Here is a 72,089-nt window from a genome sequence, read left to right on the forward strand (position 1 = left end):
GCCCGTCGCACGTCTTTTCGCTTTATTTCGCGCCATTTCCAGAACGCTTTGAAGCGATTTTATTGTAATCAACGCGCACGCATGCAGCCCGAGTCCCTTTGTCTTTTGTTGTTTTTTTTTTTTCATTGTTTGGTTGCTGCCCGCCCACAGACCTGCAGCATACCGTAGAAAATCCTTTCGCTTTCCGCCATTGTGTTCGCATTCTATGAGCTGTCTTCCGCGTTGTTCTAATAACCGCATCAACGCCTCGACAAAGGGTTTCAAATCTCGAGCCGCGTTCACTCCTTTTGCTATGCCCCAAGTGGCATTCGGTTGGTGTGAGGCTTTGTGGCACCTTTTGGCCGCTGCTTTTTACGTTGTTGTTGCTGTTGTCAGCATTTGGCTAATTGCTATGAATTTGTTCCGTGTCGTTGCGCACGCTTTTGACTTTGACTGCGCCGATTTGTTTCAACGGTACTACCTACTCGCTTCGCTGCAGCTGAGAATGCTTTCGATTGCTCCCTTTTCAGGTTAATGGGTATGTGTGTATGTATTCACGTTCTAGTTGTATATTTTTATTGTTATTGTTACTTTTTTGAGCACAACAAAAGTCTGTCTTAATTAAGGGATCTCAAGCGCTTTCAGCCGTGTCCCATAAACAGGTGTTAGAAATACAAGGCAATAAAAGTCTTGATGAAGTCCATTGTTATGACGAAAATTTCGATGTAAAACGAAAACGAAATAATAGTAGCTAATTGAAATCTGAGAAAAACGGTCCAAAGCAGTGATATAACATATAAACTATTTACTAACTATGTTGTTATAGAGGCTTGTACTCGAATTTAGTCAAAATTCTATACGCGGTTCTACGCGGTTATAACAGAGTAAATGGCCAGTAGCACGCCAGCCGTTCCTCCTTTTGGCTGTTTGGCGCCAACTGGAGATTCCAAGTGTAGGCAGGTTCTCTTCTACCAGATTTTTACAACGCAGTGGAGGTCTTCCCCTTCCTCTGCTTGCTCGGTGAGTACTGCGTCGAATAATTCAGAACTGGAATGCTTTCATCCAGCCGACAGCCAGCGGAGCCGCTAAATTTTAATTCGCTGAACTATTGATGTCGTATAGCTATGAAATCTCGTATAGCTTATCGTTCCATCGATTGCGACATAAAGCAGGACGGGGATGATGAGTGACTTGTGAAGTTTGGTCTTTGTCCGTGGAGAGAGGACTTCGCTTCTTCATGGAAAGACTTACCACCAAACAACGTTTACAAATCGTACACGAAGACAGTGGAAAGTCGATTCGGCGCCATTCGTAACAGCTCGGACTGAGTATGGAACGACTTGAAAGCATAAAAACTAAGATTGTGCAAGAATTTAAGCCGCTCGATCTTTGCCAAGCGACATCGCTTCGCTCTATGGGCTCTTGAAAAGTTCCAAGAAGTTCCGATGTTTTCGAGCCAAATTTTGTTCAGAGAGAAGGCCCATTTCTGTTTCAATGGCAATGTAAACAAACAAAATTGCCGCTTTTGGGACGAAGATCAGCCTGAGGAAATTCAAAAGTTGTCTTTTGATTGAGAAAAAAAAGGCTTGGGATTGTTTGTGGTTCGGTTGAATCATGCCTAAAATTGATGCAAGAGAAAGTGGCGGCATTTGGTTTCAACAAGTCGACGCTACTTTCCACACAGCTCATCAATCATGAAATTTATTGAGAGAGATCTCGGCAAGCGCTGCACAGATACTAGCAATTAAGCATCGCAAGGTAAATCTGGCTCATATTAAAACGTAATAAGTCTTGTGAGTTCTTCAGCCTCAGCTAAGTTCAGCTTTTAACTTGACACTGCCCGGTTGGAATTCATGCAGAAAGATTGAAAATTTTACTGGACGTTAGTTGCGAAACTTGCTTGAAAAATGATGAAGTGGAATCATTTCAATACATTCTTCTCGCCTGTCCCGCTTTAGCCAGGTCTTGGCCAAAGTAAATCAAATTTCTTACTTTTAGACATCCAGGTGAAGTATCTGAACATATATGTGATAGTTTCGAGACGATTTGTAGAATGGTAAGATCGAAGTTTTTCTGACGTCCTCTTCTTTGGATACTTAGTCTCAGACCGGAAGTCGTGAGTTGCTTGAGCCATATGTAAAAGAATTGTTTCTGGCCACCATAAGTGAATGGCGCTCTACACTTCTACACATTACTTTATTCTACCATGATTCCATCTAAAACCGAATACGAAGCTTTATGCCGCATAAAAACCGAACAGATATAGAAAATATACTTTAAGGAGGAGTTACTTATTTATTAGTTTCAGTGATCTCTAAATTCGACTATAACCGCGTGAGTGATGTCTATGCCAAAAAAGAAGAAGATGAACCTGGAATCTCTAGCAATAAGATTAGAAGTGAGAGCGACTTTTTCGTTACAATCTAATTTAAATTGAGATTGCGCTCTTACGAGTACTTAACATTTGTGAAAGTTTTATGACTGAAATCGTAGAAATTGCCAAATAATTTTGAATAGAATTGCACTTAAGCCAATAAGTGTGATTGTCTGAGCAAAGCTGGTCGCCACACATAAGTGTTAGTATATATGTATGCGAAGCCTCAAACAACTAGCCAATTGGTAATTCGATATTTTTTGCGTAATGTATAGTATGCCAGTTTTTAGCGTTAGATGCAATTTGCCAATGCGGACACAAAACATTTCAATAAATTTGCAACAAACTGAGGCAAGAGTCTATCGAGGGACGCGCGCGCCCCCTTTCAATCAGGGCAATTGCAACAAACATGAATTTTTATGCAAGCAAATTGAGCAAAATGACTTAGTCAAAGGTAGCGGTAACTTAAGACTTTGCAGGCGCAGTTACAAGACACAGAAGGGTTGAGTGTGAACGCGAGCGAAGTCACGTGTGTATTTGTGTGTGAGTGTGTATGTTGCTGGAAGAGTTTGCGAGTTTTGCAAAAGTTTCATCACATTAAGTGATTGGCGAAGTTCAATAACCATAAGCACACACACAAGCAAACAAATGTACATACATGTGTTGGTGTGTTCCTGTGTAGGTGAATCAGCCGCAATGATGCTGCTCAGCAGCAAAGTAGCGGTCCAAATTTATAGAATATAAATCAAAGCCTAGACTATAACCGGAATTGCGAAGAGCAGCAGCAAATAGCGGAGGCCCTTCACTCCCCCTCTGTCATTTTGAAATTGCATTGGTTTGCATTTGCAATTGCGCTCCGCCCTTGCCCGACTCTACATTGCTGTATTTCGCTCACTGCTTTGTTTTATTTGCGTCCCTTTGCCAGGCAATAATTTTCCACACACTCAAGTGCACAATTCCTGGCGCTTAAATGGTGAAACGCCAAAATGGCGGCGGCGGCAGACGTGAGGTCGAAATGCTCGCATTTCATTTGCTTTATTATGTTGAAGTAAAATGTGGGCCCGTTTCTAGGGCGAGTGCGGCTGGCGTCGTATAAGACGCTACGCTGGGGTTAGTACTCAACGAAGGAAGCGAAAACAACAACACTGCAGTGTGGGTAGGATGCGGAAGTCAAGAAACCACTGCGAATAATGCGAATAAAGTAAGAAAAACAATTTCCATAAACTTGAAATTATTAGCGAATGTCTAAAAAACAAAAAGCAAAACTGAGTCTTATATATTTGAAGGCAAATTAGGGTGGTTCCGAAAGGCGCATAGATTATTAAGCTGTGTTGTAAGACTGTGAAAACACTCGACTCCGACATTTAGTTTAGTCTATCTTTAAACGGGACCAAAAATACTGCAGTTATGACGACGTCGGAATACTAAAAAAAGTTAGTTTGGGTTTTACTGTCCAGCTGTCAGGCCACACATTGACCTACTTGGTAATGCCAGATAGAGAATCAGTTTAATTTGGCTTACAGAACGTCAACGCTTTTTCCCCAACTGTAAGAGATCTTGAATTCATCTTTGAAAGCTAGGAATCGAGGAGTGTCGCAGTTCAAGTGACTGGATAAATTGCCAAAACGTAATAGCTTGAATTTTGAAGCGATCCTACATGTTCTTAAAGCATTCCATCTCGAATTGATCCCTCTGCCAGCCTATTCAGCAATTTCACTGTCACTTTTAGTAACGTAACCAGACGGATGGCACTTTTGTCAATATCCGCAGCTATTTAGTTTCCGGAATTCATGTGTGGCCTGGAACCTAGTACAAGGTGAATTCTAAAGTAAACAGAACTTAAAAAAAAAACAGAACAAACTGTTTTTCTGGAAAAATCAATTTATTTTATTCAAAATAGTCTCCTTCTGCTGCAATACAGCTTTCTGCACGCCCCAAAAGCATGTCGAACGAGTATTTTAACTCGTTGGCCGGTATGGCCGCCAGTATGCCAATGCAAGTTTTTGGAATGGCTTCTACGTCTGCATAACGCTTTCTTTTCATGGGCAAATGCATTTTTCGAAAAGAAAAAAGTCGCACGGTGCCATTCAGCACTCTGGCATTTCGTTTCGGGATCATATTGGAAACACCACGTTTCGGTATCAGTCAAAATATTGTAAACGAAGTTTCTGTGCTTTCTGACCTCTTTAATGATGTCCATCGAATGTTGGATTTCGTAAGACAACTGCTTCAAAGTGTATGTGCGTCTTCCACGAAGCTTCTGTTTAATATATGTCCACACATTTTCAATAGGGTTTGCATCGGCGACTGCGACGGCCAATCCAATGTAACGATGCCAGATTGCTGCGGTGTTTAGGATCATTGTCCTCCTGTAGAATCCAATCTTCATTTTTTCTGATGAACCATCGTTTGGCAGATATCAGTAAAACCTTTTTGTATATTTTTATTATTTTCTAGGCATTTAGGTTGTCAGTAAAGAGGTACAAAGTGCCGAATCCCTGCTTTAAGAAGCAGCCCCAAAGATGCACCTTGAACAAGCCTATTGGTGGAAGTTGACCAGGCTCGCGTGAGGAGAGAACGTGCCCATATAGAACCTTCGTCAGTGAAAATGACATTTTCAAAATCTCTATCAATATTCTCATGCGCCCGAGCGGGTCGCTTCGTAAAAAGTTTTTCAGTCAATGGAGGCTTCTTCATTGTGTTGCGCCATTTCAGATCATGAGTATGAAGAAAGATTCGGATAGGTTCGTAGGATACATGTAAGCCTTTTGCCATTTATTTTGCTAGTCCTTGCCGCAGTGTTAAAGCAGGATTCCTCTAAAGCAGATTCACAATCCTTTCTTCATCTTTTTTGTTTACTTTTCCTATTGAATCACGTTCTGGTAAATCATCGACATTTTTAGCCACTATACTTGTATATCGCTGTATCCACTTCTGTACAAATGCCTTCGACTTTCTCATATACGAGTATTTAGCAGCAGCAGCGACATTTTGGGACCTTTCGGGTGGATGCAAAGGAACACAGCCTCGTGGCGCGACGCGTACTTAACACTCATGGCGTTTAACGTGATTCTCTTTCAAAATATCAACGACAACTGAACCTTTGTATACAATGCATCAAGGACAAAGCTTCCCTCTATCGGCTCGCGAAGAAATTATGCAATTTACACCCCGAAATAAAAACTTTTATCCACCGGTTTCTCCAGAAGGGGTGTAGACATAAGGGTTAAGATTTAAAAAACGTATAGATTTTTTATACATTTAAGAACCACAATTAAGTTTTTTTTTATAGAAATGCAGGGTGCTCCCTCATCATAGATTGGTAGGTGAATATGAACTCTGAAATCAGAACAAAAATTAATATTGGATATATTCGACTCAAACAGTAAGATAGTAGAAGTTTAAAAACCACATATGAGGCTTTGTTTTCCTCACTTAAGGTTAATAGGAAACTTCAGGCTTCATAATTGGGCTTAATTTACAGTCAGAATATTTTCGTATGAGGTTTTGGAAACTATCGGTCCAAAAGTCTGCTTTTCACCTTTTAGGACCACCTTGATTGAGTAACGCCAATTCTCTCGATATTTCACCTCAGAGTATAATACATAATCCAAGTTTTGAACTGAAAGTTTATTTTTGAAAGGGTTAAAGCTTAAAAGCCCGTTTATGGAAACTTTCTCCCATAATTTAGAACCACCCTTATGCATATGCATAATTATAACTAAATAAATAAAAAGGCAGGCAAGCGAGCTAGAAAAATATTATGTTGGAACAGAAAGTGATGATTTAGAGGCGGCAAAAGGGTCGCTGGCTGGTGGTATGCGTCTACTTTCGCGCAGAAGCTAAGCAGGCACGGACGCCCAAACACACATACATATGTACATATAAATAAGTTGCAACAACAACATGTGAAAACATTAAAGCCTACTCGTTATAAAAAATATTATTTATATATATTTACATGTATATTCGTTTGTAAAAGTGTATGCCCATAAAGACGCATACACATGTATGTACATATGTGCGAGTATGTTTTAGTACGTGTGTGTGTGTGTGCAAAATAAAAAAACAAGCGAATATTTTGCGCTGTTGCTAAATAAAAGGGGGCCACGCACACATGCATATGTTTTTCACTCTTCATTTGAGTTGGCCTCGCGCTCTTAACGGTATATTTGCGAGTGCATGTGTGTGTCTGCACTGCTCACAAATTATTAAACATATTCGCATTTCCTGTTGCCATATTATTTCATACTTTCCAGAGCCATGCTAGACCGCTTAGCCAACACACACACGCTCTCCCTTCGCTTCCATTCAACACGCTTTGGACCGAAGTTGGCAAGTTTCCACTACCCACTTGTTATTTTCGGCGCTTTGTTTATGTTTGTTTGTGCACGTTTTGTATTTTATTTGTTTCGCCCTCCTACAAATCGTCTCACATGCGAGCACACACATTATTCGCAGGCACTTTTCAGGCAATTCAATTCAACGATGCGGCAAGTCTAAGAGCCTCTTCAGATATGCGAGGAGGAACATATCATCTTCACTCATGCGAGTACGTGGGCAAAAATCCTGCTTAAATGTATGCGTGAGTGTGTGTGTGTGTGTGTGAGCCGAGTTGCTTGGTGGGGTGCCGCTGGCTGGGTGGCGCGTTAGAAAATTTAGACTACATAAATAATGCAAGAAAATAGCGCAAATTATGTAGCATATTTTCGAGCGCATAATCTGGTGCACTGTGGAAAATGCTCCAAATTTTTGCAGATTTATTTACGTTCCTTTTTTGAATTAAATGTAGCAAAGAAAACTAAACTCATTCTAATAAATGACGCTGCACTCAATTTGTTATTCGAGAGTTATCTAGTTCAAGAGCGCCAGCTGGGCCACAGTCGGTACATATATTCCCTGTCGCAAAAGCCTCTTGACCCAAAATCCATCGCAAGAAATCTAGTGACCTCTTTGCCCTCAGTAAGGGTAGCCTTTCGTTAGTTGTGGTCCTTCTAACAGGTCATTGGTCTATCGACGTCCATGCAGTAAGGTTGGGAATCTTACCAGATGCCATCTGCAGAATCTGTATAGAAGAAAATGATGTGAAAACAAGTCAATTTTTCTTTCTTGATTGACCCTCGTTTGGGAGATCAAGACCTAAACATTTGGGAGCGCATCTTCAGACATTTCCGAACTGGCGCCTGTGCAAATATGGCGATGGCTTCAGAAAGGCCTACATATAGCAATCCACGTTCAATTTCGCTAGATCAGACATCGAAAATAACATAACCTAAACTAACCTATATAGCTGCGAATGCAGCTTTAGGTTATCACTTAGACTTTTTCCAGTTCTAAAACATTTTTCTTCTTAGCATTTATGTTCTGTTTGGACGATAATCTACTTGCACTTTGAAAAAGACTCGTCTTCGGCAGCTTTCGTTTTTGAAGTGAAGCCTTTTTTTGGTAGACCATGGGTCCATGGACTTGGCTGAGTTAGTAATGGGGACGAAATCTATAAAGCTGTGTTTTCAAAGACTTAGAGTAGCCAATGATCAACATAAAATCCTTATTTGGTCTTACTATGTTTTGTTATCATCAAGTCGTAACCCTAGATAATATTTTTGATGCTTTTGTTTTCTATTTTGCCATTTTTTTTTAATCTTCAAGACTCTTCGCTACTTTTTCACTAAATAAATTTTTCATCTTGAATGAAGTCCAGAAAAGTGAACTTAGAAGAGTCTGTAGGTAAACTTAGCCCCAAAACAGGGTCTGAAGCAGAGCAGGCCTGAAGTTGGCTTCAATAACTCACTGTTATCTAACGGTTGTCTAAGTCATACATGAACGCTTGCCACTATATTGAAGAAATAGAAACAATTACAGCACAAATTCCACTTATTTTCTTCAATTTTGATCAACATGAGCTCAAAATCCTTCATTTTATATGGGATCCGGCTGAAATGGCAGGTTTGTGAAAATTATATTGACCAGTTAATTGATCTTGGCTGTCAAGTTCTGTGTTTTGACTATTTCTTAGAAATAGGCTTTTGCTCAATAAAGCTCAACAACACGAGTGCGAAAGCTAAAAATACCTAACCTGGATCCGTCAACTAAGATTCACGAGGCACGGGGTGCTTTTTAGGCAAGCCAACAAATATTCCCGTTAGACCCGTGCTACTGCGATTACAAATCTGCTAAATTAAATGAAGTTTTCTCAAAAAAATTAAAGTCTTCTCTACATTTTTCTCAATGCAATTTCCAGCAATACTTCCATGTTGGCTGCTCTTTGTTGGATCTAAATCAGAGTTAGTTCTAATTATTTAGACCGGACTGTCTTCAGGAAGGGAATGCTTTTTCTAAGCGACTTACTTTTGTTCGCGGACCTCAAAATACAGAAATTTAAACCTTTTCAGAAATCAAAGACCAATCGTACTACAGAAACGATAAGAAACTAAATTATTAGCAAAAACCACTTGCTGTAAATTTTTCAGTCCTATAAAAACGACATTTGCTAAAATGGAGTTACATGCCAGATATGTTAAAATTTCAAAAAAATATCTTCATTACCAAATACTCTCATAAAGATGATTAGTGCAGCTTTCTGCAATTTGCAGTGTGAGTTTTAGTACCATTAATTATGGACGGAATCATTTTATTGTTGCCACATGATGAATGAATTTTAATGACAAACTTTTTTATGCCACACAAAGACCCTCACTCAAGTTAGTCATAACGGCTCTCAGAAAAAATAGTAATAATTCTATAATTTCAGCGTATACGCGACAGGAATTTCAATTCACGCCCCTCCAACTAAAAATCACACACGCCACCCACGCGATCATGCCGGTCAAAATCATAATTTATTACAAATTTAATTGAATTCTGCGACTTTTCCCAATTCACCATGCCACGCTACGCACACCAACACTCGCCGAGAATTTTTTACGGTGTCTCGTTTCGTAATATCTAACCCTTTTTAAATCCGGCAACCACATATTTCAATATTCACATTGTCTCTATGCGCGGCTAACCCTTTATGAATATGAATAAATGACAAGCTTTCGGCTGCACGGCTGCTCAAATGTGTGTGTATGTGTGTAAATATGTGCATATGTGTTTGTATGTGGCTGTGCCGCAACGTCTGGTATCAGTGGACGTTACAACGATTTTAATAAAATTATACAAATCCACGGACGCTGGCACGCGTTGCTATTCGCCGACTCGTCACTGAAGGTCTACGCAATTTTCTATTCAATTTGCATTGCTTTGGTGGAATTTTAAAACATTTTAAAATTGAATAAAATTCACTCATAGCCAGCTCAACTCAACTTACAGATTACTACACATACACACAACTTTTTATGTGCGCATACCTCTAACTGCGATTGCGAAGGGGTTGTTGCTCCTTTGCATATATATATATGTATATGCGTGTGTTCCCCCATACTTGAGGAAGGCTGATGAGCGCAGGAAGACACGAGAATTATGGTTAAAGGCACACTTGCCGGCTTACAGCGCTTTGATCTTGGCAATGGTGCTGAAAATTGTTTTCAAAACACGTTTCTGTTCAAATAGTTGAGCCGGTAAGATATGCCAAGCTCTGCGATGGCTATTGGCTGGTCTGAAGTGTCAATCGGATGGATAAAAAGATATGCTTAGTTTGGAGTAGAAATACGACTGGCTTAAAAAGAGTAAAGGTAAAAAATTGGATATATAGGAAAGGGCGTATGTTTGATTTAAAATTGAGATTTGAACAGATGATCCCACTGATTATAGCCCTTGGGCACTTGCAAATATTATTCGAATAGCTTTAAAGGAAAGATAGCTAACTCAAAGCTGGACCATGAGAGCCAGTCTACTTTTTAAGTACACAAAAAACATATTAACTTAAAGGGTGAGAAAAAATTCTCTATCTGAATAAGAGATATAGTCTAAATACAATTTTACTAATACTTTCTCTGAAATCACTTTAAGGAGAAACACAGGTATCGATAAATCTAATATCATAATATTTTATTTTACTTCAAAGTCTTCAAATCAAAAAGTCAGAATAAAAACTTCCTATAGTTGAAACTAAGATGGTGTATCGACAAAGCGCCTAAAACTCATTAAAAATCTTGTTTAATCGTTTCTTTTTCATTTCCACTAGTTCAACTGGATGTCTGATGGAGTGATATTCGAAAAGTTTTAGCCTTGATCTCGAAAGGCGGACAGCTAAGAAGGAAGTATGTGATGATTCTGCCTCGTCTTCTTCTAAGAAATAAGAAGAGTTTGGAAAGATTTAAAAACTCACCGGCGATACCGATTTGGCTATTGCCAAGAGCTTACAAGATCTTCAAAAGTTAATTTCCGGTCATTCTACATTTATTTACCGAGGCTTAGAGACCTTAACTATAGTTCCGCAAGGCATCAGCATTCTTACTTATCTTATCGAGAAGTAACTCCATAAGATTGGTATACAACTAATCCCGAGTAATTGAGTCACTCAGTCATTGGGCTCAAGGCTCGTCCTACTATCGGAGTAGCAAATCTACTGCCAGCTCCATGAAAGAAACATCTGCTTGAAAATTAAATGATGCCCATCGATCCACCAGTAAAACTCAAGCATACAGTGGCCGAAGTGATATCCGTTCCCTTTCTACTTTTCTCTAAAAGCTTAAAGAGCTTTACTCTAGTTCCGCAGGCGAATAGCATTCATAATTATCTTATCTAGAAGTAACTCCATTGATAATGTGGCTAGGCACTCTTTCACTCATCTCGAGCATGCGATCAGTAAGTATAAAGCTAGAAACGCCGTTCTACTATCAGAGTAGCGCTGTTGTTACTAGGAATAATGCCTTATATATTATCTACATCTAAAACTTCTCTCAACGTCTAGTTATCAAGGAGTACGAATATCTATTACCGTCCTGTATTCAGAGTCTATATCGGATTCTCTGAAGGTGGTTGCATTCCAGAGCAGCAGATCTACTGCTACCCTTATAGTCAGAAGCCTGAAACTAGAGTTGATGAAGGATTTCTAATAAGAGGTTCTTCTACCTATCTCACTGATGTTATATACACCAAAATGTTTCTGAATGTGACTGGAATATATCTGTATTTACCTCTGTCGATGCAAACAATAAATAGAGAATAAGTCAGGTATTTTGATAAAAATGTTTACCATGTGAGCGAAATTGGCTCTATTTAACTAGGAAATTTTATTCCGAGTTCACTTATATTTTACACTTCCATTTTACACTCATATTAACTCAGTTTAGTGAACTCACAACTACATGCAAACTAATAAAACAAATAATAAACTTAACCACATACATTTATCAAATTATCCCTTTATATTTTCACAATTCCCCTAATTCAAGCAATTTGTAATAAAAATGCTATGGAAACTTCACTGCAAGGCCTGCCACATTTCATTTCATATTTTTTGTAAGCTTTTGACTTCTTGACCGCTGCAGTATGCCCAGCATTTAGCCACAGCAAGTGAGCTGGCGAGCATGTGTTTTTCGAAATTATTAAAATCCTTAATAGGAACATAAATAAAACTTAAACCAGGCGACCCCTCGTTGCATTAACCGAACCACGAAGCCCGACACAGTCTCACACATACGTCCACACTTATATAATAGAAGAGAGATAGCCAGTGATACCCACTGATACCCGCTGATATTAGCAGTGTCATTAGCGTGTATATCCCTCGGAGTTTTCTCACTTCACTTCACTGCAGTGAGGGGCCACAAATGCCACAAAGCAGTTACACACATACACACAACACACACACACAAATGCACTCACATTTAATCTCACGCTTTGCAAATACACTCACATCTGTTTTCCCGGTCTAAGCCGACTATCCCTAAATATTTCATCCCCTACGCGCCCGAGTGGCACCAAAAGGATAATAGACGCTCAACGGCAGAAGACAAAAGTCAGACAAGTAAACTGTGACTCTATGATTTCCAACGCGCACACTTTTCCTGTACTTTTGTGTGTGTCTGTGTCTGTGTTGGTGCTTGTGTGCGTGTGTGAATTTCATTGCCGCCTGCTGTGAGATAAATATCGCATGTGTACATTTGTTTATCGTCTGCTGGTCATCTCAATGCCACTCCAAAAAGCGAGGGGACAATTTACACACGGCGCTTTCTATTTTTATTGTCCTTTAACTAATTTTTCTGCTGTTTTATTTGGCGTTAATGTCGTGCGTACAGCACATCTATTAAAATTACGTAGAAACAACAACAATAAGTCTCTATATCAATACTATTGAGTTGAAAGCAGTGAAAGTCCTTGATGGCACACACATACTTTCAAAAATGTGTTTGCCTCAATAGAAAATAAAGTTGCATAACCAACTACTCGTGACCCCTCATGTGTGCGTTCGCCTCAAATAGCCATTTTGCGCTGCATTTATCATTGGTGCATTGCATCAGCTTGCCAGCGTCGCATGCCCTCGCTGTTTAACGGTAAATTATTTCAATATTTTGACAGTCCACCCTCCGCAGCGATTTTCACAACATTTAAGCGTGCACTTTAGCGCATTTAGGACTCCGTCGGTCGTCCTTTTGGCATCCTTTAATTTGAGTGATTTTTTTTAGGTTTTTCAGCGTTTGTTTCGCTTTGCTTTCTTTCCACACAATTCGCCTTCACTTGTGCGGTCGTCGACTGGTCGGCACTGGCGGCATCGCAACTATTTTGAGGGTTGAAATTAATTCCAAGTAGGTGGACAGCCTTTGGCCGCAATAATTCTTAGCGCGGGAATTTTTGGGCGAAAATTTATGGCGCATGCCACCCCTCATGTTGGAGTTGATAATGAATTTTTATTATGCAGCGGAAGCGCATGATGCAAAGTGATATACACCAACACACATACACACACACATTAATATGTACTTATATTGCAGAATTAATGTTGCAACCCCGTTAACTGGCTGTTGCAATGCATTATATGAACTTGCAACAACATTAATGCTTGCGCTTGTGTGAATATATATGTGTGGAAGTATGTCTGTGTGACTTATTTGCTTTGTTGTATAGTACAAGTGCTTGTAATATATTTTGCAGCGAAAATTAAAACTTAAAACTTCAAATTTATGGTATTATGTTAAAATTTGAATACAGTTGAAATAAATATTATTTTTGCAAAGCTTAAACTTCGAATTCGAAATAATTATTGCTCCTGAAGATTTTTATCAGTGAAAAGTTAGGTAGAATGAGACAATATTTCGCATGTTTACGAGCAGAAAAATACGCTCTCGTAGCCTTCCTTGATATACATGTGTAGAAAGCCGCTTTCAGTAACATCCACTCCAAGTACGCATTGATCACGCTTAAAGATCTGGGTATCTCTGAGCCTCTCGTGAAATTTATTGAAGAGATTGTGACCTGCGCTGTTGATGTGGCGTTAGCGGTTTGAGATAACTTCCCAAATACCCTAGCTAATTTTTTATACGAGTACTCGTATAAACAATATTAAATGGCATAAATTGATAGGCCGTGTTGTGCAGAATAAACTTAAATGCTAGAAAGACAGAGCTAGTATTGTTTACCAGGAAACACAGGATTCCACAGATTTCCACAGATCATGCTGCCACTAATAACTGGTACCAGAATTACATTAGAAGAAAACACAAGCTGCTTGAGACTAATTTCAGTTAGGAAGCTCTCATGGAAACCACATTTAGACGCAAGGACCTTTAAAAGGGTGGGGGTAACAAAAGGAGAGTAACGCCTCCCGTAGATCATTGGCTCTACACATCAGTTGTAAATCCGATTACGATATCTTGTAGAATAGTTTGGTGGCTTATAATGAAAAAGAAAGGCATATGGAAAGCATAAAAAGAAGAGCTAGTATAGGCATTAGTGAAAATCTTAGAACAACTCCAAGTCAGTTACTAAACGATATTTTACATTTATTAACCGGTGACTTGTGCTGTAAGCAGCTGGCAGCAAGTCAGCTCTTAGACTGAATCGTACCCATTAGTCGCCTGTAATAAGTGGTATCCTAAGATACCTGGTAAGTTTCCGTTTTCACCCAATACGACGGATTTTCGAAGATCTATAGAATTAAACTTAAATTCGATGTTCAATATTACCTTCGCTTGCAGGAAAGTAGTGCGATTGATAGAGATAAAGAGACAAGTGTCTACGCGAATGGGTCTAAATTGGAATATCGAGGTGGAGGTGGTGTATTTTCAGCAAAATTGGAGATCACTGTAATTAAAAAAAGTCATCTTTTTCTCTCAAAGAGAGAGCCCATAACAAGAAATATATGTATATAAACTAATTTAATCAAATATTGTGAAATACATAGGCTGCTATATATATTTCCGGACTAGGCAACACTAAGTGTTGCCAGGTGTAATCTGACTTTTCCATTGGAAAGTTTGACATTTTCTAGCATAACATCACTCAGAACGTTTTGTCATTTAATCATGAATTGTTTTATTTACAGGGAATTAAAAAATTCATCTCGTCCAAAAAATGGAATTAACTCGTGAACATTTTCGTGCGATCATTTTTCACAACTTTCGACGTGGATTATCACGACAAGAGTGCAAGTGCATCGATGAACTAAAATCTTTGTATGGCTATGAAGCACCATCCTATAGCACTGTGAAAAACTGTTACAACGAATTCAGTCGTGGCCGACGCTCGCTCAAAGACAAATTCCGTAAAGGTCGTCCAAAAACAGCCGTTGTGCCAAAAAACATCGATGCCGTACGTGAACTGATATTGCAAGACCGTCATGTTACATACCTTCAGATAGAGGCATGCCTATGCATTTCTCCCACCAGCATACATTCGATATTGCATGAACACCTGGCCGTCAAAAAGGTTTGTTTTCGTTGGATCCCGCACAATTTGACAATCGCTCAAAAAAAGGCTCGTGTGGATTGGTGTAAAGAAATGCTGAAAAAATACGATCGCGGTGCTTCAAACGACGTTTATAAGATCGTCACAGGTGACGAACCATGGATCTATGCGTATGAGCCCGAAACAAAACAGCAATCGACCGTGTGGGTCTTCCAAGACGAGCCAAATCCAACGAAAAAAAAAAACATTTTCTTTGATAAATATTCCTATTTTCATTATTAGGCCAGAAATATATATAGAAGCCCTCGTAATAAAATGATCCCCTAGAGGAGGGTCAAACCACGTCAAGTGGTCCATGAAAATTTCGCAAAATCACCGATTTTGAAAATTACCAGTTCATTAAGAAGGGGACCATATGCATGCCAAGTGATGTAAATATTTCGTCAAAATTCTTTTTATACCCTGAACAGGATATATTAAGTTTGCCACGAAGTTTGTCACACCCAGAAGAAAGCGTCGGAGACCCTATAAAATATATTTTAAATGATCAGTATGTTGAGCTGAGTCGATTGAGCCATATCCGCCTGTTTGTCTGCCAGTCTGTCCGTCTGTCTGTCTGTCTGTATATATCAAAATAGTCCCTCAGTTTTTAAGGTATCGTTTTGAAATTTGGCAAAAGTCATTTTCTCTTCAAGAAGCTGCTCATTTGTCAAAACTGCCGATACAAACTGAACGATTGGAATCAAGTTCTTGTATGGAAACTTTCATATTTGACGATATATCATCACAAAAGTTGGCACAGGATATTTTTTAAGGCAACAATGTAATCTCCGAAGAAACTGTTCAGATCGGTTAACTATAGCGTGTAGCTGCCATACAAACTGAGCGATCGGAATCAAGTTCTTGTATGGACAACTTTCACATTTGACAAGATATATTCACGAAATTTGGTATAGATTATTTTCTAAGGCAACAATGTAATCTCCGAAGAAATTGGTTAGATAGGTTAACTATACCATATAGCTGCCATACAAACTGAACGATCGGAATCAAGTTCTTGTATGGAAACTTTCACATTTGACAAGATATATTCACGAAATTTGGTATAGATTATTTTCTAAGACAACAATGTAATCTCCGAAGAAATTGGTTAGATAGTATAACTATAGCATATAGCTTCCATACTAATTGAACACTTAGTTACTAGAAGAAATGCACCTGTGGAAGGTATATTAGCTTCGGTGCAGCCGAAGTTAACGTTTTTTCTTGTTTTATGTTTCAGTTGTAATTCAGATTTTAACAACAGCACATAGTGCTGAATAAAGTATTTATATTATAAAAGTTTAACTTTGTTTTAATAATAAACAAAACCTAAACAACAGTACATACTTAGTGCTAAGAAGTAATTTGTATTCGTCGGTAAAATCGTACGACAATTTAGTTTGACAAATGCTTTTTCCTACTGGGCTGATTGGGCATTGAGTGATAAGGAGACAACTGATTTCGGTGCATGTTGTTTTTGAGTGATTAACAACAAAGAACCAATTTTAGCGGAATTCGTGGAATTCGTTCGTTGAAATTTCACATGAAACCGTCTGTGTTTCACATGAAATTCACATTAATTGTTCTGTAAATAATAAAATATATTATAAGTAATAACCCGACCCCGAACTTTGTGCCCTAAAAAAAACGGGGTCAGCAGAATTTAACAGAAGAAGCAACTGATTTCATATCAATTGTACAGCTTGATAACATTATCGGTGCTTGACTTTATTTTTCGACAATGAATTGCATATAAAAAGGCTTGTTATGACCAAACATACATCAGTTCTGTTTCTTCGTCGCTCCAGCTAAGATGAAAGCAACTACTTTAACAGTTTTGGGGTCAATCCTTGTTTTGTCATTGCTAAAAGATGTAGTAAGTAGAAATTGCGTCTGCCTTTTTTTATACAAAAAAAAAGTTGTTTGACATGTAACATTATATTTATAAAATATATATAAAATTTTTCGCGTATTTTTGTGATGTACACTTTATAAGTTGTTCAAGTGCGAAGCTCTTTAGTTTTCATATTTTTTCAGATTTTATTGTACAATTGTTTCATCCTTCTTTTTGTACAGACATATGCATATACAGTGAATTTGAACTTTCCGTCAAAGCCCGGTTTCTCATCACGGAGTACATTAAATTGTAATAGGGGTTATCATATCGTGGTTAGAAAGGCTATTTTATTTCATAACGGTAATATGAGGAACGAAAGAGCATCATATCCGCCAAAGATGGCGTGTGATTTGGAACAAACATGCAACTTTGAACTTGTACGTGAACAATATAATTATCTGTCACCAGCCCCGGCAGGAGATTTAGAACTTACTATTAATTACGATTGTAAACGTGATAACTTTCAAGGAAATCCAAGAAGAATAACAGATTATGGAAAAACCGAAATGTGTCCCCAAGACTCTTTTGTTCAGAAACACGTTGCTTATTTTAACGATGATAGAATCGCCTCTGATTCACAACAGGCAAAAACGGAAAGGGAATTGATTGCCATGAGCGTATGTGCTCAAGTCAGACGTTTTAGGGAACGCAATCCAAATGCGCCAATCGATCCATATCTTGGCACAGTGTTTTTGATACATGAAAAAAATTCACGTAACCCTAATTTCATGCCGAGTCCAGGTAATAACAGAAAATGTCAACTAACGGCAAATGCTCTTGCCCGTTCATATAGGTATGATTGTCGGAGGGACGCCATTAAATGGACTTGTAATTACGGTGGCAAGGAGATAGATGTGGCTAAACATGACAAATATAATAGCCATTTAGACTAAGAACCCAGGCTCGAACCAAAACCGTAACCGTAATCGAAACCGGATTTCCTCCCAGACTGCTTGATTGGAAAGTGAACACATCACGAAACACAACACAGTGTACATTACTACAATTTGGATAATTTTATTTCTTTATTAAAAACATATTTACAATTCAATATTACATATATACCAAGAAAATAACAATTCTTAAATTGTCAAGTAATAAATTTTTTCCGCTTAATATATCAATAAATGTTTAACAATCATTCCACCACATCTATACTTGTGATTCCGGATTCTCTTAAACACTTTGTTGCATTTTTTACACATAAATCTTTCCTTTCTTTCCGCTCTTATCTGGCATGTCTTAAGATGTTGAGACATTTCTGCTTTGTCAACCTGATAACCACTAAATATATCTACATGTCCTGAAGTAGCATAATTGCGGGACTAATGAATTACGTCGGTAGTTGAAAGTACTTGAATGTACTAAGGTAGTCGAAATTTCACTACATTCAGAAATTTGAAACGAAAGACACTCATTTCAAATGCCAAAATTTCGTCGGAATATTCATATTTACTGATATCAGGTAGTCAATTGAGCTTTTTCGTAAGTCTTAATTGATGAAGTCATATCTCCAGAACGTTTTAATATAATCTAGCATGTTTTTGTTTTATTTTTGAGAAAGCTTATCTCTGTGCAATAAGCAGAAAATTAACTGCCAATTACGCAAACAAGTAATCTTTGAATGTGTTATTTGATTAAACAATCGCATTCTCAGTCAGTCGTTCCGTCCTATTAAAAGAAAAGGTGAACATTTACTGATTTTGAGTAACCTATCTCCAGCTATTTGAATGAGTGAAATGTCACTGATAACGAGTGCACTGTGAGAGATGCACTTCAAAAAAGAAAGTTGTTACAGAAAATAACGAAATTATGTTTTTGCAATATTTTCAAACTGAAAAAACGTCGACTGTCGCTTCAAACATTTTCGTTCTAAGCAACATGCGAAATTAGTTGCTTTTGTTTTGGCTATATTTGTCTGGGGAGTCAATCAAAATTCATGCAATCTCTCTGTATCTGAAAACGTCTGCAAAGCCGTCATCGCATGTCGTTATTTTTTTGTAATATCCACGTTACCCTGTACCATGCATTATAGAGAATTCCAAAACCATAAGGAGCTGAAACTACAAGGTGCTTTTCAAAGTAAACAGAACCTTTTGAATCTAGCGCCCACTGGTGGCGCCATCTATATGTCGACTGGTGCGTTAGAATCTGCTATCTTTATCGATTGTTCAGTGACATGACATTTCATCTATTAGACGTGAAGTTAATATGTTTTAAGTGTCAGTATATTTGTGTTATCGGTGCGAAAATGAGCTTCGAACAAAGAGCCAACATTAAATTTTGTTTTAAAATTGGTAAAACTTTTATCGAAACGTTTCAATTGATGAAGCAAGTTTATGGCGATGATTGCCTATCCCGTAGCAGAGTGAACAAGTGGTTTCAACGTTTTCAAAGTGGTCGTGAGGATACAAATGACGATCAGCATCCAACCAAATGGGCCAATCAAAATCCGTGATCACCGGAACTTCCATGGAAACTGTACGTGAATTCATCAAAAATCAGCCCAAATCATTATAGAAATTCATGAAAATGGAATTGATCATCTCCAAAACATCTATTTATCGCATTTTGACCGGATATTTGGGTTTACGAAAGATGTGTGTACTGTTTGTTCCGCACAAATTGACTGACGACCAAAAATTGCTCAGAATCCAATTAAAGAAGTCAATTTAATCAAAAACAAACATTTAAGCCATTAACCACTCCCCGTATTCATCTGATTTGTCACCGTGCGACTTCTTCCTGTTCGAAAAAATGCATTTGTCCATGTAAGGAAAGCGTTATGCAGACGAAGAGGCCATTCAAAAGGCTTGCACCAGCATACTGGCGGCCATACCGGCCAACGAGCTAAAACACTATGCTTTTGGACCATGCAAAAAGCTGTATTGAAGCAGAAGGAGACTCTTTTGAATAAAATAAATTGATTTTGCCGAAGAAAACATTTGTTCTGTTTACTTTGGAACACACCTTGTATATAAGGCATAATATGATTACAAATATGTTTCCATAAAGTGATTTGTGTGAAATATACTATTTCAAAGTAAGGTAAGTAAGCTGAGTATTTTCCTACTTCGGCACTATATTTTTCGGCTGAAACTTTAACCAACGACCAGCTATTTCCCAATTTTATATTCAACCGTTTCAATAAGCAACAGAGATTCATATTCTTATCTAAACTAACCTAAACTTATCTCTGAAATTTGAAGGTCCTATCAGAGGAAGGGTAAAAAATAACTTAAGGACCAATTCGAAGTATGAAAAGTCATACTTTAATCTGTTTTTAGTCGGTTTTAAAGGGCAAAAAAATTATTCCTTTTTCTAAAAAATGGATTATTTAACAAGTTGTCAAACAACTACAGCACGCTAATCCGCTCATCCGTCAAGCCATCTTTCGGCATTGAAATCCACAAGTACTGCGAAGTTATGAATTTCCAAATCCGCTTGCATACTACACGGCGCTTATTGGCACATAGTCTGCACCCTAACTGCTAGCCGACTCCAAACACGCAATTCAGCACGACTGCCATGACAGATAAATCACCGATACGTGGCAAATTAAAAAATGGAAAACCCATCGAAACAATTTTTAAGTGGCAACGAGTGCAATCGAATGCCGGCTGGCACTGTAGATTCGTCAGAGATTAGCGTATGGCTTGCAGACAGCCAGCGGCGTCAGTAATAGGCAGCGTGCAACTTGCAACACATGTGGCACATTAGGGACATAAAGATAGGATGAAATGCAAGCGCATATTTTAACTTATGTGAGAGAAATATAGATAAACACACGCACACTAACATGCATTTGTGTGAGCCATTGAGATGCAGCTTCGCGATAAGCTTCGCTCTTAGCTGACACTGACATTTGCGAGTTTATCAACGATCAAAAATTGATACATCCAAATTATGCCGAGGACTTTTCTACTTTTCACATTATTAATGCAGCACTTTTAGTGAGAGCGCCTCTGTTTGTGTGTGTGTGTTTGGGTGGGTGCGGTAGAAATTGCATTGAAATTGCGCGCACGGCGACTGGAGACCCACCAAAGTGAAGTTATGAGATTGCAATTTTGCAGATTGTTGCTGACACGACATGTGTTGTCATTTTGCAAGCGAGTAGGAGAGGGGAGGGAAGTTTGAAAATTACCCAACAACAACCCTTGAGCTGGCTGATGCCACTGATTGTATTGCAATAAATACTTTATCGACTGTTGTTTGGGGAGTTGAATGCTTGCATGGATTTGCTTCACTTTGCCACATGCAACTCTGCGCACAATTGTCGCGCATAAGTGCCTGTATGTATGTGTGTGTGTGTTGTTGTTGTTGAGGCAGTTGTGCAAATCGCTTTGCCACGGCTTATCAACATCTTGTAAAGAAATTGAAACAATTTACGGATTAAATTTCCAATGCACACTCAAGCGTGTTTAATATTTAATATACCGTTACCAATGTTGCGCTAGCAGTGGCGGCGATGCAGTCAAGCGTTTGCAAAATTGTAGAAAAAAATTTAATAAATAAGAGAAGGAGAATAAGAATGCAAAGTGGTTGAATGAAAACATATTTGTGATTTGATGAAAGCGGAGGGAAGGTGTTGGATTGCTTTTTTTTACCATCGAAGTTTTCTTAGTGGATGCTGTAGCTTAACTCGGATTTTTGATAGTTCCGAAATTCTAAAACAGGGGTTTCTTTCATGCATAGGTCTTTAAATAAGATTTCTTGAAGAACATGAACAAAATTTGTTTCAAATTAATAAAAGATCCTCAAGTGCGTCGTTCGCTGAGCACATAATCATGGTTTCAAAAAAAAAGTCTGGCTTCCATTCCATCACTCGGATTTCAGTTAGCAACGGATTGCAAATTACATCCAAGTGAAAGTTAAATACTGATGATTTCAGTACCAACATTTTTCTTGGCACAACAATATAAGCTGCCAAAATATTTAGTTCTATTTTTTTGTTTTGAAAAAAGCATCGCTAGAGACAAAGTGATGATGCTCGCTGACCTCGCACGCAGAGACGGTACGTACCAACGCTAACCACTCGACTTCGATGAAGCTTCCTTTCGGAAAAGACGAAACGATCAGCTCAAGTGACTTTCGTAAGCTTGAGCTTAACAACAGTAAAGCGGTTATTGCTGCAGTTATCAGTTAAGCGGAAAGTTTCTCCAAATCGTTTAACGCCGTTTACACGCTCAATTATAGTAAGACAGATCGAGATCGAGTTCCCACGACCTCAAATAATTGATTGTTTAAACAAAAGTGTGAAGTCAAAAAAAGTTCGCCATTAGATTATGTACTAGTTTCAAAAGATATGAAATACCAACGACCGACGTATTATAATATATTGGCAGTATCTTGGTAACTTGCGAAGATAGAGCTACATCAAAAAATGTATATATTTTCATTAAAAGCGTTCTAAATTTTAACTTACGACCCCAAGTAGGTAATAGCTGCTAAAATAAATTACAAGGGGAGTATATTTCCCCATTCTTCTAACTATAACGACTTCTTATCTTTCTAACTTCCACAAAAAAGAGAGGTTGATAGTCATTTTTTGGGTTTCCTGTCCATATTTAACTACATCAAAGACCGTTCTTTTGCCATTCATAAAAGTTGTACCACTGAGGTTAAGTACTGTAATTTAAGTATCTTTAATGGTTTTGTCAATCACGTTAATACCACTATCTCAGTAATTTATCTTTAAATCATATGACGATGTCGGATCTCCCGTAGTCTTTAGAAAATGTATAAACCTCTTGTTTTGGTGTAGGCATCATCTGATTCATCAATATTAGAGAGAACTGAGAAAAAACTACCAACTGAAATAAAAAAGTTTTCGGAATGCATTTGCATGCTCTTTAAAATAATTACTAGAAAAACTACATATTTACTACTGTAGGCAAAAAGAAGTAAGACTTCTTAATTTAAATTTCGCCTGAAACCCCATTCGTCAAAATATTTTTTTTTTCTAGGTTGATATGACGAAAAAGTCTTCGGTGATAATTGTTTGCCGCGATCAAGTGTTTTTGAATGATACAAATTATTCAAAGAGTGTCAAGAACTTGTTGACGACGATCTATGATCGTATTGGCATCGGTGGAATATCGGAAAGATCAGTCAAAACCATTTTGAAAGATCGTTTGGGGCTAAAAAAAAGTTCGAAAATCCATCAATTTTTTCGAAAAACAGCGACGAGTTAACGTCTGGGAAACATAATAACTGACGATGAGTTTTGGATATATGCTTACAATCCTGAAAAATACGATCAATCGACCGAATATCGTGACAAAGATGAGCCGAAGCTGGAAAAACCACGTCAAAGTTGGTCAAAAATCAAGCTTATTGTTGTATACTGCATTGAGTCTTCTTCAGTTTTTCGCCAAATTTTCGTACCGCAATCACTGTATTCGGAAATTGACTTTAACAACTGTTTCGAGGATTGGAAAAAACGTTGATACAAGTATACTGAGTTCAAAGGGGACGACATAGATTTTGAAAAATAAATTTAGAATTTTAAAATTATTAACAAAATCTTACTATAAAAGATAGTACTTGTAGTATTATATATCACTTTATCGCAATCGAAACGATTCTCATAGGTTTCCAATGGGTTTTTTTTAGACATGTGCTTTTCAATGCGCCAATGCCATTTATATTCATAATAAACAGATTTACATCGAAACGTTTAAAAATCGCGCCAATTTCTTAGCCAAAAAACAGCTCGGATTGCAAAGAGTGCATCCACATAATCGTTAAGCAGGGTCGATAGTTGAAGTAACCATGGATCGGCTTCGCACCAGATTTACTCTGGTGGATAATACGAGTACCCAGAGGCTCTGTACAGTCCGCACCGAATACGCTTTTGGTGCTGTGGATCAAAATATCGAAAAAGATCCGAATAAGACCACCCGCTGTCGCCAACCACTTTTTGAAAAAAAGGATCTTGGATATCATAAATATTAATTCGTGCAAAAATTAAAGCCGAACGACCAACAAGCGCGTCACACATTCCGTGAATAAGCTCAAAACGAGATGGCCACCTACCACGACTTACATGAAAAATTTGTTCAGCGATGAAGTTAACTTTTGGAACGTTAATAACCAAAATTGTCATGGCATTGTTGAGATGTCAAGACAGCTGCAAAACGTCAGACCTTGATCGGCTCTATTGGCAAAGAGAAACGTATTTATTCAAAAATTAAGCCGGCCATAAAGCTGCAGTCAATGGGGAACGCAGTAGAACTACGATTTAATGATGTTTCGAACCTCATTTGGAGCATCTTAATCTGGACAACCTTTCATCGTAAGACTTAACACCGCTGGAATATTCTTTGTGCTCTTATGCAGACAAGAGTGAGACGATTGATGTATTGGAAGCGAATTTCGGCGCGTTAAGTAAGTGTTCGCAAATTGACCTTTCGGCTGGAATTTATACGAACCAGCCACAGCGGTCACTTGACCGAAATCATGCTTAATATATAATGGTAAACTCATATTGTATTTATAATAACGCTAAATTATTGGTCATGTCTAATTGTATGCTTCATTTCTTCTTGAACACCAAATCCATAAAACAAACCTACTTTAAGAGACATTTTCCATCAACCTATTGAATTTTTGATATGATGAAACACTTATAGAACTTATAAATCATTCGAGTATACAAAATATGATAAGCCAGGGTAAATATCCAGCAAGGAATGCGATAGCTCTTTCCTCAAGCTATAATTAAATCATCATGAGAAAGAAGATTGCATGTGGAGGCAACTTATCTCTACGATAAATTAACTTTCCATATTTGTGCGCTTAAAAGACTGGATACTGCTTTACCTTAGATATTCTAAATTTTCAACCTGCTTTTGAATGACTTTTTAGTTTTTAAAAAACATTATCTGTTTCCTGATCATTTTACACTTCACTGTGACACTCGCTATACAAATATGCTTATTACTCTTGACTAGACAGTCGACATGCGGGCAAATAGGTAGGCAGACAGTTGGCGCTTTGGCAAAGAGAAAGCAAACACACACACACACAGCTGTGGATGATATGCTCACAAGTGTGCAGACTGTCAGCGGAGGCATTCGCAGCGAAATATTGTTTGCGGATATTTATGTGTGGGTGTTTTTGTCTGTGTGCGTGTGGGAATTTTCATGCTATTTGTTATGGTTTGGCTCGAAGCGGTGCAACCGATTGGAAAATCCAGAGTCGTAACCGATACATTCATTGTAATATGTACTGCATATTGCCACAATTTAGTTACATATTTATGAGCACGAATCGATGTTGCTTGCAGTAACCGATTTGATGCTGTTGTCGGTGGGAGTTTTTTTTCCACAGTTTTGATTTCTTTTTTTTACATTTCTTGGTTTTTAGGTTTTGTTTTTCGATTTTTTATTATTTTTGTTGTTGTTGTTTATATGTCTTTTATGCATTTGCACTCGCTGCGCATTACACACGCTCGCCTGAGTATTCAATAAAAATTGCGAAAGAAGAATCGCACCCATACATCCATATTAAGCAGCCGCAACTGCGCTGCCCCTTGAAATATGCTACAATTTTTATAAATGCTCACTTTGCTTGCTGTTTGTCTTTTATGTTTTGTTGTTTTTGTTTTATGTTTTTTTGTCAGCTGTTATTAAAGACAACAAAACTGCAATAAAAATGTTGCATTGTAAATGTTTTTTGTGTTGTTGTTTCGCTAGCCTTGCCATACTTGTCGCTTTTTCAGGGTTGTCCAAAAACTTGCCGCCTCTTTGTTGTTGTTGAACGCCTCCACTGTGCTGCTCATTCGACTTTTATACACACAGTTATATAAGAATTTATTACATGTATTGTTGTTGTTATTACGGCGTTCGCTACAGTTAGTTTTATTATTATTGTTGTAGCTGTCATGTTTACCCTTCAAATAAAATGCGAATCGATGCGCTTTCACCGACAAAGGGGGGCGATCGCTAGCAATGCATATGTGTAGGGACACACACACACTCTTATACATAAAGCTCACTCACACACACTTATATTAGTATATATGTATATGTTCGTGTGCTTGCAGTTGAAGCGTGGGTGCGTCTACTTAAACGCGGCGCACAAGTTGCATTTTTTCCTCACACACATACAAGTATGCATACATAAGTAAGCATGTGTGCATAAGTGTGCGTGTAACTGTAAAAGTTGCTGACATAATTCACTTCGTTATGCTTTTAAAGTGGCAGTCGGTAATTTGTAGCATTTATTTTTATATCCGCTTCAATTTTGTACATACAAACAACAACAAAAACCAAACTATCCACCCGCCCCAATACAAGTACAGCTGTTGTTGTCTTCTTTTTTGGTGGTCATTTCATGCACGAAACACACACACAACACACGCACACCGCTCTTAAAAAGAAGAGCAACAACTCTGGCGAGGGTGCGCCACAAATGCAACTCTTCTTGTGCAACTATTTAATTAATTATTTTCGAAAAAATAGAGATAAATGAGGTGCACTTTTTTCTGCTCTTAAATTGTGGTTAAACTTAATTGTGATTGAGTGATTTATTTGTGGAGTGAACTCTTTCAAACTAATTTCGAAGAATCATGATAAATAGTCACATACTTTCAAGTGCATTTGGTTTGATTAAATTTTGCATGCTTCATATGAGATATTCTCATTCAATAATGAGAGGGGAATGAAGCAAAGAATTTTTGAAGAAAAGTAGTGCCGAAGCTATGAGTGCGTGTCAACTAGGCGTTGGATGGTGTGTTTGAACTCCAAGGAATTCGAAATGTGCAATTGAAACTTGAATACTAAAATCCAACTTAACTGCTTAGTACTGCCTTAAGTTATGTTAAAAAATTAAGATCATAATAAAAATGAAACTATAATAAATATTTTATGAAGGTTGATTTCTTATGCTTTCACACATCCCTCAAACGGTTCGGTCATGGATCACTGGCAGCACACATTGTTCATTTTTAAATTGGCAATGCTGCTCAAAACAAATATTTTTTAGACTCTCCAAACTTCCGTGGGATATTCGACAAACCATATTCTTCAACTCTGACCGCAAACTTGTTGTCCAAGGGATTCAAAGCTGTTCTTCCAAGCGGCAAAACATTTGCAGGTATGAAACAAGTCATATAGCTTTTAAGCCACGACAAAAATCTCGCCATGTCTAGTGTGCCGGTAAACTTTTGGCCCAGTTGTAACCTCTTTTTCACAGAAGTAAAGGGGTGTAACGTATTTACATTAGACACCCCAACAACCCATTACAGCAACAGCATGGATGGATTTGGAAGTTTGGTAAGACCAGTCAAAATAAATCTTGAGTGTATAGTAGAAGGTCTTGGAATAATATAAAACTGAGCGGCAATAACGCCTTTTTAGTATGACAATAAAAAGCACGTTTAATCTTCTTAATAGTGGTAGACCAACAACATTTTTCATAATTTCATAGCCTTGTAATACTGTCTTGTACTATTTTTTACGACACTTTGTACCTGACAAAAAGTTTACCAACCTATAATTTGAAACAAAAAGATGAAAAGTTAGGAAGGCCCAAGTTCGGGTGTAATCGAAAAATGTTTCACAATGCCTTGTAATCATTGAGATGACTCAAATATTGGACGATATATGCGGTATAAAGCGGTTCGAAAATCCGTAGATTATATATATGTCGTCTAAGAAATGTATTGACCCATTTCAAATCATTTTTAACACACAGACAGACTTGCCGCTATTTTCGGTTAAAAGTAAAATATGAGTACAGGAGTCCGCATATTCCACAGGTGCTCCTTGCTGCAGCGATCCCCAGTATTAAATTACAATCCCATATTTTATTTGAGTGCTTAGTTACACATCTTGAAGTCTTTTCATTACGGTATCTTCATTTTTACACGGATGGCCATACATGTGAAATTCAACTCGTATCGTCATCAAGATTATTTATGAATAGAGTTTATAGCCCTATATATATTTAGATTAGTTTTTGTAGCAACGTGTTGCAAGAGTATACAAATAATCGCTTTTCGTAGTATGCTATATTCACCCAGCCATAAACACCCAGCAGAGTTGGTAATTCGATTATCATGAATCATGAAACAGATCGGCACCACGTTTACTACAATGAATAATTCGCATCCTCAGAGACATACATAGCGCACCGCAGCTGGTGTTAATACTGTGGATCAGATTATCGAAGAAGACCTGAGTGAGCATTGAAGACAAACGACAATCAAGAGCGTGAAAGGACCCAAAATGAGATGATCACCGATCCTGATTTTTATACCCTCGCAACAAAGTTGCTAAAGAGAGTATTATTGTTTTGTTCACATAACGGTTGTTTGTAAGTCCTAAAACTAAAAGAATCAGATATAGGGTTATATATACCAAAGTGATCAGGGTGACGAGTAGAGTTGAAATCCGGATGTCTGTCTGTCCGTCCGTCCGTCTATCCGTCCGTCCGTCCGTCCGTGCAAGCTGTAACTTGAGTAAAAATTGAGATATCATGATGAAACTTGGTACACGTATTTCTTGGCTCCATAAGAAGGTTAAGTTCGAAGATGGGCTAAATCGGCCCACTGCCACGCCCACAAAATGGCGGAAACCGAAAACATATAAAGTGTCATAACTAAGCCATAAATAAAGATATTAAAGTGAAATTGAACACAAAGGATCGCATTAGGGAGGGGCATATTTGAACGTAATTTTTTGGAAAAGTGGGCATGGCCCCGCCCTCTACTAAGTTTTGTACATATCTCGGAAACTACTATAGCTATGTCAACCAAACTCTACAGAATTGTTTCTTTCAAGCATTTCCATATACAGTTCAAAAATGGAAGAAATCGGATAATAACCACGCCCACCTTCCATACAAAGGTTATGTTGAAAATCACTAAAAGTGCGTCAACCGACTAATGGCAGAAGGAAGCTGCACCCAGGCTTTTTTTAAAAATTGAAAATGGGCGTGGCGTCGCCTACTTGTGGACCAAAAGCCATATCTCAGGAAATGCTAGACCGATTTCAATGAAATTCGGTATATAATATTTTCTTAACACCCTGATGACATGTGCGAAATATGGTTGAAATCGGTTCACAACCATGCCTTCTTCCAATATAACGCTATTTTGAATTCCATCTGATGCCTTCCCTGTATAATATATACATTAGGCACCAATGATGATAGCGGAATAAAACTTTACACAAATACGGTATTTGAGCTAAGGTATCCCCTTGTGGAAAAATTGTCGTGATCCGACTATAACTTTTCAAGGTCCCTAATATCGAACACGAAGAAGAACTCAGTGGCTAACCTAACCTAACCTAATTTTTCATCGAAAATATCGGTAAATCTCTCAGAATTTAATTCTAATTAATTTTACAGCAAAATAAAAAATATGTAAATGACGGATAATGAAATCTCGATTATCACTTTATCATGCGAGAGTATAAAATGTTCAGTGACACCCGAACTTATCCCTTCCTTACTTGTCACAGGATAATTTTGTTCAAAGATGAAGCTCACATTTGGTGCGTTATTAAACAGAAGCATCGCATTTGGGGTGATGATAATATACAAGCCATTGTTGAGACCCCGATGGGTATGTGAAGTCGCTTGTCTACGCAGTTATGCCAAGGATTATTGACGAAAAATTATATACCGAACGTTATTGCTGACATACGGCATCAATAGGTCAAAAATGTGGCTTCTCGTTTTGAAGTCATTCGAGCCAGCCGTAATGGCAAACCCTTATCTTAATGATAAAACTAAGTTGTTATATAGGTTTTGTTTTTTCTTAAATGCAACATGTCTGAAAACACCCTTTATTCAATGAATAATAAGAATCATAGTTATAAATACTATAAATATGAGCAAGAAAAACTAAAACAGAAAGCCTCTTTTATTTTTTCCAAAATATGTGTAGAACAGTAAATTGCAGGCACTGATGCTTCGATGTCTCGAAAAAAGCATAAGTTGATGAAAGTATTTTAGAAGTTACTTAAATTAGGAGTGATTAACCTCGAACTTGGCCTACCTATCCAGACCACTCAGTGTTATTAATTTTCCAAAAAATAACTTAAATGGAGTTCTTTACTTATTTTTTTGTTACAGGAAGCTATAAAATATATGATGATGTTAGTCACATTCCTTTGGGTACGCTTTAAATTACCGCTAACTAGTAGAAGATACCATCCACACAGGGATGGCACAAACAAATATATTATTACTAATACATGCAAATGACATAATTTCTAAATTACATTATCAAGAAAGAACTGGATTAAACATAAAAAGTACAGCAAATATGCAAATCGAGCGGCATCAATACTCTTAATACGCAGCAGATTAAAGTCGTTAATTTGACAAAAGAGAACATGCGTTGATTTAAGAGGGACATTATTTAATTGAAATCCACAAGCTTTAAAGGCTTTCAGCGCTGACTGATAATTGATGAAAACAAATAAACGATTCAGCGCTGACAGACTATTTGTGGGATAGAAAATGAAGGGAGAGTGATAAGAGAGTGATATGAGAGTGATAGGAGATTGATAGGCGAGTGACAATTGAAGCAAAGCATACGACTTTGAAACGGATTAGAGCTTGGAATATGCAAATTACGCGCATCGAATTCAAGTCATTTTCACTACATAACTGTAAATATACCGTTATGTGTACTTTGTATTACTTGCCAGCGCATTTGGCGGAATTAATAACAACTGTAAAGCACAAAAACATAAAGTAAATGGGCAAAATACAACATAACCGCGCGCAAACAAAAGAGAGTGACTTAACGCGGCGCGGAAAAAAGTTTCGAAAAATTTCCAGAGCGTGCAAAGCATGCGTCGCTGAGCGCTGGCAAATAATATCGGAAAAAATTGATAAGTTCTTTTGTGCTGCCAATACAATTTTTTCCTCCTCCCACACATACATACATAGTTGTATTTGTGCTTGCGAATGGATAAAAAATTATGCACAAACAGCGCTTGCATATTATGCTGAACGAAATGGAAGAGAATGAAATGAAAAACGAGAATAAATGAATTTGAATTTGAAGTGGAGTAAAAACGAAAGTCACGTGCCAGCGATTTTGAGTAATTTTACAATTTGCATATGTTTTTGCAGCGAAACCGTAAAAACGCAACAACAAGCACAATATGCAATGCAAAATATTGCACGCGGCAAGAAAAACAGATTCAACGCACACACACATGCAAACGCATGTGAGTTGTATAATTGTATTTTAAATTAAATTATAACTAGTGCAAATAACGCACAATGAACGCATACAACGCGCTGTGGTTATATAAAAAGTGTGTCAATAACAACACAAAATAGTCAAATGCTTATGTAAAAGCGAGGGTAGTTGCATATGTCAGTGGAATGAGTGAAGCTACTAATCCAATGCAACACTGCGGAGATTAGTCGAAGGTAACCGCACAAATTTTAACATAGAATCATCAGACATATACAAACATTCCTGAGTTTATTCTTAAGAGCCCCCATGACACGATCCCAGATCGAGTTATTGTTATCGAAGCCATGAAACATTGATTCCATGATTACGGAGCCGTGATTCCATAGATTAATATTCAGTGAAAGTCGTGCAGTTATTGAAAATTTGCCCCGTGTGAGTTGTTCATCCGTCTCTGCTAGTCACGTTAGAATCGAAAATGTTAAACAAACAATGATGCTTGACATAGTACTTTAGTGGACGTCTAAAATACGTTGTTACCGACGAAAAGAACAAAAAAAGACCAGAAAATAGTTTTGGATGACCGTAAAGTTAAGTTGTTCTAGAGAACAGGCACTCTAAAGATATCAGCTGAAGATATACATACATCATATAGTTTACGAATATTTGGGTATGAGAAAGCTCTGTGTAAAGTGGGTGCCGCATGAGCTCACTATTGATCAAAGACAACGAAAAACGATGACACAAATACATGACTTGAGCTTCAAATTGCTTTATTTGGTAACCTCTAATTTTGCTGCTGTAACTAGTGACGTACACCCGGTAGTACTCTTTATCGCCTCCTGAATGAAAGCGGCGAAGTTGTGCTCATCGGATTCCGTTATTGCGATACGATAAGGCATACCGTTTGTGGTTCTCCCTGTAGTCGAAGCGTTAGTCGATGCAGTGTCGATTATTTTTATTATTTTGCTTTTATTGTTTACGTTTAGGTTTGTTCTCACTAGTCATCCGGAGAGGGTTGGTCACTTGTACAGAGAGGTGATATTCGTAGAGAAGGCATTTGTTTCCACCGAAATCGCCTAATCATCGGAGTGGACCGTTCGCGATCAACAACTTGCTTAGCTTCCGCTAACCAGACAGCTCTACACCTTGGCTTAAACTGGTGTTAGTGGAGGTATGCTAAGACCTCATGACTTATGAGGTATCACTCTTAGCATGACAGAGAAATGTCTATTCTCATTTGGGATGCGCCTAATATTATTACGTAAGCCCTTTCACCGTGACAAGGCGACAGAAGGATTTATATTCAACTAACTATATGATTTATTTTTTGGTTTCTGTCACAAAGAAAAGCGAGGCGAAAAATCCTGTGATATTCACATCGGTTTTTTTGTAGAGCAAAGAGTCCAGAAAGAGAACATTTTTTCTCTGACTGACATATACTAAGTATATATGTACGTTAGTGTTTTTTCATAGAAATACGGAGGACCTGAACAAAGTTCATATTAAAACTATTGCCGAGAATATGAATTTAAGTAGGCAGCTATGCATCAGCCCAAAGGTGGTTTGAAGTAAGCTTCCTATATAATTGTAGATTCTCATCTTCGTAAATAAAAGTTTCACCGAAAAGTCTACTGAGGCCAAACCTCTGAACCTATATAGGCTACCAGTAAAAAAAGGTGTTTAACCCGCCATCGTCACATAATTTTCAAGGTCTTATATTTTAGCTTCGGTTGGTCGACAGAAGGCATAGATAATTGCTCTTTTCTCTAACAAGAATCAAATTTCACTAAAATATGTACTGACTTATCCAATGGCTCTCGTATTTTCATACATAGTATCCACTTATTCATTTGAAAGCGCTTATGTTTTCAACTCACACAGATTTGTGTTTATTTAACCACACAAATAAGCAAATCCCCGCTTAAAGCCCAAATCATTACTGATAAATCGACAAGACTTTATTGACAATTTGTTGACTGAAGGCGTTGCGCGAGCGAAATTTCTCAATGAAAATTTATAAACACTTTTAGCAGTTTATATATGCACACACACACCTATGTAAATTGCATTTCCCGCAAATATGGAGCTTACTATGTGGGCAAAATGTCTACCAAGGCTGCTGAATGGTTGCACAACTGCCGATTTGCAAAATGAAAAATTGCCTTACAGTGACAGGCATATGTCAGCGACAGTAGGCAATTTGCCGGTGGTTTAGGAAATCGCGTAACAAAAGCGAACAACAAATTCGCGAGCATCTATTATGAAACGGCTGTGTGACATTGACAGCTACAGGCTACTGAAGATGACATGGAAGTCATACATATCGAGTGACTATAAGAATTTTTTGAGATCAACCAGAGGTTATGCATAAGAACTTGTCAAAATTTAAAAGGATGATTAACTTAATACTTAGTACATCATTTAAGTGGAATAGGTTTCTTGACACTTATGTAGTCCAAGTTACTTAGCAGATGGAAATCTCTTCACCAAAAATAAAGGCAATATAAATTTTCCGGACTTAGACCAAATGTCATCTGGGAACAAACATCCGGGACGGGACAAGGACTGAGACGAGTAAGTCTTTGTGACATTTACTACTTACTATAAAGGAGCGCAAATTCGGTGGGGAATTTGTTGTGAGAGAGAGACTTCGTCGCACAGTCCTAGCATTCACGCCGAAGTTCTTCAACATATCACTGATTGGCGCTAACGTCCCGACGGAGGAAAAGGACGATGTGACCAAAAATGCTTTCTATGAACGCTTGGAGCGCATCTATGAGAGCTACTCCCGCCACGATGTCAAAATCTTGATTAGGTATTTTTGGCACAACAGTCGGTAAATTCAGCATCCATGAGCAAACATCGCCTTCTCAAATGGGTTGAGGCTGAGCTAACATACATGATAATTTGGATATGAAGCGCGTTCTTGCTCGACTTGTTTCGATAAAGCTGATTTTTTTTTTAAACAGTAGCTCAAACAGGTCTTTTTTGACATGATTGATCGTGCGAGTTCCGATCCCATATTCATGGAGCCATTACAACTGCCAATAAGATATGGATTTATGAGTTTGACATACAAACAAGTCAAGTCAATAATCATCGGAATGGAGGGAAAAACGAGCCAGAAAAACACACCAAAGCCGCTCAAACTCCAAGGTAATACTTCTTTTCCATATTCGTGGTTTGGTATATCATCAATTTGTTCGAGAGGGACAGACGGTAAATAAAGAATTCTATTTGCCCGCATTGAGGCAGTTCCGGAAGAACATCTGTCGAATTGTGGAATAATAATTCATGGCTTTTATACGATGATACTCGTAATGCACAATCGCATCGAGCTACGACTGTGACCGAATTTAAAGTCTAAAACGCAATGAATAGTCGATTAACCACCTTATTTACCTAATTTGACTCCATGCGATTTTTTCTTGTTATCAAAACTGAAATTGCCGCTCCGTGGAACCCGTTCTCAGTCAATTGAATAAAGAAAACAAAATTCGCTGAAGGAGCTAAAGACCATCCCAAAAAGTCCTTATGGAAAGTGTTTCGAGAACAGAAAAAATCGTTAGCATAAGTTTATTACATTTTTATTCACAATTTCCGGATACTTTTTTGTCACAATATATATAATTGAACTATTTGAGATGTCAAAAAGCTGTTCATTTGTCGAAACCGCAGATATCGCTATAATAGCATATAGCTGCCATACAAAATGATCGTTGAAAATCAAGTTCTTGTACTGAAAACTTCTTTATTTGAGAAGTTGCACTCTTCGTAGAAGTTGTTTGGATCGGATTACTATAGCATATGGGTGCCATACAAAGTGAACGAAAATTGGCATGAAATATTGCCAAAAGGAACTATGCTACATCCGAAGGCATCATTCAGATCGATAAACTATAGCATATAGCCATCATACAAGCTGTGCGATCAAAATCAAGTTCAAGAACTCCATAAAAGAGTTTTTTCCTTATTTTCTGAAAGATTTATCATCTAAAGACTGAAATAACTTCATTGAAACCCCACAACCGGCAAATTTTCATTTCCTTTGAGCATCCAGTTGTCGAAGCTGATGGACTCAAGCAACTATAAATTAAATTAAATTTCATCTTTATGCATAGAATTTTCCCGTTATTTAAGTGAAATAGAAATACACTGCAATTTACTTGCAAATGCTTGCAATTTTCGCTCAGGTAACTTTTGTGCTGTGCAGCATTCCTAATAAACATTAATTAAATGTCCTTCAACGCAGTGGGAAGCCTCCAAGTATGTGTATGTGTGTGTGTGTGTGTGTAGTGGCAAGTATCCTGTGGCGTAGAATGACAAAAAAACATCACGAGCACACAAACAATGCCGCATTCCGCTCGCTTATCAAAAGGTTTGTGTGCATCGTCCATTCATATCTGTCTGCAAATTACAACAACTGCGCAATGGCAATTTCGCGCAAATAAACATCAAAGATAATAGAAATTTTAATTGTTTGTTTGTGCGTAATTTGCATACAAATTTGTAAATTTGGCATATGCCAAAGAATTATGGAGATTAAAAGTCTATGAAATTGTCGGAATGTGCTGGCGCCGAGCGTGCTCGTTCGTTCGTTTTTGTGTGTGTTTGTTTGCGTATGTGTGGCAGTCATTTTTGTGGCAGTTAGACATTGGCTTTTGAGTTAAGCAGCAGGCAGAAAAAAGTTAATGAAAATGAAAATAACAAAACAAGCAACAACAAATATTAAATCTACATATATACAAGCGTATTAAATTTGACAGCAAATTGAGGCGAGAGACTGAAATGAGTTCGCCAGCACAACCAAACCAAACCAAACAATAAGCGTGGTAGAGATGATGGCGGACAGGCAAATTTTTGATTTCATTGAGTTGAGATTCCGTGAACGTAATATTTGCTTAAATAATGCAAGTAAAATGCAGCAACATTTTTAGCGTTGAACTCGTGAATTTATTGCTTTGAATTTAAAAAAAAAAAGTGAATTATATTGCTCTGGAACTGGTGCAGGAGAGAGCAGTGTATTATAATCGAGTATAAAATAGTAAATGAAATTATTCTGGAAATCTTGTTGTGTTTATCGCAAATAAGAGCTCTCTGGAACATCCCAAAGCTTAGAAACTTATTCACGTACTTTTTTTATTTGGAAGAGTAACTCTATTTGAAGTTAAAAATCGCAAAATTTATGACATTTAAACCAGCTGGTTAATAAAATCTTATGACCTATCTGAAAATAAAGTATTTATCTTGGCGAACATTTTCCTATTACACATACACTATTGACTTATGCTTCGAATAAATATGATAGACTCAATAAGTAAAGCTTTCGAATACCGAAGATGTCACCAAATACCAAGAATATCCAAGAATTTAGCTTCGAGAAACAGAGAGAAGCGGGGTTGAAATCGTATCAAATACGACTATCTATATAAAGCAGGGACCGTAACTCTTATGACTTTTATCGAAAAAATCAAAAAATAAGAGTTATTTTTGATTTTTATATATTTAGATCAAAAATAAAAATTATTTTTGATTTTTATATATTTAGATCAAAAATAAAAGTTATTTTTGATTTTTATTTTTTTAGATCAAAAATAAAAGTTATTTTTGATTTTTATTTTTTTAGATCAAAAAATAAGAATTATTTTTGATTTTTATATTTTTAAATCAATAATAAAAATCAATTCAAATTTGTATTTATTTATTTTTTGCTGTTATTATAACCGTACACCTTAGTTTTACTTTAAAGCTTAACAGAAATTAAGAAACATATTATGCCACAAATTTTGAATTTATTTTTATTATTGATTTAAAAATATAAAAATCAAAAATAATTCTTATTTTTTGATCTAAAAAAATAAAAATCAAAAATAACTTTTATTTTTGATCTAAAAAAATAAAAATCAAAAATAACTTTTATTTTTGATCTAAAAAAATAGAAATCAAAAATAACTTTTATTTTTGATCTAAATATATAAAAATCTAAATTTAAAAATCATACAATATTTCGCATATAGTTCACCTAAAAATCATGATGGTGTAAACAAAACTTTTCTACGATGTTCCTTTACGTATGATTTTTTTTATTAAAAATTGTAAAATAACTCTTATTTCCGGTCCCTGATATAAAGATGACAGTGACTAGCGAACCAAATCTCTATATTTAACTGCACTTCCAACTTTTTGTGGTGTCGTTTAACGAGTAGCGTCTACGAAATGCGACTATTGACGAAACCGTTGGTCACCCTCGGATCTGGAGTATCCCAAAGATCTTGCAAAGAACAGCTCCCTCGTATGCTCTAAGTCCTTTCTCATTACGGGACTTCATTGCTCATGTTTGTGAATGAAATGCGTTTTCTCTGGCGGCCACGATTTCTCATGTTTGGATCATCTGAAAAACACAAAATTAATTTATTTTTAAAAATAGAGATTTTTGCGCCTTTTTCGAAACCTTCCAATGGTAAAGTGGGTTTCTACATTAATTCTAAGGGTATAAGGGAACAGAAAAAGAAAAAAAAAAGTTTAATTACTGACCCATTAAGTTGTTTACCTAGTTCGAGAAGTGTTCCCTCCACATTTGGAGTATACTGTGTGTGGTCATTTCTGTCTTTACAGAAGCCGATCGGATTTGAAACCATTTGCTTGCTGTCTAAACTTCTTTGTACTCATGTCTTTTTGCTTCTTTATTTATTTTTTTTTTTCTTTTTTTTTGTTGAAAAGACACCATTGCTCGTCACAATCGGTTGTAGGGTGGTTTTGAAGTCGCCAAGCACGATCTTCACATCGTGGCTTCCTTAAAAAGGGCAAGTGCATATCCCTCGATCGTGGTTCTTTATGATTATGCTACGATCATTAACTTTTCGGAGGTCGATATCTGCGGCTTTCGTGTTACTTTCATTGGAATTATATCTTTAGATGGCAGATCCCAAACCCAGTGGCACAACCCAAACTGGAAAGAAAACTTCATTAATCACGTTTATATAGTGAGTTTATAGCTTGCTCTAAGATAGAAAATTGTATGTCTTGTTGCGCCCTTAAATCGATTACCTCATAGAGGCCCCATCAAGGCTCATCTCGCTTAGCCGTGACTATGAGATCAATATTTGTTTACCGCATCTCACTCAAAGTTGTTCACTTTGCTCGCGGTATTCGATGCGGACGCAGGAGTAAGGATTGAGTATGGTAACTCAACTTTTGGATGGATACCCAGGTAGCTACCGCACCCAATTAACATTCATCGAAGTGTCACAAGCTCAAATTCTTATACGCATAATAACTACCTAATATTTCTCTGTATGCACTCTTCTAAAATAATAAAAAAAAAGATAATAAAATTCTTAGCTTCGAGCATAAAGTAAATCCAAATAACCAGTTTGGGCTAAAAAAATTCCTCGTATGAAGATTGTCTGACATTCCACGAAATGTCTTCATCATATGTAAAGTGGTAAGTGGTAAATATTAAAGGCTTTTGACAGATAGTGGCTGCTACTTCTGTTTTAATATTTACATAATATTTACTTGAATGTTGTAGTTTAACTATTTATATGTAAAGCGAGAAGTAACGAAGTGAATAGATTTCCGCTTACTGGAAACAAAGTTAAATATTTCCTATTACTGACAAAGCAATCCTCAGTTCTAGTGCGCCTTACTAGGGATATGACTTTTGTCAACGACACTCAAAAAACAAACCATCATCAAACAGATCTGAGAATAAGCACTTGTGTGATTTATATGATTCTAATGGAAAACAAGAAAAGATCTTTCTAAAATGGAAATAATGAAGAGAATTATGATAGTTTATCCGAATAAAAGTTTCTACTAAAAGTAAAGATAAATCCAGAAATTGGTTTATATTTAAACATCGATTAAATAAAAGAAAATTCTTTTTTCAAGTCTTAAATTGTCGAAATTTTATTTTAAATACCTCATCTTAAACTACGCACCTAAATTTCTTAAAAATAAAAAAAAATCTGACTTACGTAGTGCTATTATGTAATAAACGAAGGCGTTTTTGGCGCTTAAGCCGGTCAACAAAGTGGAAAAGTGGAAAATGAAAACATAATTGAAATATGGTAATGATTTATTTATCTACGGCAAACAGCGAGCCAGCGCCACGTCCACGTCGTCGCAACACACGCTCACTAGTCTGCAAGTACAAAAGAAAAACAACAACTTGTAAGCGACGAATATTGTAAAAGCCGCCCCAGAAGCAGCCGTCGGGCTTTCCCTTGTCAACTGTCTGCGAAATTCGGATTTTTTAACGGTGGTGCTTGCCATGTTTGCTTACATCGCTGAAAGCTTTTACGCGCACGCTGGTATTGTTGTTGAAGCTGTGGCATGCCACACATCCCATGTGCCACACAAAACATTTTTAAGCATATTAAACACCATTCCCCCCACCGGATGATGAGGGCTGTGATTTCAAGTTGATTATGTTTGGAAATCTGCTGTGATTGCACAGACGCACTCAACCACTCTCCACCTCCCTTCACCACTCAATCACTCAAACTACTCATTTGGCTATTTTTGGCTGTGTTGACAAATAAACAAAATAAAACCCCCACCACACATGTATAGTTTTGTATGTGTGCTTGTGTGTTGTTGTGTTTACATGTTGCATGCAACATAAGGAAGCGCTGAAGTGCTCTTCAAAATCTGTGCGCTACTTTCACCATTTCTTGTGGCTGCCGGCGATTCCTTTGTTCGGCTAGTTAGTTGTTGCTACCCTTGACAAGCGCTTTTGGCGCTTCGGTGATTTCTGCTGCTGTCATTTTTGACGTTTTAATTTGTCCTATGAAAATATTTGCGCACGTCCATATTAAGATGTGTAATTGAATTAGAATGAGCTGACAAACGTGGGAGCATATTGTTACATAAATATGTACGTGGGTATATGTAACCGTATGTGTGTATGTATGTACAATATAAAGCAAAACATTAGTGAGTCTATTTTTGTTCCTAAAGTGATTTTGTTACTGGTAAGTAGACAAACATATTTAGGGTATAATGATAAAACAAATTGCATTGCATTGCATCCAAAAAATACTTAAATACTTGTAACCACCTTTAAAATGTTCGGCCAAACCGCATTGATTTAAAGAGAAATTTTTATGCTTTTTCCATATGATTGCTAATACCAGACGGTAGAAATTCGTGCACATAAAACATTTTATTTCACATACCATAAAAATATTTTGATATGTCAGTTTGTATGGCAGCTATAACTTATAGTGATCCCATATCGGCAATTGCCACAAATGAGCAGCTCCTTGGTGAAAAAAGGACGTAGGACTGTATATACAGACAGTTGGTCAGACGGACGTGGCTAAATTGACTCAGCTCGTTCAGCAATGAGACCCATTTCTGGCACAATGGGTATGCAGCCAAGCAAAATTGCCGAATTTAGGATGAAGAGCAATTTTAAGAGATTCAAGAGCTGCAACTTCATCAAAATTTTTTTGATGTGGTTTGTGGGACGGTGAAATCATCGGTCCATATTTCTTCAAAAATGATGCCGGTGAGAACGTAACCGTCGGTCGCCATTATCACGTTGATAAACTACTAGTTGATGCCTGGAATTGAAGCTCGTGATAGCGGCGACATTTGGTTTCAACAAGACGGCGCCACTTCCCACATATAACATCAATCAACGGATTTAACAAGAAACACGATTAGGGCCGGGCGAATGGCCACAGATATCGTGTGATATCACACTGTTGGACTTATTCCCGTGGGGATATGTAAAGTCTTAAGCCTATGTGGACAATACCTCTTCGATTCAGGTATTGGAGCAAAACACAAAACGCGTGTCGTTCACAAGATACTAGTCGAAATGCTCGAACGAGTCATCGAATCGGACTCAACAGATGGACCATCAGAGACGGGGCCGAAGCCAACATTTGAAAGAGATAATCTTCAAAAATGAAATGACAAAGAATATTTTTTCGAATGTGAGTAAACACTCCCCATTTAATATGAAATTTAAGGTTTCATTTAGCATAGTTAGAATTTTCGGATTTAAGTCAAATTTACACAATTTTCTTCGACAGCTTTATGACATTTTCATGGTAATTCCGTAATGCCACATTAGTCCCTATTAGCAGAAAGCAGGACCAGTCGATTATTACAATCTTCTTTTGAGGTTTATTTAATTTGCCTTAGAAAGAAACATATAGCACTAAATAGGCGCTAAAACCGTACCACAATGTGGATAAATAATAACTTAAGACTCAGAGCATCTGACGAGTCACTGTATGTAGATGTATGCAACCTGGCGTTGCCCAGAAGGAACATAATTCCTTATTTAATGGTCAAAGCTGGCCGCTTCTGAGTGATAGCTCCCTTTTAGTCGATCTAATTGTGGACTGTATAGGTCTGAAAGCAGAGTAGTGTAACAGCCCATAGGAGATAATGCACTGCCAATCTCATCAAACACATTGCCATCACTTCCTAATAGTGGCGGTCAATTCTTGCTTGTGCAGGCTCGACGCGATTCGATCACGATTTTTATCATTTCACGTTGTCGTAAGTGACCAACTTCGTCCGCTTATCATATGTTTCGATTTTGTTACTTCTCCTTCGCACCAGTCTTTCTTACTTTTCGCATTTTGACACCAATTGGAGATTCCAAGCGTAGTCAGGTCCTTCTCTCCTAGTCTTTCCGAGGAAGTGTAGGTCTTCTTCTTCCTCTGCTTCTGGAGCTAGATTGTTTCATCCATTCAGACGATATGACCAAGCCAACATAGCCGCTGTGTCTTAATTCGCTGAACTATATCAATGTCGTCTTTTATCTTGTACATCGCATCGTCCATGTCTCTGCCCCATATATCAGGATGGGGATGATGAATGACTTATAAAATTTGGTCTTTGTTCGTCGAGAGAGGACTTTACTTCCCAATTACCTACCCAGTCCGGAGTAGCAGTCCGGAGTAGCACTATACTGAGTCAAGCCGTCACGAAACTGTCTGAGAGTTCTCTTTAAAACTAAATCCTTATTTTTAACACCAATTATCGTAAGCCAATCGCGCTTCAACAGCCCGTGTTACACATAACTAAACCCATCTCTTCAAAAAATAATGGCATAAATGGCTTTAACAGGCCTCAAACTAAAATAAGCGATACAAGAAATTTCGAAACTTTTTAAAACAAATAAATTGCGGGAAGAGTGCCGTATCGTCTAAGTTGAGTTATCTTTAAGCTGTGCGCATGCATTCACATTTTGTTGAAAATAAATTCAATTTTCATTATTCACTTGGTATTCGATTTGCTAACTGTCTCGACAGTATTTTAGCTTCACACATGCACTCGTATGAATTTAGGCATTTCCCGCAAATATCAATTCACATAAAATTTTTGCCGCCTTAACTTAAGCAACACCATAAAATACACAGCACAATCCTAGGCTCACCTCCACGCCCACACCCTTCCATAAAAACTTGATACATTTTCCACTTCTAACGCCTAGACAAGTCAAAATCATGCCTTTGCTTGGAAAATTCTTTCCTCGTCGGTTTTTTATGATTTTCTCTTTGCTTCCGTTTGTTGTTGTATGTGTGATTTTCGATTGTTTGCAAATTTCCCTGGGGGATTTTGCAGCTCAAACGTTTGCTGATTACATTTAATTCCGTAATCGAGTGCTCACAGCCGTTGCATGTTGGCCTTGTAAATGCCGTTAAAAGTGGAAATCTTCTTGTTACCACTATTAATATGATTGCTATTGATGTTTGTTGTTGTTGCTGTTATTATTGCTTGCCGGCGGAGTTGTTAAATGTTTGCTCTGTTTGATGACTCTAGGCGGGCAACAACAACAGTAGCAACAGCAGAGTTTAATTTTTTCTTTGGGGTTTCCACGCCAGCATCCAGAGTATCCCCTATGCAATTGTTATTATATTTGTAAACTAACAGGCGGCCAGTGGAGCTATGCCACTGGCTATAAATGCTATTGTGTCTATATATAGCAGAGATATGTCTGTATGTTCGTTATTCTTTCGGATGATGAATGTTGCTCTGAGATTACTTTGCTTCGAATAAGAAGTTATGGCCACTGTTGCTGCATTAATCCCTATGAACTGGGAAATATACTAGCGCATTTGTTGTACAAAACATACATACAAAAGGCATAAATGTGAATGAAGAAAAGTTAGTATATTACTTACTAGATTTCTTTCTAAGGCAGCAGTTAAGTGGAGTTATTGAGGCATTCATTCGGAGGGTTATCAATGAAAATGAAAGCGGATAGACGAGCAAAGAAAGTGAGTGAAAGAAAAAAGTTAAAATGAAAAAAAAAAATAAGCTTCGTTGAAATAGCGGAATGTTCAATGAAAACCATTTTGAAAGATCATTTGGGCCTAAGAAAAGTGAAAGCACGATTGGTTCCAAAATCACTAAATTTTTTCGAAAAACAGCGTCGCATTAATGTCTGTTAAACAATGCTTTCCGACTACCAGGATGAAAATAATCTTGAGATGTATTATTACTGTCGATGAGTCTTGGATCTATACTTACGACCTGGAAACAGACTGTCAATTGGCATAATATCGTGACAAAGGTGAGCCGGATCCGAAAAAAACACGTCAAAGCAGGTCAAAAATCAAGGTTATATTGACAATTTACTTCGACTATCAAGATGTGGTGCACTATTATATATTGATCCAATAGAATCTGTAAAAAAAATACTCACTTCAATTTCTTGTTTCAAGGAAGATTTCATCAAAGAACATAATATTAATTTGGGTGCAGGGAATTGAAGTTCCATCAGCAGCGAAAACAGCAGAATTGAATGAGGTGTAGTTTCGGAGAAGCAGAATGCAATGATTAACAGAACGAGATCACGGGACCACGTATCAAAGTCCATGACCAAGTCTCCTAGCATTTTTAATTGAGGACTGTTATTCTCAGTGATAGTCCAGCGACACTTCAGGCAATTCGTTCATTTAAATCAAATCAATAATGGTACTGGTGTGCACAAGAATGCTTAACAGAGTTAACACTGAAAGGACCAGTAGAAAACGCCACTGGGAACAAATACCAAGGCTTTAACTATACTAGGCTATTTCCAGGAGAGCTCGACACAAGCGGTTCAAGAAAGCAATCATTCTTCTTAAAAAAAAATTAAAGCAGCTTACGCGATTTTATACGTCGCCGCATATTCTTGTAGAAATTGCGGGGATTATCCCTGTTATTCAGCTGGTCAAGCTCTTCGTACTCACGCATTTCGGCCTCTCTCATTTTTTATATACTAATTTTTGTGTCTCGCTTTCATCTTCTACTGTCCGGATGATGGAGACGTATGTAAAAATTCACGCTAGTGAGGAAACTTTTCTCAGCGCCATTTACTTGAGCGTCATCAGGCACGATTCTTTTATATGTTGCTCAAGCAGCTCAAGACTTTTTGTCTTAAACCAAGAGGATACTTGGCCTTTTGTTTTCAAGAAAAACATCACGGTGATGTTAACTTTACTCCCACCAGATTTTTCTCAAATATATTCACCATAAAAGACTTTTCATTTCTAATGTTTTATAGGAAACACAATAAAGAGAACATTTGGAATTGATCGCTACTTTTGTTTGAAATAGAAGTAAATAATAAGCCTTGAAGACAAATGCGACTTGAATCATAATATATAAACTTCTAGGTGCAGCTATCTTGAAAACCAACTACCGAATTATCGAAGTCAATAGGTAAAACAGAAACCCTTGTACGAACTGTAGCTGGATTAATCTGTTAAGCCACCAAGGCAATTATGACCACTGACGTTTGAACCTCTCAACCAACGCGCGACCCTCAAAAGGGCTAATCGTAACTCATCTGAGGAATAAGTTCATAAGAGACCTTTACTTTGCATATTTAATAACCATAATCTTAAATTAATTTTGCTTCTTTTAAATATCAAAGTTACTAAGTGAATTAAGCGCTCCAAATCATTGAAAATTTATTTAAAACTTAAAACTCCAACTTGAAAAGAAAAACTTTCCCAGCACTTTGGAAAAGATATAAAAGAAATCGAATGAAAACGAAGCGTAACAACAAAAGAAGCCAATTACAATGACCATTGAAGCAATCGACAAGCGATGCGACATTGTGTCCAGTGCGAGAGTGTGCTCCCGCACTCAGCCGAAGGATAAAAAGGACCGCGACTTTGTTGGCTATGAGGAGGCGGGAATAGCGGAAGCCACAGACTAAACTGCGTACACAATTGCCGCTTCAATGAACAGCTACAACAACTAACAGAGAGAACAGCAACATAATAATAGTCCTCGGTTAACAACTGGTCAAGGGGCAACTGTCAGTATACACACACACACATCTACACTTACAATACATACGTACATATTTCTATCTATATTTCCAATGGTATTGAACGAGGAAGTTGCCAGCCATTCGAGTAGCCATTGTGTCGCAATCTTCCATATGTTCGCACAATAAAAAATTATGTTTATGTGGTAGTGTGTGTGTGTGTGTGGTGCTATTTTGTGTGGAAGTGTCTGTGCGGAAATGATAAAAAACGCAATTGATCTCTATCACCGGATTTCTTTTGTACTCGACGCATGTCGACGAATTGATAGTAGGCGTATTACCTTTTCAATGGACCTAAAAATAGCTGAGTACTTATGTGGCATGGCCTATTAAGTTGCCTCGGATTACAGACATTGGCTGGCTTATACAAATAACCTTTTTTGCTAAGTTATGTTTAATAGAAAAATATTGTTTTTTATCATTTTTCCAGTAGACGATTTTTAGCACTTAAATAAAAGATGGTGGCTAGTTTAGGTTAGGTAAATATGCTGAGTTTTGTCAGGTCTCGACCAATTCCACCTTAACAGCTGAACATGAAAGTATATAGACCTTTCCATCATCATCATCCCTGCAAGAGGAGGACAAAATCTTTAGCCTTACCACGGGAGCGCCAATGAAACAGTGTTCAATTTGGACATCTATTACTGAGCCCATGTGAACCTTGCCAAGAACTATTAGTTAAACAGGCCTTTTACATTTCACTCTAGACCAGAAGGGTTGCTGACCAACCATTACTGAGCTCGCGCAAGAGCCTAGAGCTTGACCCATCCGTGAAAAAGCTTTCATGCACCTCTTCTTCAGTGACTCCGTCCCTCCCACATATTATTTGGAGGTATGTGAACGGAGAAGAAGCAGCTAGAAGTAGGCTCCCCGGCGCAATGGTCCAACTTAATAGGGATGTGTGTTAGTTCTGCATTCTTCAGACTTGTTAAGGAAGCAAAGCAAATGGGACTTGGTCGATGACTACAACTGATGAGATGGCGTTACAAGTTTTCGAGAGAAAGATTCGGCGAAAGATTTATGGTTCTTGCGCATTGGCAACGGCGAATACCGCAGTCAATGGAACGACAAGCTCTACGAGATATTAGATGACACAGTACCCGCCGGAAAAAGCAGAGGAAGAGAAAGACCTCCACTCCGTTGAAAAGAACAAGCCTGGCTACACTTGAAACCTCCAATTGGCACCAACCAGTGAAAAGGAAGAATGACATGCGCACTGTTGTATAACGTGTTTAACTTCCGAGAGTCTGATAGCAACCATAGCACAGCAATATATTTGCCGGGTGTTATATTTATGGTCGGATTGTTTTGCTTAGTGCATGTGATTTGGTGGTGAAAATGGATTTTATCTAACCATACATTCCTCTAATCTCTAGACAACGAACTAGAACTTACATTCCTCTCCTTAATGTACACTTGTAAATCGCTATTTATGAGAAATATCACAATCAAATTATATAGAGTAGTATACCTTATTTTTCGGACAGCTTTTGAAAGATTACTAATAGATATATTTAGCTATTATTTCTTGCAAAAACAACTAATGATCGGCAAAGCCCGAGCATCACCCTTACATTCTTCTTCAAAATTCCTTCCGTTACGTTTTCTCTATTCATCAAAATAAAAACTTCATTCTCAATTAAAATACTCATTACTAAAAGTATTATATTAGAATACATTTCCGCTCTATCACAACACCAAACCATTTCTAATCCCAACTCTAGCAAATAATGCAAATGATTTATAAATTTCTCATTGGATTTGCTTGATTTGTTAACGCCCAATGACGAATGACTGATGTAATTCCACTTTGCCTCCAGCAAAAAGCGTTACCCCTTCAAAACATACTTACAAAGGCTTTCATCTAAGTGAATATGCTAAAATTTCGGATTAATAACAACACCAATTAATCAAAATTCTCCCTCAAAGAGACTAAAAAATCACAAAATGTTACAAATGATTTCTGTAAATAAACAGCCTAAGGCCATAAAGCCGATAAAAAATCCAAAACAAAAACAAAAAAGGTTAAGCTTAAGTTGGGTGCGATTGAGTGACATACATCTACTGTGACAGCGGAACATAGAATAACAGTTTCAAACTATTTTAAAGGGTGGTTATGTAAAGCACCCACAGTTCGGTATGCCCTCGAGCTATTTAAAGTAAAATAAGAAAGACAAAACAATTTGCAATGAATGCGTCAATAACGAAGCGTTGAAAATTTTAAAATGCTAAATGGCAATAATGGCAGGGGTGCGAATGAATGTGGGTGGGAACAAGTTAAGGGTCGTAAGATGAGCTAAATATCAAAATTCAAACATCATTCCAGAACGCTAAGGGGCGAAAGAAGTGACGGGTTGGCAGCAACCGGCAAGGGAGCAAGTGAGTAGAACAAAAAGTAAGGATACTAATGTCACGAGCGGAAATGGGACCCAAATGCTGGTCGAATGTTGGAAAAAGTGTATATGTATTTGGTATTAATTAGAAATTATATCCTTAAGGTAGCGACTAAAAACCTACGGAATTTCTTTGATATCGTCTATAGGACCGTATAAGAAGAAAACCATCTCCCAAAACCGGGGTTTCTGCTCTAATGGGATTACATTTCTGTGATGAATCCAGATATGTCGGGGTGTTCTTTTTCGAATCCTTTATCGAACAGAATAAGTTAGCCCGATTCATTCTGCCTTTCAATATCCTTAAAATATACATATCACTAGAAATCAGAGCTACTATTCCCTAGACCGATAGGAACAGCAATTTTTTCCCGCTCTTTCGATATTTCTCTTCAGTTAGGTTTGCCATTTCATTGTTTTCTTATTCACACAATTTTTTATACCCTTCAGATCTGAGAACCCCAGTTTGAAATACCTCACTGTCATTGTGATGAAGGTTATATGCTGCAGTGTTTATTATTATTGTTGCTATTATCGCCGTTAAAAAACACCCTTCAGGATGCACATTTTAAAATAGCTACGAAAACTCTTCGTTTTCTACTTGGCAACACATCCCCCACCTGCCACACACACCCATTCATCCATTCATGCACTCACTTATTACATTTCAGCGCGCTTCAAAGTGTTCTGCTTTGGAAATTCCATAAGCATGACCTAATCTATTTGCACTTAATCGCCGTATTTATCACGCAACAGTGCAATTAGAGTTTAAAGTATTGAGAACTCAGAACGCAGGGGGAAAGCGTAATGAACTGCAACCTGGGGTTTCTGCCACACTCGTGCGCTTGTCTAATTCAGTTTCAGCAGCCGAAATTTCGAATTGTTGCATCATCACTATTGGTGTTGACTTATGTGCACCTCATGCAAATGAGGCAGTCACGAGCTGTTTACATAACATTTACAGGCACACAAGGGGCACGCACACATGCAGCACGCAAGGTGAAACGACGCCGCGGTGCAGTTGCGTCAAAATTCAAAGTTTGACAGCTGCAATGATGACTGATGACAAGCAAATCAGTAACAAAACAAGCATATATGACGTGTATTAGTGCAAATAAACGCCCCCAAATGGGCTATAATAATGAGTGTGCAACACGAGGGTGGCATACTGTGTTGCGCAGTTAGCGGGGAATTCAATATAACAGACAGTTGTATGTACACACAGGTTTCTACATATTTGTATATTTAATGACAGGTGGAGGGTTCCAAAAGCCGGTGCAATCAATTTGCCGGAATTTATAATTTCATTTAAAAATATTTTCGAAACTAATGAAAAGGAGTTCGAATTGTGAACAAATTCACAGCTCTAGACTTTTTTAATTTTGAACCATCCACAGCGAAACTCTGCAAAGTCTACTCCAGAAACCTTTAGAAGGCGTATTTCTGCTACATATAGACATATAATCAAATAGAGAATAGCAGATAATCAAGACAGATCTTTATACTTCTATGAGAGCCACAAAGTATATTGGTCTATAGAGATATTTGAAACTACAACGTCGGATCATTGGAAGAAGGTCTCGCTATTAGTTATACGAAATTCTGATTTGATCCAGAACCATTTATCTAAAATTTTTAAACCTATAATATCAATACTAAACCGTTAAAAGGTTTTTTAATGTATATCTTACTTAAATGGAAACAGATCGCATCATTTATGAAAAACAATCGAGTGCTGGAGCGTAACGCCATTCAGCTACTTTACTTATGGTTTCAGAAATCAGATTTTATTGAAAAACTGCGAGATTAGATCAGATTGCCTATTTTAGAAGTATACATAGGCTGCTATATATATTTCTGGACTAGGCAACACTTATTGTTGCCAGGTGCAATCTGACATTTCAATTGGAAAGTTTGACATTTTTTAGCATAACATCACTCAGAACATTTTGTTATTTAATCGTGAATTGTTTTATTTACAGTAAATTAAAAAATTCATCTCGGTCAAAAAATGGAATTAACTCGTGAACATTTTCGTGCGATCATTTTTCCCAACTTTCGACGTGGATTACTCGTATCACGACAAGAGTGCATCGATGAACTAAAATCTTTATATGGCTATGAAGCACCATCCTATAGCACTGTGATAAACTGTTACAACGAATTCAATCGTGGCCGACGCTCGCTCAAAGACGAATTCCGTGAAGGTCGTCCAAAAACAGCCGTTGTGCCAGAAAACATCGATGCCGTACGTGAACTGATAATGCAAGACCGTCATGTAACATACCTTCAGATAGAGGCATGCCTATGCATTTCTCCCACCAGCGTACATTCGATATTGCATGAACACCTGGTCGTAAAAAAGGTTTGTTCTCGTTGGATCCCGCACAATTTGACATTCGCTCAAAAAAAGGCTCGTGTGGATTGGTGTAAAGAAATGCTGAAAAAATACGATCGCGGTGCTTCAAAAGGCGTTTATAAGATCGTCACAGGTGACGAGTCATGGATCTATGCGTATGAGCTAGAGATGAGCGATATTGTGATTTTTCGATATCTGTGATTTCAGTGATAGCTATTTTTAAATCACTGTGATTTTATATTGCTATTGCGATCGCAACTAAGTCGCCGTTCAAAAGTCGTTGTTGTTGTTGTAGCGGCAGATTCTGCCAATTTGACACTGTTTGGCCGAATAAAAGTCCGGGCTTGTTCCACTTACGTAGACCCGACTGTTGTGGGAACGACGGAAACATTTTGTCGTTATTGGCGGCAAATTCTCTTTTGGCTCCTGTAACTCGAGTCAAGTTTTTACGCCTTTCTTTTCACTACATTTTCGCAAATGTTGGAGCGGTTCGGCTACCTGACACTTAGAGCGTATTGCATAGTTCATTTGTATGTTGGTATGATGGTTTCAGATATTTCTTAGAAGGAATTACCATTAGTGTGGTTGATAATTTGTTTCTTTAGAATACCAGCTTTTAATATTTTCAAGACCAAATAATTAACGCGGGTTTCCTAATCTTTGGGAAAATATTAAAAACCCGTAATTTTTTTATTCCATCATTTTTTCTGAAATTAATTAGTTACAATTCTTGTTTTCATCACAAAAAGCTTTCAAATTTGGTTTTAACAATAAGTAAAATTAAAAATTTTATTAAAACAAATTAAAATATTCCATTTTGATTATATTTCATCTACCACTTCAAACATCACACTTCACTTGTTTTCCTTGATACATTTCCTGCCAATATTAAAAATTAAAAAAAACTCAAAATTTCAAACCGCTATGACGAAAAATAGCATATACGATATATACAATACCCGGAAGAAAGTTGTTACATTTCGCTATTTGCTATTGTGATCGTAATTCACAGGTTCGAACTGCGATCACAGTTTCGAACTGCGATCGCAATTCACTGGTTCGAACTGCGATCACAGTTTCGAACTGCGATCACAGGTTCGAACTGCGATCGCTATTCACAGGTTCGAACTGCGATCACAGTTTCGAACTGCGATCGCAATTCACTGGTTCGAACTGCGATCGCAATCGCAGTTCATAGAAGCGAACTGCTATTTATAAAAAGTGATCGCAGTTGCGATTTGCGATTTTTCAATCACAGTGAAAAAACCACCTGTAGTGAAATATCGCTCATCACTAGTATGAGCCCGAAACACAACAGCAATCGACCGTGTGGGTCTTCCAAGACGAGCCAAATCCAACGAAAAAAAAAAACATTTTCGTTGATAAATATGCCTATTTATTAGGCCAGAAATATACATATATAGCAGTCCTCGTATCTGTTATCTTTTCTGTTCTCTGCAAATGGCGGGCATGTGAACATGCCGTAGGATTGTTTTTTGCTTCAGTGCTATTCTTAGAAATTGCTAGTTTACTTCTATCGGTAACTAGGACAACGCTAGCATCACGCTCAGCATCGCTGCACCTTTTGAACCTCTTCATCGCGACAAGATAAAATCCTTAAGAAGGGGATAACAATCCTATAGGAGGATTGCTTTACAAAAAGAGTTATAAGCCAACATTTTTCTGGTTACTTTTAGTAAAATACTATATATCTAAACAAAATTTTTGGCTTTCAGACCAATCGAAAGAAATTGGTTGAAGCTACAGTCGAAGTTAGTATGTCTGTAATGATTGTTCTTATACCTTAATGTAACAGATAATATTTGGATCCGTCATCTTGTGAATCTTTAATACTTTACACCTCAAGTACTTCTAATTCCGCTCTGTTTTGGTATAAATTAAATGAGCTAAGAAGATCTCGACGCAAAAAGAATATCAACTTTTAATCCAGAAAATTTAGGTCATGTTTTGAGTTATTATATTACCATAAACTAATTTAATAAATGAAAAGATGCGGCGACTCACAGAAGGTTTCAAGATCGCACCCCCTGAGGTGATCTAGTGACTGATGCCCAGAGCATATTAAAATTATGGAGTGAACACTTCTAAAACCTGCAAGTGGCAGTGAAAGTATAACACCAGAAGATGGTGAACCCAACCCGGGACGTTCCACTACCCGACCATGAAGAAATTCGAATAGCAATTATCCGTCTGAACAGCAACAAAGTGAAGGGGTCGATGGATTTCCGGCCGAGCTATTCAAATACGATGATAAGGAGCATGCATCAGGTTCTTTATATTTAGAATATGGTCAGACGAAAGCTTGCCCGATGATTGGAATTTAAATGTGTTCTGCCCAATCCAGAAAAATTGAGCTGCTCTAACCACCGTAGGAAAGACTCTTCAACATCACATATAAGGTTCTATCGACCTTACTGTGTGAAAGATTTTAGACCACCGCCAAGAATATGATTGGAACATATCAGTGTGGCTTTAGGCCTGGAAAATCGACAACTGATCAGATATTCACCATGAACCAAATTTTGGAAAAGACACGTAAAAATAGGATCGATTTGAAAGCTGCTTTTGACAGCACGAAAAGAAGCTGCCTTTATGCCGCGATTTCTGAATTTGGTACCCCCGCAAAACTAATACCGCTGTGTAAACTGCCGTTGGGCAACACCAAAAGCTCCGTCAGGATCGGGAAGGACCTCTCCGAGCCGTTCGATACCAATCGAGATTTCAGACAAGGCGACTATTTCGTCTGTCTTGGAAGCAGTATTAACACCAAGTATAACGTCAATCTCGAAATCCAACGCAGAATAACTCTTGCCAAAAGGTGCTACTTCGGAATTAGTAGCAATAGAGAAGTAAAGTCCTCTCGACGATCAAAGACTAAACTCCACAAGGCACTCATCATCGCTTTCCTGCTATATGGTGCAGAGGCATGGACGATGGCAACATCTGATGAGTCGGCGTTACGAGTTTTCGAGAGAAAGATTCTATGTAAGATTTATGGTCCTTTGGGCATTGACAAAGGCAAATACCGCAGTTGATAGCACGATGAGCTGGTCAAGATACTTAGTTCAAAGACAGCAGCTACACTGGCTAGGTCGTGTCGTCCGAATGGATGAAAAGAATCTAGCTCTGAGAATATTCGACGCAGTACTTGTCATGGGAAGTAGAAGAAGAGGAAGACCTCAACTCTGTTGGAAAGAGCTTACCAGCAAGTATTTCACTATAATTATATAATCGAAATTTTCAAAAACAAATTTTAAAATTATTAGTCACTTCAATTACAATTATCTGTTGAACATCTTGTCCCTGTTTAGATATTCCTAACTCATAGCTTTGTTGCATAACTTTCGCATGCGTCAAAATAACAATGTGCCCAAATGGAATTGATGAGATGCTTGGAGAGTCGCTTTACGGCCGCTTATTAAAGGCCTCAGCAGCAAGCAAAAAAGGGACCAAGGCAGGAGGGCAGTTAGGAAGGCAAGTGGGTGTATTTTCAATAAAACTGTTACCAAAGACTGCAAATAAAACGCTTCCTCGCTTAAAAGTTGTCGACTTCAGGTCCCCCAACCACCAGAATATCCCATTATATGCATATGCAACGTAATGGGAAGTCACAAGCTTTGTTTTTGTGCATTTCGTTAAAACAAATAAAGACAAAAACACAAGTGTACAACAAACAACGTAAGACGACACTCGGCGCTGAACATTAACCGCAAGTGTGTTGCGCTTGAAATGCGTATTTGTGCAACAGACAGTCAAAGTGCGGCTCGAGAAGCAGCAGAAGAAAGACTAAATGCACAATGTGCGGGCAAAGTACGAAAGTGTTGCCGACAGTAATTTGCACATTTATGGCACGTGCCCGCTCCTCATGTGTTCTCGCAGCTTTCTTGAGGTTCTTGGCCACCTAACGATGCTACATAAATGCATACTTTTACTTGCCGCGTGTTCTTGCACTTGAACGTAACAGCATTACATCGTTTCTCCACATTTCTATGTGTGTGGGGTCCCCATTGTACTTTGCCGCAACCCTGAAGTTGTTTGTTAGTTAAACATTGTATATTATGTAACCAAAAATGCAGATGAGAGACATAAAGAGTCAGGTTTATGAGACACTAGAGACCGTTAAAAAGAACCAACTCTTTAGATTTTTGTACAAAAATTCGGAAAATGTTGTCTGGAGATGTGCGATGTTTATGCTGTGTCAAAAATTTGGTTGGGTGTATATGTATATATTGCTATGGGCAAAAAAAAGTAAGACTTTTTAATTTAATTTTCAGGGAATAGTCAGAAATCTAACTGACATCATCATTGGAATATCGGAAGGAACAGTAAAAACCATTTTGAAATATCATTTGAGCCTAAGAAAAGTGAAAACACGATTGGTTCCAACATCACTAAACTTTTTCGAGAAACAGAGTCGCGTTTACGTCTGTGAAACAATGCTTTCCGACTGGTGATGTGTCCTGGATCTATATGTCACGACTTCGAAACATATGATCATTCGGCCGCATATCGTAGCAAAGGTGAGCGGAAGCCGAAAAAATCACATCAAAACAGGTCAAAAATCAAGGTTAAGTTGACAGTTTTCTTCGATTATCGAGGTATAGTGCACTCTAATTTCCTTCCGACTGACCAAACAACCAACAGGGAATACTATTTGCGTATTATGTGTCGTTTGCGCGAAGCTATTCGTAAAAAGAGGCCGAAATTATGGGTTTTTGCACTATGATAATGCACCGTCGCATACTGCATTGATTCTTCATGAGATTTCCTCAAAATTTGCGATACAACCTGCGTAATCGCTGGATTCAGCTTCGTGAGATTTCTGACTCTTCATAAAACTCAAACCAAAATCGATTTGGGGAAACCGTTTTGAGTCATATTTTCCACACATCCATTTCACCTCAATAAGATGCTCGTTCATTGGAACCTTATATATTGGACCACTATAGCAAGTAACTCTCATACAAATTATCCGATCAAACTAAAGCTGTTGTGTGAAAATCTTCACGAAATTTGATGTAATCTCCAGAAATATTATTCGAATCGAACCACTATAGCATATACATAGCTGTCATACAAACTCACAGATAAAACTCAAAGTAAACAAAGAGTCAAACAAAAAAATGGGACTAAACAAAAAGGAATTCCTTCAAAGGTGATTTTTATCAGTTAAAATTTTTTGGTTCCTGAAATGGATCCATATTTCTCACAGCTTCGAAAATACTTCAAGAAAGTCGGCGGCTTTTAGCTGGCTTATAGCCAATGTTAAGATAAATTGAACTTGGCTTCATTTCAATTTTCTTTCCAGAGACTATTCTCAGGAATATGACACCCTATCTTTAGAATTTAAAAATAATTCCTTAGAGAAGTCCCTGTTCAAAGAAGTTGACGAGTTAATAAACTATGAAGAACGCGAGCCTACAAAGGAAAGAATTTAAATTTTTTTAATAAAACCCGAAAAGTACAGGTAGTTCCAAATAATGGTTATGTAGGATTCACCGAAATTAAGTATATAATTTTCATATTATGAAAGCTGACCTACAGATATTAAATCTATGGAAAGCATCGATAAGAAGCAGTGACCCAAAATCATAAATATGAACATACATAAACTACGAAACACATTTCTTTCAACAGAATACGAGACCAAATAGAATAGTAAACAAAACAAATCACTGATAAGAAATCTATATATATAATATATTATATTCCGATACATATGTACATACGCCAGCATGCTTATCTGAAATGCTACGCAATCGCTCAGACCACGCATCGCCACTCCACAGTTTAGTCAAGCTCAAAACTTTTCCGCGTCAACAACAACCGTATGATAGTTCCGAAAAAGTGCGTCATAGAATAATAGTTCGAAATCGAAAATGCGGAAAATTTATAAACCATTATTGGTGCTACTGCTGCTGCAAGCTGCTCAGAAGCACATCGCCGCAAAACCCACAGTGCCACAATACAACAATGCTACACTACAACTCTCGCGTGGCATACAAATGTCGGCATATATGAATGGGAATGCAAATCCGTGCGACAACTTCTACAACTGGGCCTGTGGACGATGGGCGTTTAATCATCCCGCGTCGGCAGGGAAGAACAAAACCTCATTTGTAGGTCTACTGGAGGATTTGTATGTAAGCAAATGTGCCGCAGCGTTGCAGGAGCCTGACAGTGAGAGCAGCAATAATAACGGTGCAGCAGCGACTGATATATACCTGAACAATCTACTGAAGGCGGTCTTCGACTCATGCCGTGATACGCAGACCATTAAGACCGTGGGTTATGCGCCTATTTGGGATGCACTTAATTTTCAAATCGGCTGGCCGCTCATAACCGACAATGATTGGTTCGAAGACGAGTATGATTGGCTCAAACTTGTTGTGTTGGCAAAGCGTAAATTCAATGTGGACGTTTTTATAGCGTTCGACGTAGTAACGGATCTACAGCACGCGGACAAAAGTCGCATACAACTAGGCGCGCCTACTTTAGAGTTGGAGAAACACGCCAACTATGCGCGCTACGTACAAAATAAGCTGCAACAATTCTTTCCCGAAATGAGTAACGCTTGGGCGCAAGAGCTCGCCTCGCAGGTGCAGCAAGTTGAAAAACAGTTGGGCAAGGTATTGCAGAATGTGACACAAGAAGCAGCGCCACTCGAACGCTATGTGGCTGAACTGAAGGCCTCCTACGGCAGTTTTGTAGATTTAAGCCGCTATCTGCAGCTGATGTTCGATCGCCCGATTAACGAAAAGGTTTATGAAACCCCGAAGGGGTATTTCAAAAATCTTGTCGATATCATTAGACTCACACCGAAACTGACGCTAGCCAATTATACGCTCTGGAAGGTTTTGGACCGCTTCGACTTGGGTGGCAGCAAAGAGTTTTGTGTGCACAAATTGATCGACTTTTTTCCACATGAAATGGAGTATTTCTACAACCGCAATTACGAAGATACCGAACTATTCCAAGAGCTACAGACAATGTTCCACACCATCAAATATAACCTAAATAACGAGCTACAAACTTCGCCGCGTTTCAGTTGGATATCGCCAAAGACACTGCAGAACTTACGCGAGAAACTGCGGGCAATGCGCATAGAGGTCTTGCAACCGCAGGAGCATATCGGTTTCTTTCAAGGTGGCATCAAGCCCGCCAACATGTACCCCGATCAATACTACAATAATATCATCAATTTGCTAGAGTGGCAAAATGAAAAGCAATTACTCCAGCTACATCAGGCCGCCGCGTTACTGCATGTACCGCAAAGTAGTCCGTCGTATACGCTAAAGTTGCTGCCCACTTACAATACACAAACGAATACCATACAATTCCCAGTGGTCTTCCTACAGCCACGCTTCTTCTGGGACACCTCGTACCCGACATCCATAAAATATGGCACTTTCGGTTTCGTTTTGGCGCAACAAATTGTACGTGGCCTTAGTGAGAACGACAGCGAAGCTGGTCAACAGAAAGTGTGGGATATTGCCTCCGAATTGACCTTCGTCAAACGTTCCAGCTGTTTTGCTGATCAGCCGTATTATTCAGCGAAAGAGTTTAAAGGCAAAAATGTAAACGATCGCGAACGCCTGAAGAAGGCCTTCATAGATAATGGTGGTCTTTCTTTAGCTTATCGCTTGTATGAGAAGTGGACGCAGGGCAAAAGTGAGCAAGACATCAGCGTCTTACCACGTTTGCCAAACAAACATAGACAGCAGTTCTTCCTCGCTTATGCGCAGCTCTCCTGTGCGGATTATGCCGACGAAGTGCCCGAGTTTGTGGACTTACCGGAAGCGTTGCGTGTAAACGGTGCTGTGGCGAACTTAAATGAGTTTGGAAATGCATTTGAATGTGGAGTGGAGCATACGATGAAGGACAAATGCGTTATATTTTAGTTAGAATATAATAAAGATTTTATTGTTAGTTGTTAGAATTATAGTCTAAGTAAATACTGCTGAAATAAAGTAGCATAGATGATGAAAAAATTATAGTTCGTCGTTTGAACAATGTGACTGATTCTACATGTCTTGCCAGGCTTAAGGGAACGAAAAACATTTATAATAGAGAGTTAATTTATGCTTCACAGGTCAACTCTTGTAGATTTCACGTTTTAGGTTGGTCGATTTACTACCCAGATCGTACGACATCACACACCTAGACTTTTTCCTGTGGTGATATGTAAACTCTAAAGTCTACGTGGGCAATCCCGCTTCGATTCAGGCCTTGCAGCAAAACATTTCGCGTGTTATGTGTCACGTGTGTGGGATAAACTGATTTAATCATCCATATTTCAGTGTGACATAGGTTCTTAAAGAGAGGAAGAGAGATCGGTCGATGATTTTTTTATTTATTTCAAATATATCCATTACGTATTTTTTTCAATTTTCTGCTTTGAATTTCATATATCCACAGCTTCCATGATTAATATATGTATAAGTATATATGGATTTTATTTCTTTAAATTAATGATAATGAAGGAAATAAATGACTCTTGAGCTATTTTTGTACCAAATTGGAATGGTTCCAAATATTGGTATGTATGTAATTCACATATTTAAGTGTGTCACAAGAGTCGATTAGAACTGTCGAGATAACCGCTTGACCTCACTTACTATGCCAACGTGACTGAGCAACCAAGTAAATGTTTTTTATTATTGTTGCTTTTTGCGTGAAGAAGTGCGTCGGAGCAAACAAAGCATGGCAACCACAAGCTATTTTCATTCATATGTACATATGTATACCCTTTAAGCAGAAAAAGAGCAGAAAGTTCATACACATTCATAAGTTTGTGTGAGTGTGTGTATAGTTATTTACAGTTTGAGCAACAAGCAAGTAAACAATCGTCTAAAGAGTTGACAACAGACGGCAGATAGTAGCCAGCAGCCGACAGTGGGGCAACAAGCGGAAGACACAATAAATGACCCAGACACAGATGAGGACCAATTAATAACAGTGCATGGGAGTGCAGCGTGGGGAAACATATCCATACATGTAAGAGTGTTTGTGTGTGTGGGTCGGCTAGCAATCAATGCGTCGGTAAGCTGAACAACCAATTGATACACATTGTGGTGAATGTTTGAAGCTCAAGCCGATTAGAGCGGCGACAAACAGCTGCCAGACAAGCAAACATAGCCACAATATTTGTGCACAACTGAGTGCGTGGGTACGCAATCGATGAGAATAATACTCATTAGGGTGGTACTTAAAGTATTTTCATGAATCAAATTTCTTTTGAAAGAACCTAGTACGTAAATAAAATGGGTCTACTACACCAGTTTACATATTTCCAATTGATAGGCTAAGATCATTTTACACTAAGCAGGGTATATTAAGTTTACCACGAAATGTGTAGTATCCAGAAGGAAACATTGGAGACCCTGTATAAGTGATCAACATGACGAGCTGAGTCGATCGAGCCATGTTGGCATTTGTATATATCTAACTAAAGATATGAAAGCAGGGATTACTGAAGTATTGAAGACTTATGTTAAAATTTCTGTACCCGAAATGATATTCCAAAATGCCGAAAATTATATTATTTAATATTTTGAACTATGGTGGGCTTAAAATGAAAATTGAGTTAAAGGAAAGGAAAAATTATTCTTCCTACCAAAATAAGCCACCCTAAAATATATAAACATATAATACATAGTACTTCTATGTACTATATAATACACTATTGCTTTGCATAGCAGTTGTTTTTGCTGCATTTTATAGACTATCCAATTGACCGCCTGTCGAACAAACGAGCGACTAAAGTGATGATATGTTTGCTGATGTTGTAACCCAAGGCTATCATTACCACATTAAGCACACACCCGCCTGCATGCTTAAAGACGCATTGACACGAGCTGGAAGCAAACCTACGCAACTATTTGGATACACGAATGCAAGGATACTTGGTCTGCGTCTCGGGAACTTCATTAGCAGCTGAGGTTGATTGCACAGGGTTCTTGCTGCAGCGCTCGTTATTGCAACCGCCACCACCAGCTTCCCAACTGTCCCACACAACGACACATATACAAACAAACACCCATACATAAGTATATCCCTCCCCTCTACACCATTGGTCTGTTTCAAGCCTCTCCGCATTGTCGTCAGCAGCTGGCTTCCATTATTACATTAACTCTTCACCGAAGGCGAAAGTGACCAGAAGGGTTAGTGTATGAGGTTTTTTCGTTGGCTTAAAAAGTAGTTGGGCAGTTAGAAGGGAGTTCGTTGCAAAATTAGATCTGCCGCCTGAACAGCCACCAAACTCGGCACCTGCGAGAGCATGGACACTTGCGCCTTCCGTCACAGCAGCAAAGTATCAAAGCAGCAAATCAACAGCCTTGTTTTGGAACAAGATAAAAAGCTATTAACTTCGTATTTGTTCGCTTGGCAGTACTAGAGACTGACCTCGGCGGTTGGCCAGTGCGACGTGTGTGTCATGTTGGGCTTGAGACCAAACAATCTAATTGTATGCAAAAGTAATTATCATACTTCGTCTGTTCTGCCATTTTCCAATTTCTCTTCATTTCCTCAGTTGGCTACCCGAACCACATATGATGGCTCCAGCTGACACAATCAGTTAGGAGTGTGCGGGATATAGGTAATAGGCTTGCTGTCGGCATACGTGTATGTAGTGTTACATGCTCCACCAGTGTTCGACCAGCCGCTTGGCGGAAATAAGTCCAGCACAACTCAGAGTACATACAATTGCAATTAACACATTCGAATATAAAGAGAACCCCAAAACTTATTAGAACATAAACGACACCTTAGACTTCAATAATGGATTGGAAATGATTCTGTATTGAGTTTACATACAGTTACCTTTTTTAAATGTGTCTGCATATGCGGTTAGTATACCAATGTGGCCGACCCCTCTGCGGTAGCCGGCAAATGCAGGCAGAATTATAAGGAAGGTCGCAAAGTTTCGAGATGAAACCATGGAGGATTGGTGAAGCTGATGGACAAGAGTAATTAAGGAGATGTTATCATACATCAACAAAGTTACCTAAAATGATGTCTGAAATAGGCCGAACCGAAGTTCTCAAAATTTTTCATCGAGCCACGCCAGCTCGAACACAATTGTCTCAAGTTTCCTTGAGTCAATAGTGAACCATATTTGTCAGATATTCCTCACTATCGGTGTTAAACTCATAGGGTTTGTTACCAATAAACTTGTTACCAATAAACATACGATCCAGTCGTATTGAATGCGTTGAGAACCGGAGAGTCGAAGCTCCGAGTGTGAAGCAACCATATTACAGGATCTCATAGGGGTCATTAACTTTTAGAACACAAATATGCTAAAGAATTTGTAGAAACAATCGTTACTTTACATATATGCACTATATTAGTACCTCCGCGAAAGAAACAGCAAATCATATAACCGTTAAGCTGTCCCACAACATTACGTCATTCCGACGATCTGAAGACTTCAGCAAGTAGCGCATTTTCGTAGTCAACTGGCAGCGGCTCATAAATCTACCAACCGTCTTAAGGTGGGTGGTTTGGCAGTCTCCACTATCGGCCGGCTAGTTGACCGAAAGTGATGAGTATCGAAATCAATGATGATAGCTTATTGAAAGCTTTACGAACCACGAACCGAATATAATCGACAGGACTGTGCAAGCGAACCATTGCGGAAGAGCATAAGTGGAAGACAACGGCAAATGGAAGAGCGAAGCGTGGAGTACAGCAGAGCAGTTTATGGCCCAAGGTTGCTGAGATTTAAAGGCAGCTCACAAAATGTCTAAGTGTTGCGCCATTGACGACAAGTGACCAACAGCAGTGGCGTATATAGTCCATTCTTTTTATGCAGTCGATGAAGTCGACGACGACAAAACACTTGATGTAGACGCCACAGACAACTTAAGATGAACATTAGTTTACGCTGATGGCTTTTGCGTGACCAAAATTCCAAGCAAACGCAGTAGCATGGTGGGCGAAATGTGTGGGCGGTGGACCAAAGCCGAAAGCCTTGCAGCACACAGGCGAGCTTACGCGTGGAATTTGCCGAAGCAAGCGCAGGGTGGGGCAATTGAGTAAGCTGTTTTGGGCCGATACCTAATATATACGACTATAAATTTGTTGGATAAGACAATTGAGGTGTACAGGTGCCACGGCGAAGGTTATACCGTCGGTGAGACTGCAAAGGCTACGTGGCACTTGCATGGGTATCCGGCAGATAGGCGAAAGTATTTTTATTATTTCTGTAGAATTTTTTGGTTGGATTTTCGGTGAGAAAGCAATAAAAATAAATTAATATGTATATGGAAGGTGAAAATAAAGGAAGACAACAGGAAGTAAGTGTTCTTATTGCAGGAGTATATAACGGTACATAGAGTTCGGCGAGAGTTATATTACGTGCCTGCTTTGAATAAGTTAATCCGACAGACGCGCACACACTGAATGGAGTATAAAGCGGAGATAAACAAAATGAAGATAAAGTGCATTTCCAAATGATACCCCCTTCCGCCGGCGGCGCGATGTTCGGCGACATGTGCAGATTTGGCGTGCTGCATTTGAATGAGCTGAACTGTCAGAGCGGTGACGTCGTTGATGGATCGGAGTGTGCGGGTGGGTTAAACCATATTTAGATTTGCGTCATATTTAGTGAGTGCCACCATTATATGCATATGCTGATAGATGTGTATACCCATATGTAGTTGCAACATATGCAGATTGGGTACATTTTTGCATGGCGCTGACATTGTGGGACACTTCTGTCACAATGACAACTGCGGTTTTAATGTCAATTTGCATTTTTTGAAAGGTATAGTAATGGAAAAAATTCAAATCTTTAACAGAAATTTATATGCATTTTATATAAGTATAATGCATATATATTTTAATACTCTTACAACCAGTTGCCACGGAGTATTATAGCTTTGTTCACCTAACGGTTGTACGTATCACCTAAAACTAAGCGAAATAGATATAGGTTTATATTGTATATATGAAAATGATGATGATGACGAGAAAAGTTGAAATCCGGTTAACTGTCCATCTGTCTGTTCGTCCATGTCTGTTCCATGTAAGCTGCAACTTGAGTAAAAATTGAGATATCTCCATGAAATTTGGTATGCACATTCCTTGGCAAAAAAAAAAAATACGAGCTACACTGCCACGCCCACAAATCGCCATTGCCCAAAAACCTATCAAGTTCCATAACTGAGCACAAAATTAAGGAATAAAACTCAAATCCAACAAAAACTATTCAAGCCCTGAGCCTGAGTACCGAATATATAGACCTCAGTATCTATACAAGTAGTTTAATTTTTACCGAAAATAATGGTCAATATGTGAGATTTATAATTGCAATGTCCAGAGAATTCTTATCTGATAGAAGTTTCGGAGATCATCTCTTTAATCGATGAAAATTTCTTTTCAGGGAGCATGCTTTTAAGCTCTCAGGGCAGGAAATAGTTGTAAGGGACCTGATCTGGAGAATATGATGGAGGCGAAAGCAATTAAAATCCCTGCTCATGAATTCTTGCCATCGCTTTCACTGATTTGTGACACGGAACATTGGCTTGGTAAGACAGCACACTAGTTTTCTTTAAATTAGACCGTTTTCGGCGATGTCGTCTTTCAAGCGATTCAATAACTGTAATATGTAATAGTCGTTGTTGATTGCTCTTTCTTTTTCAAGGCGGTAATTAAAGCTTATTCAATGCACATTCCAAAATACAGCCAGCCGACTGTTGCGTTTTTCCACGCTTTGGTGCGGGTGCATCGTGCGCAGTTCATTTGGGGTCCACTCGGATGACTGTCGATTAGACTTCGGAGTGGAAGAATGGAGCCGCGATTCATCATTTGTCACATATCGACGCAAAATCTCGGGTTTATTATGCTTGTATACCTTCCAATACTGCTCCGTGTCATCAAGTCGTCGTTGTTTTTGGTCATCTAAACTCAGCATACCAATCCTTGTTGATTTAGTTTCCTGGGGCAGAGTGGCGTGACATGTATAAGCTCAACATCGATATGAATATAGTTAAGCGCACAAAAATCCAACGGAAATGCTGTTTAGGTCATGACGCCCGCATGAAAGATGAAGTTCTAGCGAAAAGTTCCTTCGAATGGCTGAAAAATAGAAGAAAGGGCGCCCACCCATCCAAACCAAGCAAGTGCGTATCGACAACTGACGTGGCCTCGCAAAGGACAGAGCCAACTGTAGAAATCTTATGTGCTCGACCCAGATCGACACACGGTTGTAAAAGAGCGAAAGTCTTTATACTTCGATAAGAAATTTGTGGAATGTAAAAAAGTAGCAGAGCGATGTTAAGGTTCCAACTGGTCCAATAACTGCTTAAGTATAGAATTTTAACTAAAATTGGGTTGTGCCATGTCCGTTGCCTGAGTGTTATATCCTTTCATACACAGACCCATTATTTTTTACGATAAAGACTAATAATTCTGACGTCTCTACGTTAGGTGATTTCAGCTAAATTTGAATTTCATAATCGTCTAAAGGTGTATTTCGAAATTTATTTGCTGAATGTTCTACGCGGCAAACATTAAAGTAAAGCTCGTCAACTTCATTTAAAATATGTATGTATCACGAGCCTTGTCTTACATTCAAAAATACATATCAGACTATGTTTGCACATGAAATTAACTGTATTCCTTCCACTGCCTGCCTTCGGAGGTATATGGTAGGAGCATAAGCCAATCGATGGCAGTGTCAATGCCAAATGCGGAATAATGCTGATTGCTCAGGTGGGCAAGGAGAAAGCATTGTGGAAGCTTTACGCACACACCCTAACCACAAACACACTTTAATGCTGCAATCGCTCCTTTCAAAGCGTGTACCATGTCTACTATGTGTTTGCCATGTGCTGCTCAAATATTTGCCTTCAATCTACGCTTCGTCACTTGACTTCTGAACATGCGGTGTTGATTGTGAACTCTCCTTATAGAAGTGTGAGTGTATGCGCTCATATCTTATTTGTCGATTCACTCGTGTGTAAGTCGGTGCCGGTCGTGTGTAGGAATGCCACGTCTTCATATTTGTACGAGTAGTTTAGATTTTTTCTTCATTCCAATTGGAGTTTTTCATGAGGAGACTGATGTAATCAAATTTTATGGAATGTCCTTGGGTGTTTCTTACAAATTAAATTAATTTATGAATATATGTGAACAATAACAGTACAGTAACTTTAATCTTAGACATATCCTCAGAAATGTATATCGAAAAAAAATCCTTTCATCTAATATCGACAACATTCTTTGGACTTGCTGACAGACCCTAATTGAGAGACTTTTTCTCTCCTTGAATATTGGTTAAAAAAGGAGAGAAGTACTCCTACAATGAGAATATACTTGTTATAATGTTTTAATTGGAAGGAATGATGAGCTGTACGAGATATAAAACAACATTGATATAGTTCAGCACCGCGCTGGCTAATTTGTGTCGTCCGAATGGATGAAAACACTTCAGCTCTGAGAGTTTTCAACGCAATACCCGCTGGGGGAAGCAGAGAAAGAGAAAGACCTCATGTCTGTTGAAAATATCAGGTGGAGAAAAACCTGAAATTTGCCTTCCGAGGTACATATTAACATCACTTCAGCTTTGAACATTAGATTAGATGAGTCTACTAGGTTTCGCATAGCTTTGGTCTTCACCGATGCCAGATGGAGTGCCATTACGGATTCCATGAAAAGTAGTCACTCTTCAGGAGTTCAATTCTTAACGCGTATTTCAAAATGAGTATTTATATCGATCTGTCGGTGCGTTCTTCAGATGTAAGCAGCTTCCAGCCTGTGACCAATAGGTACTACAATGATGTTCCCATACTCCCCACTATCAAGAGTTTAAGTTCTTTACGTATTTCTTTTCTACCGCTTTTTATATAACTTTTGCAGTTTTGCATCCCGGTAAATCATTCCATCTCGTTTTCGCCTTACCATTCTACTGGTCAGATCGTCGTAAAGATAATGTATGGGGTTACCACGATCGTCGATCACGTTTTCGACTGACAGCTGTACGCCACACTTGACAATCTCGTTCACTATGTATTTGTAAGCTGGCGAAGTGAAACGACGTAATTACCTTGATTGCTGCTTGGCCGTATACGGAGATTTAATTCTCAAGTTCCGAATATTGTATTTACTTGAAAGGGATAGAGATCAATTTCAATTACTACTTCGTGTAGGTCTCACTTGCGAGAAAAATTCCGTTGATATTGCTAAGGAACTCAATAACCTTGTAATTGATGTTTTATTTCTTCCAAAGACTTCATCCAAGTTTAACAATATTTAAAAGTTTTGATAGTGTTGCAAACACTCCTCTTTTATTCTTCTTTCTAACTGCCTCCACGCACTGCCCCTCACAGCAAAAGTCCATTTCCTTCAATACAATTATTACCCGCCAAGATTGGTTATAAACTCTGCAGTGAAAGTAAGTAATCTGAGGGATATGCGACCACTTACTGGAACACTATTGTTGCTATTATTTCATATTTGTTGTTGCAAACTCTTACTAGTCTTAAAATAAGGTGTGAAATGCAGTCTTGCCATTGATAAGTCAAACGACAGGAAACGTATTGAACCGCATTGCAGTCGCTGTATTTAGGGTAGAGCTGCCAGGTTTTTTAAAAAGAACTAGAAAATACTGGAAAATTTGTCGTAAAAATAAACCGAATCCAAATCCAAAATTTTATAGAAATCATTTAATTATTAATAAAATTTATTTCATTATGAGTTATTATCATTGATTTTCATTTGAAATTTTTTGAAAATCAGTGTAGAATTCAATATTTTTTCCTGACTACTATCCTAGATAGTCCGAGTCTTTCAATAAATAATAAATGGAAAATTGAAAATCTGGCAACACTGTTTACAAGCGAGCAATCCACGACAGTCAGCCTTTGTTGAAATGCGAAACATCAGCGTTCACAGCAAAGAAGTCAATTTGAATTAACGGCCTTTCGCCTACAAGTATGCAAAGAGTATTGAAGACCATTATTAAGGCGTCTCACCAATGCCGGGGCATGCCAAGCAGCAATGACAATGGCTGCATGGAAAAGGGACGGTGCGCAAATGCAGAAAGAAGTTAAGAAATATTGTCTAGAAATTGTATAGAAAAATTGCAATATTTTGCAGAAGTGGTTACGAGCACAACGAGCGCTGAAGTGCCGTTAAAATTCATATCGGCAGGCGTTGGAGGAAGCATACATCAATAGGTGTAGAAGTATACAAATTTATTTTCTTTTTGTAACGTTTGCAACATTTCACATCAGTGCACATTACGGTAAATGGTAAACGAGATGCTATGTGAGGCCAAGCGCAGCTACGGTGTCTGCGGAGATTCTATACCCACAACAAAGGTTTGAGAAAACCGAAAACATTTGGCATGGCTTACTTGAGAAATAAGATGATTGTTTTTTTAACTTCACCGTCTTGAAATCCACATCCAAACTGATTGTGAGGTAAAAATTATTAACCCTTTTTCCTCCTCGCTTATCTATAAAATGTATATTGTTCCAAGAGGTTGATCAGAACTTGTTTATAAGAATTGCCTACGGAATGATAATGATCACTTCTCAAATAGTTATATAAAGTCTTATAATAGAAATGATTTTGCTCTTGATTTATTGAAATTGCTCACATACTGCCCTGGAGATACCATAATCGTGTTATATAGCTTCTAATTTGCTTCCGATTTGCTTTAAAGTCGAGTGATATAGGTTCAATTTTCCGAATCTGCAATGTATTATTGAAAAGGAAGAACATTTTCTCCGAGTGACGCAAATGACGAAGATGGTCTGGTCGGATCTATCTCTGTGATAGCGTGGGCAGCTATAACTATGTAAGAGCTAAGGAAGAAAGAGCGGCAACGCAGTAAAAACAGACGGATTAACCGAAATTAGGACGAAAAGCATGACTGAAGGGGCGAATTGCTAAGCCTGACCCTATGAAGTAATTCCTAACGGAAGTACGTAGGCGTACTGTGCCGCAAGTCCTGCTTGGGCGTGGTCCCATAGGAGATGTATCTTTAGCGGCCAATTCGAATCGTACCTAACGTCCAGAAAAATGACTCTATCTTTCAAGATTCCTCCTCCGAGAAGAGGAAAACAAAAAAACAACGTAATATCGCTATGTAGAGGGTATAGAAGTTGTGTAATTTCTCGGTCTTCAAAAAGCAGTTATAGCAAACAACAAAAGCAACAAAGAATGCGATGTGTTTGCCATTGTCTATGAGTGTACGCGTGAAACGGAGGTAACGGTGCCACTTTTCCATTAGCTCTTTGCCGTTTTTCGTTTGCGGAAGAGTAGCATTCAAAGCGAGCAACGAGACGACGACTTCTCTTTGGCGATAAAACGGTTTTTTATGCGCGACAAAATGTGTAAAGCGACGGTCATACGATCACAGAGGCATTCGCACAAACAGCTAGCACACGCAGAAGTAATAAAAAGGCAGAAATTCAATTTTACAAATTGTAAGAAAGTCTACACACCAACACAAGCGCACTCTTCGTACTCACACTCGCATTAACCGCTATCCTACACCTGTGCGAAACGGCTTTTACTATCGCTGTGTATGTATGTATCGTGCACTTTCATTTCGCAACTGCTCCTTTGCCTCACTGGGTAGTCAGCACTGCCGCACTGTCAACCAGACCGCTTGCCACATGCCACACGCCATGCAGCCAACCATTTGTGGCAGTTATCTTAATACGACATTGGCGCTCACCATCGAACGTCAAGAAGCACATACATAAATATAGCCTCCTAGCCGTTTCTCGCCGCTGTGCCGCCGTGCGGCGCGGCATTTAAACTCGCACTGAACTTAAACTCAAACTCAATTTATATAGACCGCTGATTGTTACTTTGCTGGCGATAAAATTAGGATTAAATTGATTTAATTTGTGGCGCTGAAGTGGCGTAGCGCCTGCCTGCAGCGCCGACACTGATTTGCTAAGATAACTCGCTAGCTGCCGATTTGTTTTGTTGTTGCTCCTATTGGCATGGCTGTCACAGCGGAGTCGGCAAATAGCAAATCAACAAATCTCCTCTAATGTGTTTAGAGAATTATGGGAGGCGTGGGGCGTAGATTTGTCCTCGCTGCAATCGATTGCCATAAAGTGGAATCATTAGCGTAGAAGCAGTGGAATTAACATAATTTAGTTTGAGAATTTATTCAGTTGCGATGTGAGGTGTATAAGACTGGAAAATGCTGATATACGGGCGCTCACTTAATATTTAATGGAGTTTATTTGCGAAAATAAATGGTTTTGCAGTTCAGCTGTGCTTTTCATTAGGAAAGGTAAAGAGGAACGATTAGTACTTTGAGGCTCGATTTACATTGATTATTCGAAAGTCACATTCGTGCCGATTTATTAGGTTGAGATGTTCAACATCCGTTATACGAAACAAATTTTAATTCAGACCTTCTTCTTCTTACAATCGTGAGTCGGTCTGTGCTGAGAAAACAAAACTTCGCCAGTTGCCGATGTACTTTGCGAAGTCACACCAATTGGACATACCAAGTCCAAACAGGTCGCTATGCACTTGGTCCATAGGTTCCATAGAATGAGAATCATAAGAGGCTTATAGAGGGTAGATTTTGTTCATTGAGAGAGTGATATGTTTCCCAATTGCCTACCGATTCTAAAGTAACTCCTGTTGGCAAGAGTTAGTCAGCACTTGATCTCCAAGTTTACATTATTGCTGGAATTTATACTAGTTCCGAGTTATACAAAATCCAGTTTACAGTTATAGTAGCCAAGACGAGCTCAACAATGTGTTAGCTAATTCGACGGGATAAATTTTCCACGCGAATATCCACTTCTAATAGCGATATCTAATAGCTTTTTAACATATAAAACTTCATTTAAAGAAATTGCACTTGAAGCCTTATAAGAATTTCCAAAAATATCTATTATAGTGGATATAAGGGAGTACAAAACCTGAAACCTCTTTGGTCAACCTATATTTCGAACTACTTTACACTTTCGAACTTTTTGCTACAAAAAAGCTAATAAGCTATGGTTCCTTAATTCTCACTTTAATTACAACTTTGAACTTCATTAAAAATGAAAATTCGAAACAAATAACTAACCTTACTCACATTCACTCACACACAAGTACAGCTACACAAGCACGAGCATCACGTATTCGTAACGAAGTTGGCCGTAATTTTCCTTAATTGAAATTCATAGGAAATTCAGTGCACAATTCGGCAGAGTCGATTCTATAATTGCAATTATAAAGTTTCCCAAGAAAATACTGGCGAAAATAAAGTAATAACTGTGCAAATGCTTGAGCACTCGAAGCTAAAATTTTTCGTAAGCAAACAACTTTTAATTGTGTCCGAAAACTGCCGCTTGCCAACTAATGAATGCACTGGCGAAGGCACCTATCGATGCTCGTGCGTGCGGATATGTGAATGAGGTCGGAAAATTGCACTTCGTGCATGCCACTTCGTATGCAGCAATATTGAGCAAATTACAAGAAACACTTATGCCTTTGCCGAACTTATTTGTAAAAATAATGGCGTGTAATGCCACACTTAATTGCAAGGCAACAAAAAATAGCCACACGGCAAGAAATTTGTGCATAAAAATAAAATAAAATTTTGAAAGGCTGAAAAAGTGCCGCTTAGCTAGGAAACGGCTCTTAGTAATGTCATGTAATTCATGTGCGGACTAAGTCGGATAATATTATGCTGTATAGAAACTAGAACTTTCGAAGTTGTTTGAATATACGTTTAATTCGTTCATCTAGTACATAAAATGTATCCATAATATGCCTTGGTTAGGCAAAATTGTCGCATTTGGGACAAAAACAACTTGAAGAGATTCAAGAGCTGACATTTCACCCAGAAAAAACAACGAAACACTGCTCCGAATCATCAACTCGTCACTGTTTTTGGTTAAAAGTGAGCAACCACTTTACACTGAGTTTTCACATTCGTTAGTAATATGTTCAGCACATCGTCAAAACTACGAGTAGCAGCAGGGGCGAAATGAGACAACCCTGCTTAACACCGGTTCTAGGATATATTTATGTATTAGCTTTGAAGTCGGGCATAGTAAAACATAATAAAATTCAGTTAATTTAATTTTATTAAACAAATATAAATATAAATTGCAGAAATATAATCCACTTGCAGTTTTATTAGTCGTCTTTTATTGCACTTTCTTGAAATTGTTATTTGAACAAATTTTCTTTCTATTTTTCTAGCCGGTTAAATGATACAATTTCAAATAAAACGCGGATTATGTCGGCAATATTAGTCTCCTTTATCCAATTCACAACGCGACAGCCCTTGCTCTATATTTATATAGCCCTCTCACTCTACCATAAATGCCATAAGATGAAATCAAATGCACCCAAGCAAAAATGTACAAAAGTAGACTTTTCTAAATTCTATTCTTATTCGTCTTACCATTACTCTTTTTGGGCCGCAGTATCGGTCGCTGAGCATTGAAAAAATCTTTGCCGTTCAATTTTAATCGCTTTCGGTTAACAAATCAAGAGGAAAATTTGATTTTCATTGTTACACCAATCGCTATGTGTAAATAATAAATTTGTTGCTCAACGGCAGAAAGCAGAAAGCAGAAAGCATCATTGTCGTAAACCCATCCGAACAGCAACAAAGAGAAAATGTGCTTACATCCCACCTCTCTTCATTGGCCATCCGCGTCAGTTGGTGAAACTTACACTCGCACACAAATTGGATTAAATTCCTTTACGGTTTCGTATTTCCGAATTTGATTCAATTCCAATGACCAATGAGGCAGCCAAGCATGCAATGACT

The 72,089-nt window shown here is 38.1% G+C and overlaps 2 protein-coding genes across 2 annotated transcripts; both read left to right on the plus strand.

Moving 5' to 3' along the window:
- Nucleotides 1–16,909: 16,909 nt before the first annotated feature.
- LOC105229818 (uncharacterized) lies at nt 16,910–18,233 on the plus strand. Its single transcript, XM_011210320.4, has 2 exons — nt 16,910–17,063; nt 17,264–18,233. Exons 1-2 carry the CDS (start codon nt 17,001–17,003, stop codon nt 17,975–17,977), a joined length of 777 nt encoding a protein of 258 aa, XP_011208622.2. The 5' UTR covers nt 16,910–17,000; the 3' UTR covers nt 17,978–18,233.
- Nucleotides 18,234–56,102: 37,869 nt separating this feature from the next.
- Nucleotides 56,103–58,316, plus strand: LOC105231816 (phosphate-regulating neutral endopeptidase PHEX). Its single transcript, XM_011213286.3, has one exon. It carries the CDS (start codon nt 56,206–56,208, stop codon nt 58,225–58,227), a length of 2,022 nt encoding a protein of 673 aa, XP_011211588.2. The 5' UTR covers nt 56,103–56,205; the 3' UTR covers nt 58,228–58,316.
- The last annotated feature ends 13,773 nt before the right edge of the window (nt 58,317–72,089 follow it).

The sequence above is a fragment of the Bactrocera dorsalis genome, chromosome 2, assembly GCF_023373825.1.
Source record: "Bactrocera dorsalis isolate Fly_Bdor chromosome 2, ASM2337382v1, whole genome shotgun sequence".
Lineage (NCBI taxonomy): Eukaryota > Metazoa > Arthropoda > Insecta > Diptera > Tephritidae > Bactrocera > Bactrocera dorsalis.

Excerpts from the sequence above, each read along its gene's own strand:
- LOC105229818 (XM_011210320.4), top strand. The coding sequence starts at position 17,001 with ATGAAAGCAACTACTTTAACAGTTTTGGGGTCAATCCTTGTTTTGTCA. Across the intron at positions 17,064-17,263 it reads TGTCATTGCTAAAAGATGTA|ACATATGCATATACAGTGAA; the intron begins GTAAGTAGAAAT and ends CTTTTTGTACAG.
- LOC105231816 (XM_011213286.3), top strand. The coding sequence starts at position 56,206 with ATGCGGAAAATTTATAAACCATTATTGGTGCTACTGCTGCTGCAAGCT.